This window comes from Aegilops tauschii, chromosome 2 (genome assembly GCF_002575655.3).
Source record: "Aegilops tauschii subsp. strangulata cultivar AL8/78 chromosome 2, Aet v6.0, whole genome shotgun sequence".
Lineage (NCBI taxonomy): Eukaryota > Viridiplantae > Streptophyta > Magnoliopsida > Poales > Poaceae > Aegilops > Aegilops tauschii.
Window position 1 is genome coordinate 140,445,812 of NC_053036.3, and position 72,089 is coordinate 140,517,900.

The following is a 72,089-nucleotide window of genomic DNA, read 5'->3' on the forward strand; positions in this document are numbered from 1 at the left end:
ACTGTGTAATCTAGATTATTGACTCTAGTGCAAGTGGGAGACTGAAGGAAATATGCCCTAGAGGCAATAATAAAGTATTATTTATTTCCTTATATCATGATAAATGTTTATTATTCATGCTAGAATTGTATTAACCGGAAACATAATACATGTGTGAATACATAGACAAACAGAGTGTCACTAGTATGCCTCTACTTGACTAGCTCGTTAATCAAAGATGGTTATGTTTCCTAGCCATAGACATGAGTTGTCATTTGATTAACGGGATCACTTCATTAGGAGAATGACGTGATTGACTTGACCCATTCCGTTAGCTTAGCACTCGATCGTTTAGTATGTTGCTATTGCTTTCTTCATGACTTATACATGTTCCTATGACTATGAGATTATGCAACTCCCGTTTACCGGAGGAACACTTTGTGTGCTACCAAACGTCACAACGTAACTGGGTGATTATAAAGGTGCTCTATAGGTGTCTCCAAAGGTACTTGTTGGGTTGGCGTATTTCGAGATTAGGATTTGTCACTCCGATTGTCGGAGAGGTATCTCTAGGCCCACTCAGTAATACACATAACTTTAAGCCTTGCAAGCATTGTGACTAATGAGTTAGTTGCGGGATGATGTATTACGGAACAAGTAAAGAGACTTGCCGGTAACGAGACTGAACTAGGTATCGAGATACCGACGATCGAATCTCGAGCAAGTAACATACCGATGACAAAGGGAACAACGTATGTTGTTATGCGGTCTGACCGATAAAGATCTTCGTAGAATATGTGGGAACCAATATGAGCATCCAGGTTCCGCTATTGGTTATTAACCGGAGAGGTGTCTCGGTCATGTCTACATAGTTCTCGAACCTGTAGGTTCCGCACGCTTAAAGACGATGACAGTTATATTATGAGTTTATATGTTTTGATGTACCGAAGGTTGTTCGGAGTCCCGGATGTGATCACGGACATGACGAGGAGTCTCGAAATGGTCGAGACATAAAGATTGATATATTGGAAGCCTATGTTTGGACATCGGAAGTGTTCCGGGTGAAATCGGGATTTTTCCGGAGTACCGGGAGGTTACCGGAACCCCCGGTAACTTAATGGGCCTTAGTGGGCCTAGGTGGAAGAGAGGAGAGGAGGCCAGGGCAGGGCCGCGCCCCCTTCCCCCCAGTCCGAAGAGGACAAGGAGAGGGGGGCGGCGCCCCCCCTTCCTTCCTCCCCTCCACCTCTTCCCCCTTCCACTCCTAGTCCAACATGGAAAAGGGGGGAGTCCTACTCCCGGTAGGAGTAGGACTCCTCCTGGCGCGCCTCTACCTCCTAGGCCGGCGGCCTCCCCCTTGCTCCTAGATATACGGGGGCAGGGGGGCACCTCTAGACACACAATTGATCAACGATCTTTTAGCCGTGTGCGGTGCCCCCCTCCACCATATTACACCTCGATAATATCGTAGCGGAGCTTAGGCGAAGCCCTGCGTCGGTAGAACATCATCATCGTCACCACGCCGTCGTGCTGACGAAACTCTCCCTCAACACTCGGCTGGATCAGAGTTCGAGGGACGGCATCGAGCTGAACGTGTGCTGAACTCAGAGGTGTCGTGCGTTCGGTACTTGATCGGTCGGATCGTGAAGACGTACAACTACATCAACCGCGTTGTGTTAACGCTTCCCCTTTCGGTCTACGAGGGTACGTGGACAACACTCTCCCCTCTCGTTGCTATGCATCACCATGATCTTGCGTGTGCGTAGGAATTTTTTTGAAATTACTACATTGCCCAACATTCGTCTCATGCATCCGAGCATTTTCCCCGTTGTCCGTTTTGCAGTCCGACACTCCCACGTGTACCGGCGCACCCCTCTTGTTTCTTTTCGTGAGCGGGTGTTAAACGTTCTCGGAATGGACCGAGGTTTGCTAAGTGGCCTTGGTATACCACCGGTAGACCACCTGTTAAGTTTCGTTCCATTTGGAGGTCGTTTGATACTCCAACGGTTAACTGGGTAACCGCAAAGTCCTTTTGTGTGTTGCAGCAAAACCCCCCTCTAAACAGCCCAAAACCCACTTAAGTCACTTCCATGCTCTCGGTCGTTCGATCACGATCGTGTGGGCGAAAACCGCACTCCATTTGGAGTCTCCTAGCTCCCTCTACCTATAAAACACCTCCCCCTCCGAAATTTTCGCAGATCAAACCCTAACCCTTCGCCCTCCGCCGCCACCGGACACGTCCGCTGCCACCGGACACATCCCGCCGCCGCCCGGCCTCTCCCGCGCTGACACGTGGCAAGCCGCCGCCGTCCGCCGCCGAAGCCCGCCAGGCCCGCGGCCAGACCCGCGGCCCAGGACGCCGTTGCCGCCGCCGCCTCGCGGGCGCCCGCGCCCCGCGCCGTCTCCCTCCGCCGGTGCCCCGACGTCGCGTCCGCCCGCCGCTGATCTCGCCGACGCTGCCTGCCTCGTCGCCGCCGTCCACCTCCACCGGCGACCGCGGGGCCCCGAGCTCCTCCCTCCGGCGAGCTCCGCGCCTCCCCCGAGCCTCTCTCTCTCCGACCTCCCTCGAGCAGCTCCAGCTCTGGCCAGCCCCGATCTCCGGCGAGCCGGCCCGATCCAGATCTGAGGAGAAGGTTGACTTTCCCCTCCCTCCGAAATTCTCTAAGTCCCGATAATTTTGCACTCTGTTGCTCACTTCATCACATCATAACTCCGTGCATACTGCTCCGTTTTGCGTGATTGACATATCGAAATGTTCATTACAAGATGCTCTTCATTTTGTTCCATTGTGCCATGCTCATTTGAGTCCATCTTGATGCCCAAATCTCTGGTGCAAGAGTGCTATATGATGTTCACTGCTGTCACTTATCAGAACTTGGTGTTTTGTTATTTTTGTTGCATTTGATGTGTGCATCTTATGGGCATGAGCTCTACAGGTGTTTTGATTTATGCCATGCCATATTTACAGAGGTGTATGCCATGTATTTTTTTGATCTATGTGGTGACTAGCACAAGCATGCAAACTAGGCTTCGTGATGTTTCTGTTTTCAGAGACACAGGTTTTTGCTAAGTCTGTGACTGCTGTTATTTTGTTGCCATGTATCCATGTGGCTACAGTGAGATCCATGCTTCTTTTGGGCATGTTCAGTAAGGATGTTTGGTAGATATAGTTGTGATCTATCCATCCATGCCCCTGTTTGAAATTATGGAAATCCATAGCATGTCTTAATCGTGCTCTACTTTTGCTATAAAATGTTCCTGGAAGATTGTTTACATGATATTCAATTTTGCCAAGGTTGTTGTATTTGATCCATACATGCTATGTACTTTCTCTTGCCATGGTTAGCTTCATAAACATGCCATCTTGCTTTAGGTATGCTTTGTTTGTCATGCATTGCTTTGTAATGAGTGAATCAAGCTCACCAAGATGCCTTCATAATTCTGTTAATGCCATGCTCTGTTCTCTGCTAAGTCTGGAACCTGTTAACGAAACTTGCTATGTTTACATGGTTGCCATCATATCTTCTGATCCTTTCTGGCTCATGGTCACTAAGGGACTTTTGTTCTATGCATTTAGTAGATTCATGCCATGCCTTGTTTTGCTATGTTAAGTTCCTGTTGCATGAGTTTTGCTTGCTCTGAACATTGCTACCTGATGCTGTTTCTGCCATGTCCAGTAATTTCACCAAGTCTGTGAACCTGTTATCTTTTGCACTTTTGCCATGCTTGTTTGAACCTGTTATGTTGTGATCTAGCCGTAGCTCATTGTCCATCTTTTGTGAAGCATCTTCTTTAGATCACTGCCATATGCTTTATTGCTATGTTGGAGTGCTGTAGCATAGTTACTTGATGTATTCTAAGTGCTATCATGCTGTTAATCGCAGAATCGTGTCATTCTTGTTTTGCTTGCCATTTGCAAACCATGCATCCGTTTCCGGTGATCTTTATATCGATTTCGACCAAAATCATCTCATCTTTCCAGTGGCATACTTGGTTTGCCAAGTTACTTCATTGTTCATTCTTTTTTCTTCCAGAGCTCGCATATGCATCGCATATCATATCTCGCATATCATTCATGTATTGCATCATGTTGCTTGTGCATTTCCCGTGATTGATTGTGGTTCCATTGCTTGTGTTCTTGCTGTGGGTAGAGATAGGAGACGAGTTCGTGAACTGGAACCTGTTGAGTACGCTTACGAGGATGAAGCTTTCGACAACTCTGAGAACCTTGCAGGCAAGATGACCATACCCTGGAAATCACTTCTATCTTTGCTTTGCTAGTTGTTCGCTCTATTGCCATGCTGCGCTACCTACCACTTGCTATATCATGCCTCCCATATTGCCATGTCAAGCCTCTAACCATCCTTTCCTAGCAAACCGTTGTTTGGCTAAGTCACCGCTTTTGCTCAGCCCTTCTTATAGCGTTGCTAGTTGCAGGTGAAGTTGAAGTTGGTTCCATGTTGGAACATGGATCTTTTGGAATATCACAATATCTCTTATTTAATTAATGCATCTATATATTTGGCAAAGGGTGGAAGGCTCTCACTTATGCCTGGTATTTTGTTCCACTCTTGCCGCCCTAGTTTCCGTCATACCGGTATTATGTTCCTTGAGTTTGCGTTCCTTACGCGGTTGGGTGATTTATGGGACCCCCTTGACAGTTCGCCTTGAATAAAACTCCTCCAGCAAGGCCCAACCTCGGTTTTACCATTTTCCACCTAAGCCTTTTTCCCTTGGGTTTTCGCGAGCCCGAGGGTCATCTTTATTTAAACCCCCGGGCCAGTGTTCCTCTGAGTGCTGGTCCAAACTAGAGCACCGTGCGGGACCGTCCCTTGGAAACTTGGGTTACATTGGTACCTGTACGCTTCGCTTATCCGGTGTGCCCTGAGAACGAGATATGTGCAGCTCCTATCGGGATTTATCGGCACATTCGGGCGGCTTTGCTGGTCTTGTTTTACCATTGTCGAAATGTCTTGTAAACCGGGATTCAGAGACTGATTGGGTCTTCCCGGGAGAAGGTTTATCCTTCGTTGACCGTGAGAGCTTATAATGGGCTAAGTTGGGACACCCCTGCAGGGTATTATCTTTCGAAAGCCATGCACGCGGTTATGAGGCAGATGGGAATTTGTTAATGTCCGGTTGTAGAGAACTTGACACTTGACTTAATTAAAATACATCAACTGTGTGTGTAGCCGTGATGGTCTCTTCTCGGCGGAGTCCGGGAAGTGAACACAGTTTGAGTTATGCATGAACGTAAGTAGTTTCAGGATCACTTCTTGATCATTTCTAGCTTCGCGACCGTTGCGTTGCTTCTCTTCTCGCTCTCATTTGCGTATGTTAGCCACCATATATGCTTAGTGCTTGCTGCAGCTCCACCTCATTACACCATCCTTTCCTATAAGCTTAAATAGTCTTGATCTCGCGGGTGTGAGATTGTTGAGTCCTCGTGACTCACAGATTCTACCAAAACAGTTGCAGGTGCCGACGATACCAGTGCAGATGACGCAACCAAGCTCAAGTGGGAGTTCGACGAGGAACGTGGTCGTTACTATGTTTCTTTTCCTGATGATCAGTAGTGGAGCCCAGTTGGGACGATCGGGGATCTAGCATTTGGGGTTATCTTATTTTCATTTGATTTGACCGTAGTCGGTCTATGTGTGGATTTTGGATGATGTATGAATTAATTTATGTATTGTGTGAAGTGGCGATTGTAAGCCAACTCTCGTTATCCCATTCTTGTTCATTACATGGGATTGTGTGAAGATAACCCTTCTTGCGACAATACCACAATGCGGTTATGCCTCTAAGTCGTGCCTCGACACGTGGGAGATATAGCCGCATCGTGGGCGTTACAAGCAAGTCCGCCGTGTCAACCCCGGACGTGCAACTTCAAAGCGCTACCGCACCTCAGAGTCAGTAGGTGCCTCCTCAAGTGCGGCACCTCTGCCTCAGTTCCAGAAGAAACCTGCCAACAGGCCGAAGCCAAGGGGCAAGACTGTGACTGAGTTGTCTGCCAAGGAGTTCTGGGAAAGGCGTCGCCGCAACCCCTATACGAAAGACCAAGAGCCCAATTTGGTCAACCGCCCATTCTGGAACCGCTTTCAGTTTGCCATCTACTTTGATGTGATCAAGGCCAAGAATAATCTTTATGTTGATGTTCACTCCATCGACACGGATGCCATGGAAAAGGATCCTGAGTAATTTGGTGAAGCTCTTCAGATGTGTGCTCAGCTCAACATTCTCAGAATCATGCAGTTCAACAAGGACTTTGATGCAGATTTGGTGGCTCAATTCTATGCTACTGTCCATCTTGGCACTGATGAAGAAAGGACTCTGACCTGGATGACAAATGGCAAGTTACTGTCTGTCAAGTGGAAGGCCTTCATGGAGTTACTTGAGGTGGAAGATCATGGGCTTGAGACTCCTGTCGGCTTTCGCCCTCACCGCAATGTCAACTCCACTCACAAGCAAGCCCTCTGGCCCTACTGCACTGTGAGGGTTCACCCTGTGACTAAGAAGGAAACCTATGAGCTGTCTACCTACCTGGACATCCTTCATCGTGTCTTTCGAGAGACCCTCTTTCCTCGCATCGGGAATCTGGATATGGTCCACTCCTATCTCGTGGATATGCTTCTCTTCTGCCAGCATGAGAAGGAAGCAAACACTGGCGAGTCCCTAGACATTTCTCATGTTATGTGGTCTAAACTTCTCACTGCCATTTCTGAGCGCAAGTGCCCGATCTATGGTCCGTTCATCATGCTGCTCATTGAGAAGGCCTGGGCACGTGTCTATCCCCAGGTGATGCTAGAAACTGGAGAATTGGTTTCTCATGAGATCAAGCGTCTGAGGAAGAAGGACAGTTGGGGCGCCCCAGCCCCTAAATCCGGGGTCCATCTACTGCTGCTGACATGGAGACTGAGGACGGGGCTGAGGCCGATGATGATGAGGAGGATTATGAGCCTTCTGGGACAGAGCCCTCTTGGGCAAAGAAGATCAAGCGCAAGATGAAGAAGCTCTTCTGCATGGAGTCTCGTGGTCAGTACATGACTCATGTGGCTGAGAAGAAGGCCAGGGGGCGTCACAAGGAGCTCATGCGTCAGCTGGGTGCGACCGTTGTCAGTGGGTCTGAGGGCCAGATCACTGAGGAAGAGGAGTGGTTTCAGCAGCACTGTCCGTGGACCGATTCCGACACCGAGCAGTTTCCGACTGAGGATGGCAGTGCAGATGACCCTGCCAGGATGTGATGAGAGAGCTCCTCAGTTTGCCTTCACCTGGAGCCGTAGCGTCGCTCTTTGCCCTTTTGGTGTCTCGATGCCAAAGGGGGAGAGAGCTTAGGGATTTGTTGGGATTTGTGCTTTATGGTGTGCTTTATGGTGTCGTCGTTTTCTTTGTTGTGTCGTTGTGTTTTCTCGCCATTTGCCTTGTTTGGTTGTGTGCCAGTGAGACCTAAGTTCCAGATATATGGTGTAAGACATATGCTACCTTATCTTTATCTATGTCTTTCTAGTACTTTGGTATCTCTTGAGTTGCTTGTCTATCCTGTTATATTACCTGCTCTCATGTATCCTATGCTTAGGTTGTTGGACTATAAAATATAGGGGGAGTGTTGATCCTAATGTGTGTGTCCTACATTCCAAAGGCACTACTAACTAGGTGCACACATTCAGGGGAGCCCGTCTATATTTTGTAGTTCTAAGTATCTTTACTTTCATGATATATCCTTGTGCAAATCCCTGGTTGTCATCAATGCACCAAAAAGGGAGAGATTGTTAAGGCATATCTCTCTAGATGTAGTTTTGGTGATTGATGACAACATGTTTGCGGACTAATCATGTGCTTTGAGCATTTCAGAGATTCATCATTTGGCACGAGACAATTTCTTTCCCCTCGGAGTGTCATTCAAGACGGTGTAGCTCTTTCGCTTCTTTTCTGGTGAACTAGTTTCGTAGGAGTCACCATACTATCAAGAGGGGGTCCGTTTTGGTAAGGCTAGGGTGGAATCAACACGTACACATCCTCTTTACACCCTCTGAGCCTTTTCGCTTCTTTGGAGGTCTCTTTCCCCCTTCTTTGGGCCGAGTCTGGTCCCAGCGGTAGTACCGCGGTACCCAGCGGTAGTACCGCTTAGGGGTCACAGGCGGCAGTACCGCTCCAGAGCGGTAGTACCGCCGGTGGGTCCTCAGCAGTAGTACCGCTGCGGTACCAGGCCCCTACCGCGTCAACTCGAGGGGTCATTTTTCGTGTCGGATTGTGCGGTACTTTGCAGCGGCAGTAGAGCGGCAGTGCCGCTCATGAGCGGTAGTACCGCCCTACCACCGCGGCAGTACTGCTCGGGCCCGTATCTCTCCAGCCCTCCAAACTCCGCGGTAGTACCGCCCGAGGGAGCGGTAGTACCGCTGTGCTCAGCGGTAGTACCGCCTCCCTGCGGGGCTGTTTTGGGGGGTAATGGTTGGATTGTTCCCCCCACTATATAAGGAGATCTTCTTCCCCATAGTTGACCTACCTCTTCCCCCAAAAAGCTCCATTTTCGCCCGATCTCTCTCCCTAGCCAATCAAACTTGTTGATTTGCTCGGGATTGGTTGAGAAGGCCCCGATCTACACTTCCACCAAGAGAAATTTGATTCCCCCCACTTATCCCTAGCAGATCTTGTTACTCTTGGGTGTTTGAGTGTTGGAAATATGCCCTAGAGGCAATAATAAAATGGTTATTATTGTATTTCCTTGTTCATGATAATTGTCTATTGTTCATGCTATAATTGTATTAACTGGAAACTGTAATACATGTGTGAATACATAGACCACAACATGTCCCTAGTAAGCCTCTAGTTGACTAGCTCTTGATCAATAGATGGTTATGGTTTCCTGACCATGGACATTGGATGTCATTGATAACGGGATCACATCATTAGGAGAATGATGTGATGGACAAGACCCAATCCTAAGCATAGCACAAGATCGTGTAGTTCGTTTGCTAAGAGCTTTTCTAATGTCAAGTATCGTTTCCTTAGACCATGAGATTGTGCAACTCCCGGATACTGTAGGAATGCTTTGGGTGTACCAAACGTCACAATGTAACTGGGTGGCTATAAAGGTGCACTACAGGCATCTCCGAAACTGTCTGTTGGGTTGGCATGAATCGAGACTGGGATTTGTCACTCCGTATGACGGAGAGGTATCTCTGGGCCCACTCAGTAATGCATCATCATAATGAGCTCAATGTGACTAATGAGTTAGCCACGGGATCATGCGTTACGGAACGAGTAAAGAGACTTGCCGGTAACGAGATTGAACGAGGTATTGGGATACCGACGATCGAATCTCGGGCAAGTAACATACCGATAGACAAAGGGAATTGTATACGGGATTGATTGAACCCCCGACATCGTGGTTCATCCGATTAGATCATTGTGGAACATGTGGGAGCCAATATGGGTATCCGGATCCCGCTATTGGTTATTGGCCGGAGAGGTGTCTCGGTCATGTCTGCATGGTTCCCGAACCCGTAGGGTCTACACACTTAAGGTTCGGTGACGCTAGAGTTGGTATGGGAAATAGTATGTGGTTACTGAAGGTTGTTCGGAGTCCCGGATGAGATCCCGGACGTGACGAGGAACTCCGGAGTGGTCCGGAGGTGAAGATCGATATATTGGACGAAGGGTATTGGAGTCCGGAATTGTTCTGGGAGTACCGGGTGACGACCAGCGTGACTAAAAGGTGTTTCGGAGGCCCCGGCAAGCGTTGGGGGCCTTATGGGCCAAGGGGAGGGGACACACCAGCCCACTAAGGGGCTGTGCGCCCCTCCCAACCCCTCTCACGTAACGTGGAGAGGTGGGGGCGCCTCCCCTAGGGCAGCCACCCCTCCCGGCTTGGGGGGCAAGTTTCCCAGGGGTGGGGGCGCCCAAACCCATCTAGGGTTTCCCCTGTGGCCGCCGCCCCTCCCCTAGGGAACCCTAGGGCGCCTCCTCCACCCCCTTCCCCCTATATAAACTGAGGGAGAGAGAGGGCAGCCGCACCCCTTGCCTGGCGAAGCCCTCTCCTCCTCTAACTCCTCCTCCTCCTCTGTAGTGCTTAGCGAAGCTCTGCCGGAGAACCACGAGCTCCATTGCCACCATGCCGTCGTGCTGCTGGAGTTCTCCCTCAACTTCTCCTCTCCCCTTGCTGGATCAAGAAGGAGCAGACGTCCCTGGGCTGTACGTGTGTTGAACGCGGAGGCGCCGTCCGTTCGGCGCTAGATAGGATCTTCCGCGATTTGAATCGCCGCGAGTATGACTCCATCAACCGCGTTCTTGTAACGCTTCCGCTTAGCGATCTTCAAGGGTATGAAGATGCACTCCCTCTCTCTCATTGCTAGCATCTCCTAGATTGATCTTGGTGACATGTAGGAAAATTTTGAATTATTACTACGTTCCCCAACAGTGGCATCATGAGCTAGGTCTATGCGTAGATTCTATGCACGAGTAGAACACAAAGTAGTTGTGGGCGATGATTTGTTCAATTTGCTTGCCATTACTAGTCTTATCTTGATTCGGCGACATTGTGGGATGAAGCGGCCCGGACCGACCTTACACGTACTCTTACGTGAGACAGGTTCCACCGACTGACATGCACTTGATGCATAAGGTGGCTAGCGGGTGTCTGTCTCTCCCACTTTAGTCGGATCGGATTCGATGAAGAGGGTCCTTATGAAGGGTAAATAGCAATTGGCATATCACCGCTGTGGTTTTGCGTAGGTAAGAAATGTTCTTGCTAGAAACCCATAGCAGCCACGTAAAACATGCAACAACAATTAGAGGACGTCTAACTTGTTTTTGCAGGGTATGCTATGTGATGTGATATGGCCAAAAGGATGTGATGAATTATATATATGTGATGTATGAGACTGATCATGTTCTTGTAATAGGAATCACGACTTGCATGTCGATGAGTATGACAACCGGCAGGAGCCATAGGAGTTGTCTGAATTTATTGTATGACCTGCGTGCAATGAAAAATGCCATGTAATTACTTTACTTTATTGCTAACCATTAGCCATAGTAGTAGAAGTAATAGTTGGCGAGACAACTTCATGAAGACACGATGATGGAGATCATGGTGTTATGCCGATGACGAAGGTGATCATGCCGCGCCTCGAAGATGGAGATCAAAGGCGCAAGATGATATTGGCCATATCATGTCACTTTATGATTTGCATGTGATGTTTGTCATGTTTACATCTTATTTGCTTAGAATGACGGTAGCATAAATAAGATGGTCCCTCACTAAAATTTCAAGAGATGTGTTCCCCCTAACTATGCACCGTTGCGAAGGTTCGTTGTTTCGAAGCACCACGTGATGATCGGGTGTGATAGATTCTAACGTTCGCATACAACGGGTGTAAGCCAGATTTACACATGTGAAACACTTAGGTTGACTTGACGAGCCTAGCATGTACAGACATGGCCTCGGAACACAAGAGACCGAAAGGTCGAACATGAGTCGTATAGTAGATACGATCAACATGAAGATGTTCACCGATGATGACTAGTCCGTCTCACGTGATGATCGGACACGGCCTAGTTGACTCGGATCATGTATCACTTAGATGACTAGAGGGATGTCTATCTAAGTGGGAGTTCATTAAATAATCAGATGAACTTGATTATCATGAACATAGTCAAAAGGTCTTTGCAAATTATGTCGTAGCTTACACTTTGGTTCTAATGTTTAAAATATGTTCCTAGAGAAAATTTAGTTGAAAGTTGATAGTAGAAATTATGCGGATTGGGTCCGTAAACTGAGGATTATCCTCATTGCTGCACAGAAGGCTTATGTCCTTAATGCACCGCTCGGTGTGCTGAACCTCGAGCGTCGTCTGTGGATGTTGCGAACATTTGACATACACGTTTTGATGACTACGTGATAGTTCAGTGCGTAATGCTAACGGTTTAGAATTGAGGCTCCAAAGACGTTTTTGAAACGTCGCAGAACATATGAGATGTTCCAAAGACTGAAATTGGGATTTCAAACTAGTGCCCACGTCAAGAGGTATGAGACCTCTGACAAGTTTCTTAAGCCTGCAAACTAAGGGAGAAAAGCTCAATCGTTGAGCATGTGCTCAGATTGTCTGAGTACTACAATTGCTTGAATCGAGTGGGAGTTAATCTTCCAGATGAGATAGTGATGGTTCTCCATAGTCACAGCCACCAAGCTATTAGAGCTTCGTGATGAACTATAACATATCAGGGATAGACATGATGATCCTTAGCAACTCGCGATGTTTGACACCGCGAAAGTAGAAATCAAGTAGGAGCATCAATTGTTGATGGTTAGTAAAACCACTAGTTTCTAGAAGGGCAAGGGCAAGAAGGGATACTTTATGAAACGGCAAATCAGTTGCTGCTCTAGTGAAGAAACCCAAGGTTGAACCCAAACCCGAGACTAAGTGCTTCTGAAATGAGGGGAACGGTCACTGAAGCAGAACTACCCTAGATACTTGGTAGATGAGAAGGCTGGCAAGGTCAACAAAAGTATATTTGATATATGTGTTATTGATGTGTACCTTACTAGTACTCCTAGTAGCACATGGGTATTAGATACCAGTTCAGTTGCTAACATTGGTAACTCGAAACAAAAGCTATGGAATGAACGGAGACTAGCTAAGGGTGAGGTGACGATGTGTGTTGGAAATGTTTCCGAGGATGATATGATCACCATCGCATGCTCCCTCTACCTTCGGGATTAGTATTGAACCCAGATAAATGTTGTTTGCTTTGGTGTTTGCGTTGAGCATAGACATGATTGGATTATGTTTATCGCAATACGGTTATTCATTTAAGGAGAATAGTGGTTACTCTGTTTATTTGAATAATACCTTCAATGGTCTTGCACCTAAAATGAATGGTTTATTGAATCTTGATCGTAGTGATACACATGTTCATGCCAAAAGATATAAGATAGTAATGATAGTACCACATACTTGTGGCACTGCCATTTGAGTCATATTGGTATAAAACGCATGAAGAAGCTCCATGTTGATGGATCTTTGGACTCACTCGTTTTTGAAAAGATTGAGACATGCAAACCATGTCTATTGGTATATATGCATGAAGAAACTCCATACAGATGGATCGTTTGGACTCACTTGATTTTGAATCACTTGAGACATGCAAATCATACCACATGGGCAAGATGACTGAAAGGCCTCATTTTCAGTAAGATGGAACAAGAAAGCAACTTGTTGGAAGTAATACATTTTGATGTGTGCAGTCCAATGAGTGCCGAGGCACGCAATGGATATCGTTATGTTCTTACTTCACAGATGATTTCAGTAGATGCTGAGTATATTTACTTGATGAAACACAAGTCTGAATTATTGAAAGGTTCAAGTAATTTCAGAGTGAAGTTGAAGATCGTCGTGACAAGAGGATAAAATGTCTATGATATGATCATAGAGATGAATATCTGAGTTACGCGTTTGGCACACAATTAAGACATTGTGGAAATTGTTTCACAACTAATACCGCCTAGAACACCATAGTGTAATGGTGTGTCCGAACATCATAACTGCTCCCTATTGGATATGGTGCATACCATGATGTCTCTTATCGAATTACAACTATCGTTTATGGGTTAGGCATTAGAGACAACCGCATTCACTTTAAATAGGGCACCACGCAATTCCGTTGAGACGACACCGTATGAACTATGGTTTAGAGAAACCTAAGCTGTCGTTTCTTAGAAGTTTGGGGCTGCGACGCTTATGTGAAAAAGTTTCAGGCTGATAAGCTCGAACCCAAAGCAGATAAATGCATCTTCATAGAATACCCAAAACAGTTGGGTATACCTCCTATTTCAGATCTGGAAGCAAAAGTGATTGTTTCTATAGACGGGTCCTTTCTCGAGGAAAAGTTTCTCTCGAAAGAATTGAGTGGGAGGATGGTGGAGACTTGATGAGGTTATTGAACCGTCACTTCAACTAGTGTGTAGCAGGGCACAAGAAGTTGTTCCTGTGGCACATACACCAATTGAAGTGGAAGCTTATGATAGTGATCATGAAACTTCGGATCAAGTCACTACCAAACCTCGTAGGACGACAAGGATGCGTACTACTTCAGAGTGGTATGTAATCCTGTCTTGGAAGTCATGTTGCTAGACAACAATGAACCTACGAGCTATGGAGAAGCGATGGTGGGCCCAGATTCCGACGAATGGCTCGAGGCCATAAAATCCGAGAGAGGATCCATGTATAAAAACAAAGTATAGACTTTGGAAGAACTACTTGATGGTCGTAAGGCTGTTGAGTGCAGATGGATTTTAAAAGGAAGACGGACAATGATGGTAAGTGTCACCATTAAGAAAGCTCGACTTGTCGTTAAGATGTTTTCCGACAAGTTCAAGGAGTTGACTACGATGAGATTTTCTCACTCGTAGCGATGCTAAGAGTCTGTTGCAATTATATTAGTAGTTACTGCATTATTTATGATATCTTGCAGATAGGATGTCAAAAAACATTGTTTCCTCGACGATTTTCTTAAGGAAAGGTTGTATGTGATACAACCAGAAGGTTTTGTCAATCCTGAAAGATGCTAACAAGTATGCAAAGCTCCAGCAATCCTTCTAAGGAGTGGAGTAAGCATCTCGGAGTTGGAACGTACGCTTTGATGAGATGATCAAAGATTTTGGGTTTTTACAAAGTTTATGAGAAACTTGTATTTCCAAAGAAGTGAGTGGGAGCACTATAGAATTTTTTGATGAGTATATGTTGTTATCATATTGTTGATCAGAAATGATGTAGAATTTCTGGAAAGCATACAGGGTTATTTGAAAAGTGTTTTTCAATGGAAAACCTGGATTAAGCTACTTGAACATTGAGCATCAAGATCTATAAGGATAGATCAAAAACGCTTAATAGTACTTTCAAATGAATACATACCGTGACAAGATTTTGAAGGAGTTCAAAATAGATCAGCAACGAAGGAGTTCTTGGCTGTGTTATAAGGTGTGAGTATTGAGTAAGACTCAAAACATGACCACGGCAGAAGAGAGAGAAAGGACGAAGGTTGTCCCCTATGCTTTAGACGTAGGCTCTACAGTATGCTATGCTGTGTACCGCACCTGAAGTGTGCCTTGCCATGAGTCAGTCAAGGGGTACAAGAGTGATCCAGGAATGGATCACATGACAGCGGTCGAACTTATCCTTAGTATCTAGTGGACTAAGGAATTTTCTCGATTATGGAGGTGGAAAAGAGTTCGTCGTAAAGGGTTATGTCGATGCAAACTTTGACACTAATCTAGATGACTCTGAGTAGTAAACCGGATTCGTATAGTAGAGCAGTTATTTGGAATAGCTCCAAGTAGCGCTTGGTAGCTGCATCTACAAGATGACATAGAGATTTGTAAAGCACACACGGATCTGGAAGGTTCAGACCCGTTGACTAAAAACCTCTATCACAAGCGAGATATGAACAAACCCCATGGGTGTTGGATTCATTACAATCACATAGTGATGTGAACTAGATTATTGACTCTAGTGCAAGTGGGAGTCTGTTGGAAATATGCCCTAGAGGCAATAATAAAATGGTTATTATTGTATTTCCTTGTTCATGATAATTGTCTATTGTTCATGCTATAATTGTATTAACTGGAAACCGTAATACATGTGTGAATACATAGACCACAACATGTCCCTAGTAAGCCTCTAGTTGACTAGCTCGTTGATCAATAGATGGTTATGGTTTCCTGACCATGGACATTGGATGTCATTGATAACGGGATCACATCATTAGGAGAATGATGTGATGGACAAGACCCAATCCTAAAGATCGTGTAGTTCGTTTGCTAGAGCTTTTCTAATGTCAAGTATCGTTTCCTTAGACCATGAGATTGTGCAACTCCCGGATACTGTAGGAATGCTTTGGGTGTACCAAACATCACAACGTAACTGGGTGGCTATAAAGGTGCACTACAGGTATCTCCAAAAGTGTCTGTTGGGTTGGCACGAATCGAGACTGGGATTTGTCACTCCATATGACGGAGAGGTATCTCTGGGCCCACTCGGTAATGCATCATCATAATGAGCTCAATGTGACTAATGAGTTAGCCACGGGATCATGCGTTACAGAACGAGTAAAGAGACTTGCCGGTAACGACATTGAACGAGGTATTGGGATACCGACGATCGAATCTCGGGCAAGTAACATACCGGTAGACAAAGGGAATTGTATACGGGATTGATTGAATCCCCGACATCGTGGTTCATCCGATGAGATCATCGTGGAACATGTGGGAGCCAATATGGGAATCCAGGTCCCGCTATTGGTTATTGGCCGGAGAGGTGTCTCGGTCATGTCTGCATGGTTCCCGAACCCGTAGGGTCTACACACTTAAGGTTCGGTGACGCTAGAGTTGTTATGGGAAATAGTATGTGGTTACCAAACGTTGTTCGGAGTCCCGGATGAGATCCCGGACATGACGAGTAACTCCGGAGTGGTCCGGAGGTGAAGATCGATATATTGGGCGAAGGGTATTGGAATCCGGAATTGTTCTGGGAGTACCGGGTGACGACCAGCGTGACCGAAAGGTGTTTCGGATGCCCCAGCAATGGTTGGGGGACTTATCGGCCAAGGGGAGGGGCACACCAGACCACTAAGGGGCTGTGCGCCCCTCCCAACCCCTCTCACGTAACGTGGAAAGGTGGGGGCGCCTCCCCTAGGGCAGCCACCCCTCCCGGCTTGGGGGGCAAGTTTCCTAGGGGTGGGGGCGCCCAAACCCATCTAGGGTTTCCCCTGTGGCCGCCGCCCCTCCCCTAGGGAACCCTAGGGCGCCTCCTCCACCCCCCTTCCCCCTATATATAGTGAGGGAGAGAGAGGGCAGCCGCACCCCTTGCCTGGCGCAGCCCTCTCCTCCTCCAACTCCACCTCCTCCGTAGTGCTTAGCGAAGCTCTACCGGAGAACCACGAGCTCCATTGCCACCATGCCATCGTGCTGCTGGAGTTCTCCCTCAACTTCTCCTCTCCCCTTGCTGGATCAAGAAAGAGGAGACGTCCCCGAGCTGTACGTGTGTTGAACGCAGAGGCGCCGTCCATTCGGCGCTAGATCGGATCTTCCGCGATTTGAATCGCCACGAGTACGACTCCATCAACCGCGTTCTTGTAACGCTTCCGCTTAGCGATCTTCAAGGGTATGAAGATGCACTCCCTCTCTCTCGTTTCTAGCATCTCCTAGATTGATCTTGGTGACATGTAGGAAAATTTTGAATTATTACTACGTTCCCCAACATTGAGCACCCTAGACGGTTGAGGTCACCGCGTAGCCATAGTCCATTGTGGTGAAGCTTTGTGTTGTCGTTGGGAGCCTCCAATTAAGTTGTGGAGATTGCCCCAACCTTGTTTGTAAAGGTCCGGTCGCCGCCTTCAAGGGCACCAATAGTGGAATCACGACATCTCGCATTGTGTGAGGGCGTGAGGAGAATACGGTGGCCCTAGTGGCTTCTTGGGGAGCATTGTGCCTGCACACAGCTCCAACGGAGACGTACTTCCCCTCAAAAGGAAGGAACTTCGGTAACACATCCTCATCTTCACCGGCTCCACTCTTGGTTATCTCGTCCCTTTACTTTCGCAAGCTTACTTGTGTTAAATCCCTTGCTTGCTTGTGTGCTTGTTGTCATTGCATCATATAGGTTGCTCACTTAGTTGCATATCTAGACAACCTACTTTGATGCAAAGTTTAAATTGGTAAAGAAAAGCTAAAAATTGTTAGTTGCCTATTCACCCCCCCTCTAGTCAACTATATCGATCCTTTCATACTTAGTGCAGTTGGCATTGATCCTAATGACAACATTTTCCCCATTGCTATGGGCTGGGTGGAAGTAGAATGCACAAGTTCTTGGGAGTGGTTTCTCACAACTTTGAAAGATGATCTGAACATCACCAACAGTGCTCCTTTCACACTTATGAGTGACAAGCAGAAAGGTCTGATAAATGTTGTCCAGAAAGTTTGGCCAGATGCAGAGCACAGGTTTTGTGTGAGGCATATATACCAAAATTTCAATGAGAAGCACAAAGGAGAGGTACAGAAGCAAGACATGTGGGCCATTGCCAGATCACCAAACAAGTTGAAGTGGAGAGAGAACTGTGAAAAAATGGATGGTCACAACTCACCTGCCTTCCACTGGACTGAAAGACTAGAGTGGAAAACTTGGTGCAAAGCATTCTTCAATGAATTTCCAAAATGTGACATTCCGCTGAACAATAACTCTGAAGTTTTTAACAGTTACATCCTTGAGGGTAGAGAAATGCCAGTGCTAAGCATGCTTGAGTATATTTTTTACAAGATAATGCACATGATGGTGAGTAAGCAAAGAGAAGCTATAGAAAAGTGGGCAGGGCAGAGAATATGCCCAAAGATCAGGAAGAAATTGGACAAGAACACTGAGTTTGCTGCTAATTGCCATGTAACAGAAGCTGGCCAACAGATGTTCAGAGTTCAGTCTGGTAACAATAGCTACACAGTTGATCTTGGTTTGCACACATGTGATTGCAGGAGATGGCAGTTGTCTGGAGTACCATGTGGGCATTCTATAGCTTGTTGCAAAGAGGAGAGGATTGACCCAGAGACAATGGTACATGAGTGCTACATTGTTAGGACATATCTGAAAGCATATGGATACACTCTTGTCCCTCTTGGAGACCCAAATGTGTGGGAGGTACAAAATGCTTATAAGGTGCATCCACCTGTGTTTACAAAACAGTTGGGAAGGCCCAAGAAAAACAGGAAGAAGACTCCTGAGGAGAAGATGAAGAATGGTATTAGGGTTTTGAACAAGAAAGGTGTTACAATGCACTGCTCAATTTGTGGTAGAGCTGATCACAACAGGAAGGGGCATTACAGATGGCAGGAAGCTCTCATTGAAGAAGGGGGAGAGCTAGTTGATGAAAACTATGATGACCCCACATTTATTCAGGTTACTGAATTAAACACAATATAAACTACATTTTACTTTACTGAATTTACTGTAGCTGTCTGAATTTACTGTAGCTGTCTGAATTTATTGTAGTTGTTTGAATTTTGCTGTACTTGACTAAATTGCTTAATGTTTTTGTGCAGAACACATTCCCTAGTCAGGCTAATCCTATACTGGATCCAATGCAGTCACCAACCAGTATGGTCTACAAGATGGCTCAAAGAGAAATTTCAAGAAGAGCTCCACAAAGAGTTCATGGCCCACTACCAGAGCAGTCTTCATTTGTTGCTGCTGCTGCTGCTGCTGCTGCAATACCTCAGCCAAGAGTCACTACAGAAATGAATGCATGTAGGCAAACAAGGGCAAGCACAGTACTTGAGAGAGGAGAAGGCTCTCAAGCTTCTGGTAGGGGAAGGGAGAGGAAAAGACAAAGGAATGTAGATGCAGGTGGAGGAAGAGGGGCAACTACAGCTTCAGGCAGAGGAAGAGGGGCAACTACAACTTCAAGCAGAGGAAGAGGGGCTACTGCAGCTGGAGGTGGAGGAAGAGGGGCAAATGCAGCTAGAGGCATAGGAAAGGGGCAAATGCAGCTGGAGGCAGAAGAAGAGGGGCAAATGCAGCTGGAGGTGGAGGAAGAGGGTCAAATCTAGCTGTAGGTGGAGGGAGAGGAGCAACTCAAAATGCAAGCAGAGGAAGAGGGGCAGGAAATGTACATGCTTGGAGAGGAAGAGGAGGAAGAACAGGAGGGAGAGGAGGTATGCCAGGTGATAGGGCATACTGGCTACTGTTTGGAGAGGAAAGGAGAGTGGAAATTCCTGACCTGAATGCTCCTCCTGAAGATGTTGTGGCTCATGATGCCTGACTTGGTGGGAGATGATAGTTCCATCTTTTTGCAAAGGCCTAAAGTGATGTAAGACATTGGCTGGCCTAACAGTGGCTTAAATTGCCAATTTTTTGATGGCAAACATTTGCTTAATTTGCCACTTTTTTATGGCAAACATTGGCATTAATTGCCTTTTTTGTAACTAAATATTATGATGCAAAACTAGGGGATAACTGAATGTTGGATGGCAAATGAATGGTGGTTATGAAAGGAGCAAGTTTGTGGTCTAGTGCATTTCTGAAAATGTGCTAGTTTGAGGTCCACTGAACTTCTGAAAGTGATCTAGTTTCTAGTGTATTGCATTTCTCAAAAAATTAACTAATTTGTACTTAACTGCATTCATGCAACATTTCTGAAAATTGGTACTAATTTCTGAAAGTGATCTAGTTTCTGTAAATGTTGTGGTATATATTTGTTTTAGTTAACTAAGTATTGATGGTCACTAAGCTTGTGCAAATGACTAACTTTCCGCCAATGAAAAAGATCAGATCAAAAACGTAAAAAAAAGTGCAGGCCTGGACTCGAACCCAGAACCTGTGGGTAGGAAACGTAACTGCATTGCCAGTGTGATAGTAGTAGTGCTCTGTTTAGCTACTAGCATGCACTGTACTTAAGCACACCCACCATTCCACTAGCTCGGTCGGTCCGCCGATTCGGTTTCCTAGCCTTTAAAGCCAACCACCGTTTTACTCCTCCACTCAACTCCACCTCGCTCCCCAGTCCACCCACGCCGCACCGCCTCGGTCTCCCCGCTACCCCGCTCCACAGTCCACCAAGAAAACCCTCGCCGCTGAGCTCCACGCTGCCGCCGATGACATGGACAACACCCCCGCATGGCACAGGGCCATCGAGGATCTGGCCGGCGACAACGAGGCGCTCCGCGCGGACCTGAAGGAGATAGCACGGTGGTTCCCGTGCGACGCCATGCTCGTCCACCCCGCGCGTGGCCTCGTCAAGGTCATGACTGACGACGAGAAGCGCCGCGCCTTGCCCGCCCTTGGCAGAGCTCCGGCCCTGGTTTTGCGCTTCACAATGGCCGAGACGCGGTCGGACGATCCGAGGCAGCGCGCGCGGTGGTGGATGTACCACTCCGCCACCACGCCGTCGCCGCACCCGGATCCGATCCGCGTTGCCTCCAGGATGCAGCGCGTCAACGACGTCGTCCTCGCCCTCCCCGCGCTAGTCAACACCGCCTATTGGGACCGCTTCAAGCCCGAGTTGCTCGTCCACAATGACGTCTCCGACGCCGAATCCTCCTCCGACGACTCCAACTCTGACTCTGGCTACAAGTCGGGAAGCGAGTCTTCAGGCGAGGAGGAGATAGAGGTGGTGGTCCTCTCTGTCGACGAGCCGGACAAGGTCGTGATGCTGGCGCCCGTCGTCGCCGCCAACGAGGGCGACAGGGACCTCCCCATTGACGTGGAGCTGATGCCTGAGGTGCCTGACATTGTAAAGCAGGAGGTGGTGGAGGAGGTGGTGGAGGAGGTGGTGGAGGGGCAAGCACATGATGGCTCGAAGAAGAGGAAGAAGCCCATGAAGAATCAGGTTGCAGGGGAGGTGCGCCGCTCCTAGCGTCTGAAGCAGCTCAAGAACTGAAGATCAGAAGAATGCAGAACTGAAGATGAAGTAGTTAGGTATGCTGAGTAGCATCAAGTTTCAGCATATAAGTTAGCATATAAGTTAGTAGTTATGTGTGCTTCATATATGTTGAGCACATAAGTTATTTGTAGTTTCGAATGTGATGGTTTGAACTGCTGTTGTTAAGTGTTGAACTGCTGCTGCAACTACCTATATGTTAAGGCTACCTCTATGTATGTTGCTGTGTTCCTATGTTGCCATGTTGCTTTGATATGTTGTTGTTGCTGTTGTTATTAGGTTATGCTGCTACATAAGTGCTATGTGTGGTACAACATACTTACTTCTTTCTACAAATAGCATGTGTGCTTCTGACCTGAAATAGAAAATTCAATCATGCAGTTAACTTGCTCAGTACAATGAAGCAAATTCTGTTAAATTCAAATAAACTTAGTTAACTGAAAACAAATTCAACAAATTCAGTTAATAGTAGGCTTAATTCAGTTAATAGCAGGCTTAATTCAGTTAACTTGAATTAGCTGGCAACAATGAAGCAAATTCAGTTAAATTTAGTTAAATTCAGTTGAACTAGTTAACTGAATACAAATTCAACAAATCAAGGCCATACCTGGGCCTACCAAGAATTCAGTTAAACTTAGTTAACTAAAAACCAGCCCACATTGGGCCTAATAATGGGCTGGTTTTTTACTCTTCTGCCTAATATTAGTCTATAATAATGGGCCTACCAGCCAACCACCACCCAGATTAACTTCTGCCTACCTACCACCCACCATTACTTTTATATAAAGTACACCCCATTGGCACAAACAGCAGTCAAACCCAAATCCCTCCCTTCTCCTCCCCCCAGCCGCCAGAGAAAACCCTAGGAGACATGGATCCTGGAGAGGTCGTAGATGAAGAAGAAGAGGTGCCCAAGGGAGCCAGGCGCAGAGAGGCAAGAAGGAGGGAGAGAAGGCAATTGGCAGAGAGGATCCTTACAGCATGCAACCGCAAGGATATGGAGCAGTTCTGGAGGCATTCCCCCTTGGCTCAAACCCTAGTGATGATGATATCATCTACTGGGCAAGGAGGAGGGCAAATTTCCATCCTTTTCAAGTCACTAGGCAGAGGTGGACTAGGATTCTCTACCCATGAATCCGCTGTTAAGTTTCTGTGCTAGTAGATCTACCTTTCTATCTATGTATGAATGTAGTGCATGTCAATGGAATTCTATCTATGTATGAGTCAATGTATGAGTCAATGATTTATTTATGTATCAATGCACTGCACAAGAAATCAGTTAACTGAAACCAAATTCAGTTAACTCATAATGCATTTTACTACAAATTCAGTTAACTAGACATGCAAAGAGAGACAAATTCAGTTAACTTAATCTTCAGTTAACTAAATTTGCAATTCACTGGCTCTTGAAATTAACTGGAACTTTAGTTAACTGAAGATTAAGTTAACTGAATCCTCAGTAACATAAAGATGCAGTTTCACTATATCTTAGGGTTAACTTTATCTTCAATGTACTAACACTGTAAAAAATTCAGTTATCTAGTAACACCTTGCAACAACATAACTTGGGCAGTCATACAAATTTAGTTAACTAAAAGCAGTCATACATATTCAGTGCATTACATAAATCTGGCATACAAATTAACCAAGTTCACTAAAGGAGTACAACTAATTAATGGATCCAACTTAAGGCAGCATTACACCAACAATGAATTACTCAAATTCATCTAAGATCTCCTCCACCCTCCTTATCTCACTCTTGGTCTCCTGCTTGTGCCTGAATAAATCACCAATCATGTACTCTAGTTTCTTCTTCTCCTTCTTCAGCTCATCCCTTTATGACACCACTTTGTCCATCTCTTGCTTCATTTTGTCCATCTCTTGCTTCATTTTGTCCCTCTCTTGCTTCATCTCATCCATGTCTTTCTCTGCCTTAGCCCTCATCACCTGATGAATGCTAGTGGAAGATTTATCAAACATTCTCTTCTTCTCAAGCTCTTCCTTTAGGTCAGAAAGAGCTAGCCTTGTGTTGCCCAATTCAGTAATTGCCTGCTCCTTGTCAGCCACCATCTTAGCAAAATATAGTTTAAAAAACCTCAGATCTTTTTCCATCTTTTCCTTCTCTCTCACAACCCTAACATTTTCTTCAGCATTAACTACATTCTCCCTGAGCCTTAGCTTCTGCTCACCTTCATACATGCCCCAAATCCTAGCCAGACTCATCTTCAGAGTGGCAGGCCATTCAGGGTCAATCCACTCAACATAGTTGCATTTAGGGATGTCCTACCAATTAAGAAAGAAACAATTTCAGGTACATGGTAAAATTCAGATAACTAATGAAATTTCAGTGAAATGATCTACTCTTACATTGTAAAATTCAGATTGACAGTAAAAAGCTTGCAACATTATTGATCTACTCTTACAACATAACTTGGAAACTAAAATAATTGCACTGTCAATCATTCAATATAGTTACAACACTATGGCAGAACAACATAATATCAATTCTTAGCATAAAAGACAAGTTCTGTAGAAAACAGATAAGAACAAATAACATCCATAGTTAGATGTCACACTCTAAGTTTATACATATCAGTAAGATGACAAATTCCAAGTTTGGATTGAACTGTAGATCTACTCACCTTTTGTGCACAAGCAAGATACCTCCTTCCACTGTCAACTGCTTCAAAGGACATAAACTTCTCACAGGCACAATGGTGTTCACATCTAGCTACAAGATCTAGAGCAAGGCCTCTCCATTCAGAGCAGAAAATGGTGGCAGTAGCAGGAGCCTAGAACATATTCTTGTCAGCAAAATTTCCCATTTTGCCCTAACCCTAAATGCCAGTGAGTATGTGTGTATGTACTGGAGCTAATCTCACTTGTGATAGAGTAGCCGTCGGACGACGAGCTGGATCCTTCACTCCAAGACACCATGGCGGCAGAGCTGGACGGCGGCGGCGAGCCGGAGCAGGGGATCCTCGCGAGGAAGCAGAGAGGTGAGTGAGTGGAGTGGGCTGAGCAGATATTCCAGGAATATACCCACGCAGTTAAACTCAGGTGGTGTAGTGCGGGTTGATTAGTGCTAAGGCTAGGGGGTAATTGCAAAAAGTGTTGCGCTGACCCGCTCTGCTGACTTGGCTCCACTTGTCGTCATCTGATTGACTGAGGACCAAATCTGCACATTGGGTGCAAGTGATGGGATGAAATAGTTTGCTTTTTCAAGTTTTGGACTAGGTCATCACATCCTGGACAAGTTCCAGGACTCCTGGTGCTATTACCTCTTTTTTTCGGAAATACTAACGCCCACACGTGTGGGCGTTTGCATCTCGCCCACACGCATGGATCAACGTCGGTTTGAGTTTGCATATATCTTGGCATGTTTTGCCAGATTTTTTATGCCACGTAGGATTGGGCTGGTGTGTGGGCATTCATCCGGTCGCCCACACGTCCGTTTCCACACGCGGAGGTGCTGGTGTGTGGGCGTTTAGCAGTTCGCGCACACGCCAGTTTTCAACGCACGCAGAGGGGCTGGTGTGTGGGCGTTTATCAGTTCGCCCACACGCCCGTCTCCTCTCCCACACCCAAAGCTACCAGTTGCCATGTGTTTTTGCAGGGTACATGGGGACTGCCCTAGTATGCTTGTAAGCGGATGGCAACTCTCTCTTTACCCGAACATGTTATTTTGCCATGTCTTTTTGTAGTGCTACATGGCAATTGCCTAGTGTTTAGTAGATGGCAACTCCTAAAGATACCACCGCGCCCACACGCCCGTCTCCTCTCCCACACCCAAAGTTGTCAGTTGCCATGTGTTTTGCAGGGTAGATGGTAACTGCCCCTAGTGTGCTTGTAAGCAGATGACAACTCTCTCTCTTTACCCAAACATGTTATTTTGCCATGTCTTTTTGTAGTGCTATATGGCAACTGCCTAGTGTTAGTAGGTGACAACTCCTAAAGTTTTCAAATCATGGCAACTGTAGTAGACCAGACCACACATGGCAACAGCTACAGTTGTCCAAAAATGGCATCTGGCACTTGACTTGAGATGGCAACTGCAGTTGGGCAACCATGACAACTGTAGTTGTCCGACATGCCAACTGCAGTTAAACGAACATGGAAGAGGGTCCGAACCATGGCAACTGTGGGGACGCGTGGTGACTGCCACGCGGGACGTGCGGGACCATGAGGTAGGAGGCTGACGTACGAGCGTGTGGGCGTTATCTATTTTGCCCACACGTACACGTGGGGGAGGGACCACGAGGCAAAAAAAAGGCGTGTGGGCATTACTTGTTTTGCCCACACGTAGGCGTGTGGGCTGGTTCTTTTAGACACCACACAAAACGTGTGGGCAGACCCCTTAACGCCCACACATGTGGGCGTTATCGGCGTCCTTTTCTTTGAACACGGGTCAGACCCCTTTTGTTTGTGTATGAATCCGTTACTGCTGCGCAAGTTTATGTATCCCAGTGTAACTAACTCTTTTTTTTTTGAACACCGGTCGGCTGGTCCTGAAACCGAACGCGATAGAGAGAGGGGGGAGATTCTAAGATGCCGTGACGTTATCGCTGTTGCACTCAAACTTGGGATTAGGATTCAGTGTCGGGGGCTGACAGCGCCCAGAGCAGATTCCTCTCTGCCCCCGTCGTCGCTTCTCCCGCACGGGAGAGACACGCACGACAGGCGGCGCTTTGTAGCAGTTGGAGCCCCAAAAGCAGCCCCGGCCTTGTCCGTCCGAGCGGAAAGCTGAGGACACGCGACCCAGCGCCCGAGAGGCACGGCCATGGCGCCGCGACGCACGCTCTCGCTCCCCCTCTCCCTCTCTGCTGCTGCTGCATGGCCGCTGGCTTCTGGTTCGGCAAAAGGAGAGAAAAGAAAGGTGCTGGGCATGCATAGGCTGTAGAGCGAGCGAGCTCAAGGCCTTTCCCTCGCGCATGGAAAGCCGTGTCCCCTGTTTCCCGGGCCGTTCACCTAATCTGCCGCTAACCTCCGATTCTTCCCTCACCTAAAAGCGTCATGGACACCTGTGCCTTGTCCGGGACTCCCATGCCTTAATCTCACAAGATTAACGTATTCTATCTCCATAACATAAGACATGGAGATGGAGATGATATTTGACTATTTTGACATGGAAACGGCTTGAAGTTTGAACCACATTTTATTCTTTTGGCACTTTGAAGCAGTTGCAATTTCACTTCGAAATAGAGTAGTGCTAGCAACGAATGGGTCAGAGACAAGAGCCGGAACAGGCCTTCTGCTGATGTCTGCTGCGCCTGCTGTCCGCTGTTGCCAAGATTCTCTGCGTTGCGTGTGGCAAGCATTCCTACCCTTTCAGTCATGCGGTATACATGGCCAAATGATTGTGTCCTCGTAGCCCCTGCCTCGCTTAGGGCACGGCGGTATAAAGGGCTTTCCAACCTTGACTGCTGCACGGCTCGCTCTTCTCCCCGTCCGTCAAAACGTGTTCTACGCCACTTCGCCAATGCGCTGAAGTTTTCTCTCGGCCGCGCGCGCTGTTACATTGGCAGCCGAGCAGAGCAGAGCTGTAGTACACTGCCTCAGGAGACTCAGCTTCTCTCGTGCACAGTCACAGAGCGGCAGGGTACCACAGCCCTCTGATCCATCCACTCTGTCTGGTCCTCTTGCCCCCATGAATGCATGAGATGCCGGCCAGCCAGAGGTTTCTTTTCTTCCTCGTCGCCTTCCTCCTCCTGGCGGCGACGGCGTCGGCCGGAGGGGACGACCACGCCGCCGGCACGAGCGAGGCGCGTCCGCCCGACGCGGCGTTCGACGTGCGGGCGAGGAAGTGGTGGCCGCGGGTCCCGGCGACGGACGGCCTCGTCAGGGGCAGCGAGCGCCGGGTGCCCAACTCCTCCGACCCGCTCCACAACCGCTGACGTGACTACAACACCGCCACCCGATTCTTGGCGCTCTCGCATCGCCCCTGCTGCTTGGATCGTGGCTGCCGAATGTGGCGGCGCTCTGCTACTAGATCAGAGGCCCAAGATGCGTATACAAATGTAGCTCATTTTGCTTTTTGTTGGCTCCAGTGTTTTGTAATGAGAAATTGATCGGCGTTTTGCCGAGCTGTGCATACACATTTCACATTTTCCTTCTTCTTAGATGAACTAAGTGCAGTTTACAGTGAGCAATTCGATTGTATTTTGTTTTTGCTTCTGCTTCTGAAGAAAAGGCATGTCGGGCCACGGGCCCACTTGTCACCCTACCCTGTAGCCTCGCCTCGACGGGTCGCACTCTCCGGTCTACGCCTCCGCTGCGGCAAAACATCAAACGGCTTGCGCGCGCGACCCACCAGTCCAGTGATCCACCGCAACCGACGCCGCCGCCGCCGCCCGAATGTCCGTCGCTGCCGGCGTCGCCCTCGCCGTGGCCGACGCCGTGTGGGCGCAGATCAAGGCCGCGGGACACGCCAACGACGAGCACCTGTCCATGTAAGTGAATCCAAACAGGCCCGGCACCGCCGCGGCGCCACCGTCTCGCTCGGTTGTTATTCATGCACGCCTCGCCGTCTCGAGCCCCTGACCGGTTCTGGCGTGCGTGCAGCCTCGACCACCTGTTCGGCAAGAACATGCTGCGCGCCTGCAAGATCCTCGACGAGGGCGGCGTCCGCCGCGTCACCGGCGCGCCCAGCGGCCGCTCGCTCTTCCTGGTCGGCTCCCGCGCCTTACCTTTCTGTCCCCACGGCTGCTCGTGTTGTGGCCGAGCCAGCAGGCGATCGGCCGGTTGACGACGGCTTGCTTTGGTTTGGCGCTGCAGGTGATGGGGGAGTCCAAGAGGAAGGAGGAGTACATCTGCTTCCCGGAGCACCTCTGCACCTGCTACTCCTTCTTCTATGACATCGTCGGCCGCGGTGAGCAGCTCTGCGTAAGTGCCGTCTCTGTTACTTCGTCTGGCCACATTATTCACCGAGTCTCGTGAAATTCTCGATTAGAGAAATGGATGTGTTTGGAATCCAAAATAGGCATTGGACTGTTACAGGCTTACAGCTGAATCTGTAGCTCTTGGTTACTGGGAAATCTTGTTTTGATTTCAGGTTATTGTTTTTGTTTTTTCCAGTGTAAGCATCAGTTGGCAGCGCGGCTCGCAGAAGCTGTCGGCAAACACCAGGAGATGGAGGTGACTGATGAGGAGCTCGCTCACATGCTTGCTAACCTCTGACTGCTTGAATATTTCAGTAATGCACAATACATTTATGAACAACTGTCTTTTTGGGGGTTGTCTCACCTGTGCCGTTCTAAAAGACTGAATTCAGCTTAATGAAGTGTTCTGATCATCTTGGTAAGGTCTTCCTGAGTGCTATATAGGCTTGGGAACCCTTTCGCTGCAATGTTATGCCACATGGATTATGTATATAGAGATAGGAAAAGGGTGTCCAAGAAACTGTGGTGAAATCTGCAGGGTTAGAATATTATCACCTTGTTTCTCTTTTCGACAAACCATCATCCTTCTTTTTCATTGTATCAAATTACAAGAATGAGACCGTGAAATCATTGAGTTATGTGAACCGATCAATGAATTGAGATGAATAGTTTTTCTTTATCGAGTTAGCCTTTTGCAGTCCTTCAACACATTACAATATTTTCACAAGATATCCTCTTTTCCTATGATGCTTTTGTGTAGTGATGCTTTGGTAGCAGGAATCATGATATGATACACAATGACCATATGGTTACAGAGTTCCTGATATTTGAACTTGAGGGTTCTTGCATACTACAGTAATTGATACTCTCTCTTATATTAGATCACTACTTTAGTGATCTAAAAAGTCTTATATTTCTTTACAGAGGGAGTATATTCCAGTATACCACAGTAAAGCATAGTTAATTTTGCAAATGAGCATCATGATAATAATATCTGAGTTATGGATGCTAATATACCTGATTGGCTAGTTCCTGGACCGCACGTTTCACTGTATCTGAGTACCTTTGGTTTATTTGGTGAGAATATGATGCCCTTAGCTTAATATGTTGAAGTTTTTTGGTGAATACTACACCTTCAAAAACCAGCATAACTAATACAGATAAATATTATTAAGCTAAGAAGAATGTTGTGGTTTATCTATAATGTATGACTACTGAATTCTAAACATTGAAGACAACAACACTGCGGTCTTCTAGCTTTGAAGTATATCATTAATGAGAGAGTCTTCTGAAAATTATACAACATCAAAATAGTTTACCGAGGTGGCTTTCCAGAAGGACATGTGATGTATTTCGGAGACATTAGTTTCCAATGATTTTGTGAGCCAACAATTTCTGCATATACAGTGTAAGCGTTGGGAAGCGTTCTCATGGAAGTTTGTAGTGTACATTGTAGCCAACAGTTGTGGTCATCCCGTGTTTCCATTTCTAAAGTATTTCTTTTGGCATCTCACATTCTCACCTTTTCTCTATCCCCTTGCTTGTTTTTATGCTTCCACAAGAAGATTCCTATGCCATGCACTTGCCTTCAGCATTAAAATAATGAAATTTTGTTCTTTCCACATATGCATCCATTGATATGACAATATATTTATTATTGTTTTCTCTGATTCTTTCACATTATTTTTCTTGTATTCATGCACACTGATGAGCCAATTAACATCCTGTCTTCGACAAGAATACACGTATTCACATGTACGACTTGAGATATGCAAATGCAATCTATAAGGTTGCAGCAGTTAGCCTTTATATGATAATAGTTCAATACAACTGGTGTTGTTTGATAAGCTCCAAAGTCCAGAGCATTCATGGTTGCCAACAAACTTCCAATGCATAGAAATGTTTAAGTCTTTGATAAAGCAGCAAATGTGTTGCATGTAGTTTATCTTTTGAAATAACGTTTGGTGATCAAGTGAAGCACATAAATTTGAATTGGAGTCCTTAGAGCAGCGCTAATCACCATGACAGCGCTGACTAAAGTTTGTTTCTTATCTCATTTATAGCTTAATACTGATCGGTGGATTGTATGTATGGTTCCTACTTGTTAGTAACTAGATTGAAGATTACTCAAGTTTAAACTTGTTACTATTTACCAGGTATCACACATAGATTATTGTTTTCTAGTTTTGAAACTTGTCCGAGAAATCACCTGCAACTGTAGGTACAAGTTTGGAATCTTATTCCCTCACCTCAAAAGATGATGCAAAATATTGACTTCACAGGAAATGTTTATACATGGAATTATGGATTAGAAATCACAAATGCAGGCTCAAATCAATATTTTCCTCTGGTTGCTTCATGGGCTCCTGAAGACTTGCTTTGAAGCTCCCAGGCCACACGAAATAGGCAGCTTCCTCTACTGCAAAAGGCATCCTGTTTCTCATTTGGCCGTCATGAAATCTTGCAACAACAACAGCGGCCCTTTCACCTTGTGCAGTCAGAATTGTGGAGTGGGGGCTGGCCCTCATAGGTTGGACGAAGGAAGCAGTTGGAGGAAAGCGTATCATCAGTTGCTGAAAGCTTCGTGATCTCCTGGCTGCACACCTTTCCTTCTTGTGTGCATTCTGGTGCCCGCCAAGGGCCTGCGAGCTGAAGAACTTCCTCAGGCAGTAGTTGCAGGAGAACGTCCGTTGAGGGGTGGCCACAGGTTTGGCCTCTGGAGGCTTAGCCGCTTCGCTTCTCAGTGCATCAAGGCCCAGCTTTAGCCATGGCGTTGAGGTATTGTCATCGGCGCGGCCAGCTTCATCACCTTGCTTACCTAATATCTGTTCTTCTGCTTCAGGTCCCCTCTTCATTTTTCCTTTGTTGGGAGTGGCACAATAGAGGATTGCTCAAGGTTTGTGTTATGATGGTAGTCCTCTGGTTTGGTATAAAAAGGAGCAGGGGTCTGCAAGTGGCAATAATTCAGGGGAAAAGGCAAAGTTTCCAGGAGTTTAAAGTGGATCAGGATATGCTAGTTTGCATGCCTATCTATTTTCCTAGTTTGCTTACGTACCAGTTTCCTTGTCGCGGTGGTCAGCTCGTTGGCTTTTTGTTATCCCGTAAGGTGCATCTTTCATGTATACTGTCCCGTTACGGGAAACTTCAGTTTCTTATCTAGTTCTTTCCTGATCAGATATGGGCCTTTTTTGGGTACCAATGTTGCAGTACATATATATGACGTAGTACAGTTTGAAAAACCTCATAGTATGATTGACCGTTTTCTGATTTGCTCACCTGCCATCTAGGGATCCACTGTTCATGTTTGTATATTTCCTTGCCATTTTTAGTGCAGAAATGTATGTGGAAAAGAAGTCTGCTACGGTCGAACGGTGAAATTGCCGTTTCTTTTTTGCTGCTAGACTTTGTTCAGCGTCAATAATGAAGGTCGCGTGGATTAACCCCATTTAATATGAACCCTTTCCAGTTGTTTAGTTTGATTGAGATTATAGCACTCTCAGTTAAAAGTGCTACGGCCTAGATATTATTTGTTCAAACGTAGTTGTTGCTTTTTTTGATTTGAGGTCATCATTGATCTTATCTCATGCACGTTCTCTCTTTTTGTCTCTTGAGGCTCAGGCATAGACGGCGCCTGGCATTCTCTATCTAACCCTAAAGCTTAGCCTGCATCAGCGGCTTCGAAATGACTTCAGCTTGAGTGCATCCGCCACTCTTTGCCATGAGCGGTCGGCACTCCCCGAGGTAAACACACAGGAGCTTTCTGCCCGGGAACAAGTGGATGGTCATGATCCACTCACAGCACAATGATTGTGCTTATTTATTCTGTATAGTGATACATGGAGGAGCACTTTTGAGTTTTGACTGCTCGCCTCGGAGACAACTGGGCCTATATGATTATGATCCATGGAAATGGACCGCTGCTTTCTCCCGGGTCACAGTGAGGGAGAGACGTGAGGTCGGATGCTGATTGCACCTGGTGGATTGGTGACTCTGGCAGCCTGATCCGGGCGGGGTTGGGAGTAGGGGTGAAAATGGACAAAAATGGCCTTTATGTGAAACTTCAACACAAAATGGCCCCAATCTGAAAATATTTCACAAAATGGCCCCTTGCATGACGCCCGGGGCTAGGGCGCCATGCTAGATAGCATGACGCCCCGGGCTAGGGCGTCATGTTATTTGGCATGGCACCCTAGGCTGGGGCGTCATGCTACATGTCGCTATCATGGCGCCCTAACCGCGGGCGTCATGCAAAAGAGGACCATTTCGTGAAATATTTTCAGATTGGGGTCATTTTGTGTTGAAGTTTTAGATAAGGGCCAGTTTTGTTCACTTTCACGGAGTATGGAGCGCTGCGCCGAGGCAACAAGATTCGTTTTGTTCGACGCTGAGAAGAATTCTTCAAACCCCGGGTGGGCAGGTGGGATGACGGCCTGGTCTGTTATACGTCGCTCTCGTCCCTGTTCGTCCTGCCTCATACCTCATCTCGTTCTGCAGTGTTGCGGCAGGTTTTCGTTGATCTGCGTTGATCCATGCGACTAGGGGCGGATCCCGTTTCCTGTGCCGCTACATCACCTTGGTGACTTGATGTGTGGTATCTTTTGATGTGTCGTGATAATCTCAATAGGGAACAGGACCTTTTCAGACCCGTAACTTCTCGGGCATGTTTGTTTGCCTGCATCGTTTTTTGTCATTTTTGCATATTTGTCTCAATTGGACCTGATTGAATAAATACATGCAAAAAGCTAACATCCGCACATCGTTTGGTTGCATGCATACCCCATAGCCTAGCTGCAAAGAAACGCAAGTCATGCTTGACTTGCGGGATTGTTTAGACAGAAACGCAAGTCATGTTGTTTGGTAAGATGCAACGCATGTTGTCCGATAACCTCCTTTCGGAGTGGTGGGTTTAGCAGCATGCTCACAAGGACATACATAGCATCCAGTTTAACGTAGTGAGACATAACTAAACATAGTATTAAACAAATCGTTCCACGCTAAACTGAAGCAAACCATGGAAGAGTGAACTTTCTAGACATCCATGGCGAAGGCCATGTTGTTGGTGTCCTAGATTAGGGGGTGTTTGCCACGTCGCTCCGCCTACCATGTGCCGGGCCAAGGACCCACCTAAGACTGATGGACGGGCCACATTGGCCCTGGTCCTCGGCGTAATCAAGACAAGGATCTCATGGAGGCTTGGCGTACACTTCAAGTGTATTTGAATAGTTGTCATGTTTATCCCTACATTGCAACTGGCCATGTGTAAACCCTAGGTGCCCCCGGCGTCTATATAAGCCGTGGGATTTAGTCCGTAGAGACGGACACATTCACCTTAGCAAGGTTTAGAGCTTAGACAATACTCATAAGATCTCAAGGTAGATCAATCTGTACTTTGTACCGCATCACAATCAATACATAAGAAGTAGGACGTAGGGTTTTACCTCATCAAGAGAGCCTGAATCCTGGGGAAAACATTGTGTCCCTACTCTCCTTGTTACCATCTAGCTCTGATCATCAAGCTTGGGACCCCCTACCCGAGATCTGCCGGTTTTAGCACCGACATTGGTGGCCAGTGCAGGTCCCGCCAGGTGATCACGAGAGCTCGATGGCAGGTCTTCGGATCGATGACAGCATCGACTGCGGTGATATCTTCGTCCCCGGCCATCTTTTCGCTTTCGGCGGCATCGTACTGCACGCCGATCCCTCTAGCTGTCTCGGCCAGGTGGAGAGCCTTACCCCAGCCAAGCCTCCCGGTTTGGCAATCTAGAATATGCTGCGGACTCCCACGATGAGCTTGTCTTCTCGGGCGACCAGATCGAGGATGCTTCGGACGTCGCCGCCCATGGACCAGATTCGATCTCGGAGCGGGCCCGTGAAGAGATCTAGTCTTCGGACCCGGCCTCAAGCCTGGAGCCGAATATTACCCCGCCGGCTCAGGCATCAAGCCCCCCGGTGAAATTTCTGAGGCGGCGTGCTACTTGTGATAGGCGTTGGGATTTTCCCCAAAGAGGAAGGGTGAAGCAATATAGTAGCAAAGAGTATTCCCCTCAGTAGAGAACCAAGGTTATCGAACCAATAGGAGAATCACACAGACAAAGATCGACAGTACCTGCACGCACACAAACAAAATACTTGCACACAACGTGAGAAGGGGGTTGTTAATCCCCTTGTACTCGTTAATTGTAAGGATTAAAACTGCTAGTGGTAGATATATAAATTGCAAAAGAAATAAATTGCAGCAAGCTTTTTAGGATTTTAGTAATAATGGTGAATGGACCCGGGGGCCATAGCTTTCACTAGAGGCATCTCTCTTAAGAACATAGCAAACGGTGGGTACACAAATTACTGTTGGACAATTGATAGAAAAGTGCATTGTTATGATGTTATTCATGGCATGATCAGTACATAGGCATTACGCCCGTTGCAAGTAGACCGACATCCATCTGCATCTACTACTATTACTCCACTCCCAGAGTGTTTCTATACTTGCCTCTCTACGTTTTAAGTTCATGACAAACAGAGTAATGCTTTAAGTATGATGACATAATGTAGACAAAATAAGATCAATCAATATGATCAAACCCCATCGTTTTATCCATAGTAGCAACAATACAAATACGTGCCTCGCTACCCCTCCTGTTATAGAGTGAGGACACTGCAAGATTAAACCTACTACTATGCACCACTTCCACCTAAGATCTAATCATCAACTTGGCCAAAGAAAACTCATAGATCGGAAAGAATTACATAGCTATAACAATCACACATAATAAAGTTCAGAAATAACTCAGTTACTTCCAATGAATAATCTGATCATAAACCAACAATTCATCGGATCCCAACAAATACACCGCAAAATAAGATTACATCGAAAAGAACTCCGAAGAGAACATTGTATTGAAGATCAAAGTGTGTGTGTGAGAGAGAGAGAGCCATCTAGCTGTTGGAAATATGCCCTAGAGGCAATAATAAAATGGTTATTATTGTATTTCCATGTTCATGATAATTGTCTATTGTTCATGCTATAATTGTATTAACTGGAAACCGTAATACATGTGTGAATACATAGACCACAACATGTCCCTAGTAAGCCTCTAGTTGACTAGCTCGTTGATCAATAGATGGTTATGGTTTCCTAACCATGGACATTGGATGTCATTGTTAACGGGATCACATCATTAGGAGAATGATGTGATGGACAAGACCCAATCCTAAGCATAGCACAAGATCGTGTAGTTCGTTTGCTAGAGCTTTTCTAATGTCAAGTATCATTTCCTTAGACCATGAGATTGTGCAACTCCCGGATACCGTAGGAATGCTTTGGGTGTACCAAACGTCACAACATAACTGGGTGGCTATAAAGGTGCACTACAGGTATCTCCGAAAGTGTCTGTTGGGTTGGCACGAATCGAGACTGGGATTTGTCACTCCGTATGACGGAGAGGTATCTCTGGGCCCACTCAGTAATGCATCATCATAATGAGCTCAATGTGACTAAGGAGTTAGCCACGGGATCATGCGTTACGGTACGAGTAAAGTGACTTGCCGGTAACGAGATTGAACAAGGTATTGGGATACCGACGATCGAATCTCGGGCAAGTAATGTGCCGATTGACAAAGGGAATTGTATACGGGATTGATTGAATCCTCGACATCGTGGTTCATCCGATGAGATCATCGTGGAACATGTGGGAGCCAACATGGGTATCCAGATCCTGCTGTTGGTTATTGACCGGAGAGTCGTCTCGGTCATGTCTGCATGTCTCCCGAACCCGTAGGGTCTACACACTTAAGGTTCGGTGACGCTAGAGTTGTAGAGATATTAGTATGCGGTTAACCGAAAGTTGTTCGGAGTCCCGGATGAGATCCCGGACGTCACGAGGAGTTCCGGAATGGTCCGGAGGTAAAGATTTATATATGGGAAGTCATATTTTGGCCACCGGAAAATGTTCGGGATTTTTCGGTATTGTACCGGGAAGGTTCTAGAAGGTTCTGAAGTGGGGCCCACCTGCATGGGGGGACCCACATGAACGTGGGTAGTGGGGGCAAGGCCCCACACCCCTGGTCGAGGCGCACCAAGATCCCACCTTAGAAGGAATAAGATCATATCCCGAAGGAATAAGATCAAGATCCCTAAAAAGGGAGGATAACAATCGGTGGGGAAGGGAAATGATGGGATTTCTTTCCCCCACCTTTGCCAACGCCCCAATGGACTTGGAGGGCAAGAAACCAGCCCCCTCCACCCCTATATATAGTGGGAAGGCGCATGGGAGCAGCACCCCAAGCCCTGGCGCCTCCCTCCCTCCCGTGACACCTCTTCCTCCCCGCTTGCGCTTGGTGAAGCCCTGCCGGGATCCCGCTACTTCCACCACCACGCCGTCGTGCTGCTGGATCTCCATCAACTTCTCCTCCCCCCTTGCTGGATCAAGAAGGAGGAGACGTCCCCGCTCCGTACGTGTGTTGAACGCGGAGGTGCCGTCCGTTCGGCGCTAGGATCATCGGTGATTTGGATCACGACGAGTACGACTCCATCAACCCCGTTCTCTTGAATGCTTCCGCGCGCGATCTACAAGGGTATGTAGATGCACTCCCCTCTCTCTCGTTGCTAGATGACTCCATAGATTGATCTTGGTGATACGTAGAAAATTTTAAATTTCTGCTACGTTCCCCAACAGTGGCATCATGAGCCAGGTTTATGCGTAGATTCTATGCACGAGTAGAACACAAAGTAGTTGTGGGCGACGATTTTTTCAATTTGCTTACCTTTACTAGTCTTATCTTGATTCGGCGGCATTGTGGGATGAAGCGGCCCGGACCGACCTTACACGTACTCTTACGTGAGACAGGTTCCACCGACTGACATTCACTTGATGCATAAGGTGGCTAGCGGGTGTCTGTCTCTCCCACTTTAGTCGGATTGGATTCGATGAAAAGGGTCCTTATGAAGGGTAAATATCAATTGGCATATCACCATTGTGGCTTTTGCGTAGGTAAGAAACGTTCTGGGTAGAAACCCATAGCAGCCACGTAAAACATGCAACAACAATTAGAGGACGTCTAACTTGTTTTTGCAGGGTATGCTATGTGATGTGATATGGCCAAAAGGATGTGATGAATGATATATGTGATGTATGAGATTGATCATGTTCTTGTAATAGGAATCACGACTTGCATGTCGATGAGTATGACAACCGGCAGGAGCCATAGGAGTTGTCTTAATTTATTGTATGACCTGCGTGTCAATGAAAAATGCCATGTAATTACTTTACTTTATTGCTAACCGTTAGCCATAGTAGTAGAAGTAATAGTTGGCGAGACAACTTCATGAAGACACGATGATGGAGATCATGATGATGGAGATCATGGTGTCATGCCGGTGACGAAGGTGATCATGCCGCGCCTCGAAGATGGAGATCAAAAGGCGCAAGATGATATTGGCCATATCATGTCACTTTATGATTTGCATGTGATGTTTGTCATGTTTACATCTTATTTGCTTAGAACGACGGTAGCATAAATAAGATGATCCCTCACTAAAATTTCAAGAGATGTGTTCCCCCTAACTGTGCACCGTTGCGAAGGTTCATTGTTTCGAAGCACCACGTGATGATCGGGTGTGATAGATTCTAACGTTCGCATTCAACGGGTGTTGACGAGCCTAGCATGTACAGACATGGCCTCGGAACACAAGCAAAACACTTAGGTTGACTTGACGAGCCTAGCATGTACATACATGGCCTTGGAACACAAGAGACCGAAAGGTCGAACATGAGTCGTATAGTAGATACGATCAACATGGAGATGTTCACCGATGATGACTAGTCCGTCTCACGTGAAGATCGGACACGGCCTAGTCGATTCGGATCATGTATCACTTAGATGACTAGAGGGATGTCTATCTAAGTGGGAGTTCATTAAATAATCAGATGAACTTAATTATCATGAACATAGTCAAAAGGTCTTTGCAAATAATGTCGTAGCTTACGCTTTAGTTCTACTAAGATATGTTCCTAGAGAAAATTTAGTTGAAAGTTGATAGTAGCAATTATGCGGACTGGGTCCGTAAACTGAGGATTGTCCTCATTGCTGCACAGAAGGCTTATGTCCTTAATGCACCGCTCGGTGTGCTGAACCTCGAGCGTCGTCTGTAGATGTTACGAAACATCTGACATACACGTTTTGATGACTACGTGATAGTTCAGTGTGTGATGCTAACGGTTTAAAATTGTGGCACCAAAGACGGTTTTGAAACGTCGCAGAACATATGAGATGTTCCAAAGACTGAAATTGGGATTTCAGACTAATGCCCACGTCAAGAGGTATGAGACCTCTAACAAGTTTCTTAAGCCTGCAAACTAAGGGAGAAAAGCTCAATCGTTGAGCATGTGCTCAGATTGTCTGAGTACTACAATCACTTGAATCTAGTGGGAGTTAATCTTCCAGATGAGATAGTGATGGTTCTCCATAGTCACTGCCACCAAGCTATTAGAGCTTCGTGATGAACTATAACATATCAGGGATAGACATGATGATCCTTGAGCAACTCGCGATGTTTGACACCGCGAAAGTAGAAATCAAGAAGGAGCATCAATTGTTGATGGTTAGTAAAACCACTAGTTTCTAGAAGGGCAAGGGCAAGAAGGGATACTTCATGAAACGGCAAATCAGTTGCTGCTCTAGTGAAGAAACCCAAGGTTGAACCCAAACCCGAGACTAAGTGCTTCTGAAATGAGGGGAATGGTCACTGAAGCAGAACTACCCTAGATACTTCGTAGATGAGAAGGCTGGCAAGGTCGACAGAAGTATATTGGATATACATTATATTAATGTGTACTTTACTAGTACTCCTAGTAGCACCAGGGTATTAGATACCAGTTCGGTTGCTAAGTGTTAGTAACTCGAAATAAAAGCTGCAGAATAAACGGAGACTAGCTAAAGGTGAGATGACGATATGTGTTGGAAGTGTTTCCAAGGTTGATGTGATCAAGCATCGCATGCTCCCTCTACCATCGAGATTGGGGTTAAACCTGAATATGTATTATTTGGTGTTTGCATTGAGCATGGACATGATTGGATTATGTTTATCGCAATACAGTTATTCATTAAAGGAGAATAATGGTTACTCTGTCTATTTGAATAATACCTTCAATGGTCTTGCACCTAAAATGAATGGTTTATTGAATCTCGATCGTAGTGATACACATGTTCATGCCAAAAGATATAAGATAGTAATGATAGTACCACATACTTGTGGCACTGCCACTTGAGTCATATTGGTATAAAACGCATGAAGAAGCTCCATGTTGATGGATCTTTGGACTCACTCGTTTTTGAAAAGATTGAGACATGCGAACCATGTCTATTAGTATATATGCATGAAGAAAGTCCATACAGATGGATCATTTGGACTCACTTGATTTTGAATCACTTGAGACATGCAAGTCATACCACATGGGCAAGATGACTGAAAGGCCTCGTTTTCAGTAAGATGGAACAAGAGAGCATCTTGTTGGAAGTAATACATTTGATGTGTGCAGTCCAATGAGTGCTCAGGCACGCAGTGGATATCGTTATGTTCTTACTTCACAGATGATTTGAGTAGATGCTGAGAATATTTACTTGATGAAACACAAGTCTGAATTGTTGAAAGGTTCAAGTAATTTCAGAGTGAAGTTGAAGATCGTCGTGACAAGAGGATAAAATGTCTGTGATATGATCATAGAGATGAATATCTGAGTTACGAGTTTGGCACACAATTAAGAAATTGTGGAAATTGTTTCATGACTAATACCGCCTGGAACACCATATTGTGATGGTGTGTTCGAACATCATAACTGCACCCTATTGGATATGGTGCATACCATGATGTCTCTTATCGAATTACAACTATCGTTTATGGGTTAGGCATTAGAGATAACCGCATTCACTTTAAATAGGGCACCACGCAATTCCGTTGAGACGACACCGTATGAACTATGGTTTAGAGAAACCTAAGCTGTCGTTTCATAAAGTTTGGGGCTGCGACACTTATGTGAAAAAGTTTCAGGCTGATAAGCTCGAACCCAAAGCGGATAAATGCATCTTCATAGAATACCCAAAACAGTTGGGTATACCTCCTATTTCAGATCTGGAAGCAAAAGTGATTCTAGAAACGGGTCCTTTCTCGAGGAAAAGTTTCTCTCGAAAGAATTGAGTGGGAGGATGGTGGAGACTTTAACCGTCACTTCAACTAATGTGTAGCAGGGCACAGGAAGTTGTTCCTGTGGCACCTACACCAATTGAAGTGGAAGCTTATGATAGTGATCATGAAACTTCAGATCAAGTCACTACCAAACCTCATAGGACGAAAAGGATGCGTACTACTTCAGAGTGGTACGTAATCCTGTCTTGGAAGTCATGTTGTTGGACAACGATGAACCTATGAGCTGTGGAGAAGCGATGGTGGAACCGGATTCCGATGAATGGCTCGAGGCCATAAAATCCGAGAGAGAATCCATGTATAAAAACAAAGTGTAGACTTTGAAGAACTACTTGATGGTCGTAAGGCTGTTGGGTGCAGATGGATTTTAAAAGGAAGACGGACAATGATGGTAAATGTCACCATTAAGAAAGCTCGACTTGTTGTTAAGATGTTTTCCGACAAGTTCAAGGAGTTGACTACGACGAGGCTTTCTCACTCGTAGCGATGCTAAGAGTCTGTTAGAATTATATTAGCAGTTACTTCATTATTTATGAAATCTTGCAGATAGGATGTCAAAACATTGTTTCCTCGATGATTTTCTTGAGGAAAGGTTGTATGTGATACAACCAGAAGGTTTTGTCAATCCTGAAATATGCTAACAAGTATGCAAAGCTCCAGCAGTCCTTCTAAGGATTGGAGTAAGCATCTCGGAGTTGGAATGTACGCTTTGATGAGATGATCAAAGATTTTGGGTTTATACAAAGTTTAAGAGAAACTTGTAATTCCAAAGAAGTGAGTGGGAGCACTATAGAATTTTTGATGAGTATATGTTGTTAACATATTGTTGATCAGAAATGATGTAGAATTTCTGGAAAGCATCCAGGGTTATTTGAAAAGTGTTTTTAATGGAAAACCTGGATTAAGCTACTTGAACATTGAGCATCAAGATCTATAAGGATAGATCAAAAACGCTTAATAGTACTTTCAAATGAATACATACCGTGACAAGATTTTGAAGGAGTTCAAAATAGATCAGCAAAGAAGGAGTTCTTGGCTGTGTTACAAGGTGCGAGTATTGAGTAAGACTCAAGACCTGACCACGGCAGAAGAAAGAGAAAGGACGAAGGTCGTCCCCTATGCTTTAGACGTAGGCTCTACAATATGCTATGCTGTGTACCGCACCTGAAGTATGCCTTGCCATGAGTTAGTCAAGGGGAACAATAGTGATCCAGGAAGGGATCACATGACAACGCTCGAACTTATCCTTATTATCTAGTGGACTAAGGAATTTTCTCGATTATGGAGGTGTTAACAGAGTTCGTCGTAAGGGGTTACGTCGATGCAAACTTTGACACTAATCCGGATGACTCTGAGTAGTAAACCGGATTCGTATAGTAGAGAAGTTATTTGGAATAGTTCCAAGTGGCGCGTGGTAGCTACATCTACAAGATGACATAGAGATTTGTAAAGCACACACGGATCTGAATGTTGCAGACCCGTTGACTAAAACCTCTCTCGTAAGCATAACATGATCAAACCCTAGAACTCATTGAGTGTTAATCACATGGTGATGTGAACTAGATTATTGACTCTAGTAAACTCTTGGGTATTAGTCACATGGCGATGTGAACTTTGAGTGTTAATCACATGGTGATGTGAACTAGATTATTGACTCTAGTGCAAGTGGGAGACTGTTGGAAATATGCCCTAGAGGCAATAATAAAATGGTTATTATTGTATTTCCTTGTTCATGATAATTGTCTGTTGTTCATGCTATAATTGTATTAACTGGAAACCGTAATACATGTGTGAATACATAGACCACAACATGTCCCTAGTAAGCCTCTAGTTGACTAGCTCGTTGATCAATAGATGGTTATGGTTTCCTGACCATGGACATTGGATGTCATTGATAACGGGATCACATCATTAGGAGAATGATGTGATGGACAAGACCCAATCCTAAGCATAGCACAAGATCGTGTAGTTCGTTTGCTAGAGCTTTTCTAATGTCAAGTATCATTTCCTTAGACCATGAGATTGTGCAACTCCCGGATACCGTAGGAATGCTTTGGGTGTACCAAACGTCACAACGTAACTGGGTGGCTATAAAGGTGCACTACAGGTATCTCTGAAAGTGTCTGTTGGGTTGGCACGAATCGAGACTGGGATTTGTCACTCCGTATGACGGAGAGGTATCTCTGGGCCCACTCGGTAATGCATCATCATAATGAGCTCAATGTGACTAAGGAGTTAGCCACGGGATCATGTGTTATGGTACGAGTAAAGTGACTTGCCGGTAACGAGATGGAACAAGGTATTGGGATACCGACGATCGAATCTCGGGCAAGTAACGTACCGATGGACAAAGGGAATTGTATACGGGATTGATTGAATCCTCGACATCGTGGTTCATTTGATGTGATCATCGTGGAACATGTGGGAGCCAACATGGGTATCCAGATCCCGCTGTTGGTTATTGACCGGAGAGTCGTCTCGGTCATGTCTGCATGTCTCCCGAACCCGTAGGGTCTACACACTTAAGGTTCGGTGATGCTAGAGTTGTAGAGATATTAGTATGCGGTTAACCGAAAGTTGTTCGGAGTCCCGGATGAGATCCCGGACATCACGAGGAGTTCCGGAATGGTCCGGGGGTAAAGATTTATATATGGGAAGTCCTATTTTGGCCACCGGAAAATGTTCGGGATTTTTCGGTATTGTACCGGGAAGGTTCTAGAAGGTTCCGAAGTGGGGCCCACCTGCATGGGGGGACCCACATGAACGTGGGTAGTGGGGGAAAGGCCCCACACCCCTGTTCGAAGCGCACCAAGATCCCACCTTAGAAGGAATAAGATCATATCCCGAAGGGATAAGATCAAGATCCCTAAAAAGGGGGGATAACAATCGGCGGGGAAGGGAAATGATGGGATTTCTTTCCCCCACCTTTGCCAACGCCCCAATGGACTTGGAGGGCAAGAAACCAGCCCCCTCCACCCCTATATATAGTGGGGAGGCGCATGGGAGCAGCACCCCAAGCCCTGGCGCCTCCCTCCCTCCCGTGACACCTCTTCCTCCCCGCTTGCGCTTGGCGAAGCCCTGCCGGGATCCCGCTACTTCCACCACCACGCCGTTGTGCTGCTGGATCTCCATCAACTTCTCCTCCCCCCTTGCTGGATCAAGAAGGAGGAGACGTCTCCGCTCCGTACGTGTGTTGAACGCGGAGGTGCCGTCCGTTCGGCGCTAGGATCATCGGTGATTTGGATCACGACGAGTACGACTCCATCAACCCCGTTCTCTTGAACGCTTCCGCGCACGATCTACAAGGGTATGTAGATGCACTCCCCTCTCTCTCGTTGCTAGATGACTCCATAGATTGATCTTGGTGATACGTAGAAAATTTTAAATTTCTGCTACGTTCCCCAACACTAGCTACTTTTATGGACCCGTAGGTCCTGTTGGGAACTACTCACACATCATCGGAGGTGCGGCAAGGTTGATGTAGAGGCCCTCCATGATCGATTCCACCTTCAGCAGAGTACCGCGGAGGCCTCCAGAAGGGATCACGGAAGAACAGAGACTTGTGGCGGCGGAATAATTGTTTTGGGTGTCGCTATGGGGTTTTTGAAATATTTGGAATTTTATATCACTAGAATTAGATCACACGGAGCCATGAGGGCCCACAAGGGGGCACGGTGCGCCTACCCCCAGGGTGCGTCGTGCTGCCTTGCCATCTCCCTGTCTGGTTTCTGGACTCCCCCAAAGCTTCTTGGGTCTCTTTTGGTCCAGAAAAATCATCAAAAAGTTTTGTCGTGTTTGGACTCCGTTTGGTATGGATTTTTGGTAAAACCAAAAACATGCAGAAAACAACAACTGACACTTGGCACTGAGTTAATAGGTTAGTCCCAAAAAATAATGTATAAAGCATATAAGATTGATAATATAATAGCATGAAACAATAAAAAAATGATAGATGCGTCGGAGACGTGTCACAGTGTTATATCGCACCTCGGCTGGTCTGCAGGCCGGCTCCTCCTACCATCAAGCGATGGGCGAGTCCGAGGTCTCTGCTTTAAACGTGATGTTAGCCAAGATCCAAATCTCACCCTCATAGACGGTCAAACCACAATCTACGACAAGATCAAAGGTGAATCTAAAGGCACGGAAAATTTTATCCCACCCGCCACCGACGAGGTCGGTACCGTCAAAGATTTAACCGACATATCATACCACGTCTCTGAAAAGCGCACCAATTCGGACAAAGTTTGTAGTGATCCATCACAGGACGTATCGCCGGTCACCACCAATGAGACCAATAGACAAGCGGTTCCCTCCACCTGGGACGCATGCATGTTGGACAATACAAGGGACGAGGAGGACCCCAACGATCATGATTACTATCTAGAAACCGAGGACGATTTAAGCATCGGACCCGATGACTTTGATATCCCCGAGGAGCCTCTTACTAACCCTGATTAAAGGTTTTCTGCCTGCGGTTAATTAGTAACGCCAAAAGAATGAAGGAGAAGTACGAGCAGCTTCGAGCCGAACATGATAGACTAAATGACAAATGGACTAAGGTCCTTATTGCCGAGCAAGAATTCAAACAAAGAACCACCGACAACAAGGAGTGACATCCCTGGAGGAACTCACTCTTGGAAATCAACCCAAAGGTTGCGGGTGAAGGAAATATGCCCTAGAGGCAATAATAAAGTTGTTATTTATATTTCCTTATATCATGATAAATGTTTATTATTCATGCTAGAATTGTATTAACCGGAAACTTAATACATGTGTGAATACATAGACAAAACAGAGTGTCCCTAGTATGCCTCTACTTGACTAGCTCCATAATTAAAGATGGTTATGTTTCCTGACCATAGACATGTGTTGTCATTTGATGAACGGGATCACATCATTAGAAAATGATGTGATGGACAAGACCCATCCGTTAGCTTAGCATTATGATCGTTTAGTTTTATTGCTATTGCTTTCTTCATGAATTATACATACTCCTCTGACTATGAAATTATGCAACTCCCGAATACCGGACGAACACCTTGTGTGCTATCAAATGTCACAACGTAACTGGGTGATTATAAAGATGCTCTACAGGTGTCTCCGAAGGTGTTTGTTGGGTTGGCATAGATCAAGATTAGGATTTGTCACTCCGTGTATCGGAGAGGTATCTTTGGGCCCTCTCGGTAATGCACATCATGATAAGCCTTGCAAGCAATGTGACTAATGAGTTAGTTGCGGGATGATGCATTATGGAACGAGTAAAGAGACTTGCTGGTAACGAGATTGAACTAGGTATGATGATACCGACGGTCGAATCTCAGGCAAGTAACATACCGATGACAAAGGGAATGACGTATGTTGTTGTGCGGTTTGACCGATAAAGATCTTTGTAGAATATGTAGGAACCAATATGAGCATCCAGGTTCCACTATTGGTTATTGACCGGAGATGTGTCTCGGTCATGTCTACATAGTTCTCGAACCCGTAGGGTCCGCACGCTTAATGTTCGATGACGATTTGTATTATGAGTTGTGTGTTTTGGTGACCGAAGTTTGTTCGGAGTCCCGGACGAGATCACGGACATGACGAGGAGTCTCAAAATGGTCGAGAGGTAAATATTCATATATTGGAAGGTTGTATTCGGACATCGGAATGGTTTCGAGTGATTCGGGTATTTTACCGGAGTACCGAGGGGTTACCGGAACCCCCCGGGGGAATATTGGGCCTTAGTGGGCCTTAGTGGAGAAAGAGGAGGGCCGCAAGGGGTGGCCGCCCCCATGGTAGTACAAATTGGACTAGGGGGAGGGGCAGTGCCCCCTTTCCCTCTCCCTCTCCCTCTCCCTCCTTTTCCCTCCGGTGGAGAAAGGAAAAGGGAGGAGGGGGGGGGGGGGTAATCCTACTAGGACTAGGGAGTCCTAGTAGGACTCCCCCCATGGCGCGCCCCTCCTGGCCGCCAGCCTCCTCCTCCCCTCCTTTATATATGGGGGCGGGGGGCACCCCAAAGGCACATCAATTATTCTCTTAGCCGGGTGCGGTGCCCCCCTCCGCAGTTTACTCCTCCGGTCATAGCGTCGTAGTGCTTAGGCGAAGCCCTGCGCGGATCACATCACCATCACCGTCACCACGCCGTCGTGCTGACGAAACTCTCCCTCGACCCTCTGCCGGATCAAGATTTCGAGGGACATCATCGAGCTGAACATGTGCTGAAATCGGAGGTGCCGTACGTTCGGTACTGGATCGGTTGGATCGTGAAGACGTTTGACTATATCAGCCGCGTTAACCTAACGCTTCCGCTTTTGGTCTATGAGGGTACGTGGACACACTCCCCCCCTCTCGTTGCTATGCATCTCCTAGATAGATCTTGCATGATCGTAGGAATTTTTTTGAAATTGCATGCTACGTTCCACAACAGTGGTATCAGAGCTAGGTCTATGCGTAGATGATTCGCACGAGTAGAACACAATGAGTTGTGGGCGATAATAGTCATTCTGCTTACCACCAACGTTTTACTTTGATTCGGCGGTATTGTTGGATGAAGCAGCCCGGACCAACATTACATGACCACGTTCATGAGACCGGTTCTACCGACATGCTTTGCACACAGGTGGCTGGCGGGTGTCTGTTTCTCCAACTTTAGTTGAATCGAGTTTGACTACGGCCGGTCCTTGTTGAAGGTTAAAACAACACACTTGACAAAAAATCGTTGTGATTTTGATGCGTAGGTAAGAACGGTTCTTGCTAGAAGCCCATAGCAGCCACGTAAAACTTGCAACAACAAAGTAAAGGACGTCTAACTTGTTTTTGCAGGGCATGTTGTGATGTGATATGGTCAAGACATGATGTGATATAAGTTATTTTATGAGATGATCATGTTTTGTAAAAGTTATCGGCAACTGGCAGGAGCCTTATGGTTGTCGCTTTATTTTATGAAATGCAATCGCCATGTTATTGCTTTACTTTATCACTATGCGGTAGCGATAGTCGTAGAAGCAATAGTTGGCGAGACAACAACGACGCTACGATGGAGATCAAGGTGTCAAGCCGGTGACAATGGAGATCATGATGGTGCTTTGGAGGTGGAGATCAAAGGCACAAGATGATGATGGCCATATCATGTCACATATTTTGATTGCATGTGATGTTTATCTTTTATGCATCTTATTTTGCTTAGTACGGCGGTAGCATTATAAGATGACCCCTCATTAAATTTCAAGGTATAAGTGTTCTCCCTGAGTATGCACCGTTGCTACAATTCGTCGTGCCGAGACACCACGTGATGATCGGGTGTGATAAGCTCTACGTTCACATACAATGGGTGCAAACTAGTTTTGCACGTGCAGAATACTCGGGTTATACTTGACGTGCCTAGCATATGCAGATATGGCCTCGGAACACTAAGACCGAAAGGTCGAACGTGAATCATATAGTAGATATGATCAACATAGAGATGTTCACCATTGAAAACTACTCCATCTCACGTGATGATCGGACATGGTTTAGTTGATATGGATCACGTGATCATTTAGATGACTAGAGGGATGTCTATCTAAGTGGGAGTTCTTTAGTAATATGATTAATTGAACTTTAATTTATCATGAACTTAGTACCTGATAGTTTTTGCATATCTATGTTGTTGTAGATCAATGGCCTGTGCTACCGTTCCCTTGAATTTTAATGCGTTTCTAGAGAAAGCTAAGTTGAAAGATGATGGTAGCAACTACACGGACTGGGTCCGTAACTTGAGGATTATCCTCATTGCTGCACAGAAGAATTACGTCCTGGAAGCACCGCTAGGTGCAAGGCCCGCTGCAGGAGAAACTCCAGACGTTATGAACGCCTGGCAGAGCAAAGCTGATGACTACTCGATAGTTCAATGTGCCATGCTTTACGGCTTAGAATCAGGACTTCAAAGACGTTTTGAACATCATGGAGCATATGAGATGTTCCAGGAGTTGAAGTTAATATTTCAAGCAAATGCCCGAGTTGAGAGATATGAAGTCTCCAACAAGTTCTATAGCTGCAAGATGGAGGAGAATAGTTCTGTCAGTGAACATATACTCAAAATGTCTGGGTACCATAACCACTTGACTCAGCTGGGAGTTAATCTTCCTGATAATAGTGTCATTGACAGAGTTCTTCAATCACTACCACCAAGCTATAAAGGCTTCGTGATGAACTATAATATGCAAGGGATGGAAAAGACAATTCCCGAGCTCTTCGCGATGCTAAAGGCTGCGGAGGTAGAAATCAAGAAGGAGCATCAAGTGTTGATAGTTAACAACACCACTAGTTTCAAGAAAAAGGGCAAAGGGAAGAAGGGGAACTTCAAGAAGAATAGCAAGCAAGTTTTTACTCCCAGGAAGAAGCCCAAGTCTGGACCTAAGCCTGAAACTGAGTGCTTCTACTGCAAAGGGACTGGTCATTGGAAGCGGAACTGCCCCAAGTATTTGGCGGATAAGAAGGATTGCAAAGTGAAAGGTCTATTTGATATACATGTTATTGATGTGTACCTTACTAATGCTCGTAGTAGTGCCTGCGTATTTGATACTGGTTCTGTTGCTCATATTTGCAACTCGAAATAGGGGCTATGGATTAAACGAAGATTGACAAAGGACGAGGTGACGATGCGCGTGGGAAATGGTTCCAAAGTCGATGTGATTGCCGTCGGCACGCTACCTCTACATCTACCTTCGGGATTAGTTTTAGACCTAAATAATTGTTATTTGTGCCAGCGTTGAGCATGAACATTATATCTGGATCTTGTTTGATGCGAGACGGTTATTCATTTAAATCAGAGAATAATGGCTGTTCTATTTATATGAGTAATATCTTTTATGGTCATGCACCCTTGATGAGTGGTCTATTTTTGTTGAATCTCGGTCGTAGTGATACACATATTCATAATATTGAAGCCAAAAGATGCAAAGTTAGTAATGATAGTGCAGCTTATTTGTGGCACTGCCGTTTAGGTCATATTGGTGGAAAGCGCATGAAGAAACTCCATGCTGATGGGCTTTTGGAATCACTTGATTATGAATCACTTGATGCTTGCGAACCATGCCTCATGGGCAAGATGACTAAGACTCCGTTCTCCGGAACAATGGAGCGAGCAACTGACTTATTGGAAATAATACATACTAATGTATGCGGACCGATGAGTGTTGAGGCTCGCGGCGGGTATCGTTATTTTCTGACCTTCACAGATGATTTGAGCAGATATGGGTATATCTACTTAATGAAACATAAGTCTGAAACATTTGAAAAGTTCAAAGAATTTCAGAGTGAAGTGGAAAATCATCGTAACAAGAAAATAAAGTTCCTACGATCTGATCGTGGAGGTGAACATTTGAGTTATGAGTTTGGTCTTTATTTGAAACAATGTGGAATAGTTTCACAACTCACACCACCTGGAACACCACAGCGTAATGGTGTGTCCGAACATTGTAACCGTACTTTATTAGATATGGTGCGATCTATGATGTCTCTTACCGATTTACCACTATCATTTTGGGGTTATGCTTTAGAGACGGCTGCATTCACGTTATAAATAGGGCACCATCTAAATCCATTGAGATGACACCATATGAATTGTGGTTTTATCAAGAAACCTAAGCTGTCGTTTCTTAAAATTTGGGGCTGCGATGCTTATGTGAAAAAGCTTCAACCTGATAAGGTTGAACCCAAATCGGAGAAATGTGTCTTCATAGGATACCCAAAGGAGACTGTTGGGTACACCTTCTATCACAGATCCGAAGGCAAGATATTCGTTGCTAAGAATGGATCCTTTCTAGAGAAGGAGTTTCTCTCGAAAGAAGTGAGTGGGAGGAAAGTAGAACTTGTTGAGGTAATTGTACCTTCTCTCGAATTGGAAAGTAGTTCATCACAGAAATCAGTTCGAGTGATGCCTACACCAATTAGTGAGGAAGTTAATGATGATGATCATGAAACTTCAGATCAAGTTACTACTGAACCTCGTAGGTCAACCAAAGTACGTTCCGCACCAGAATGGTACGGTAATCCTGTTCTAGAAGTCATGTTACTAGACCATGACGAACCTACGAACTATGAGGAAGCGATGATGAGCCTAGATTCTGCGAAATGGCTTGAGGCCATGAAATATGAGATGGGATCCATGTATGAGAACAAAGTGTGGACTTTGGTTGACTTGCCCGATGATCGACAAGCAATAGAGAATAAATGGATCTTCAAGAAGAAGACTGATGCTGATGGTAATGTTACTGTCTACAAAGCTCGACTTGTTGCAAAAGGTTTTCGACAAGTTCAAGGGGTTGACTACGATGAGACTTTCTCACCCGTAGTGATGCTTAAGTCTGTCCGAATCATGTTAGCAATTGCCGCATTTATGATTATGAAATTTGGCAAATGGATGTCAAAACGGCATTCCTTAATGGATATCTTAAAGGAGAGTTGTATATGACGCAACCAGAAGGTTTTGTCGATCCTAAAGGTGCTAACAGAGTGTGCAAGCTCAGCGATTCATTTATGGACTGGTGCAAGCATCTCAGAGTTGGAATATACGCTTTGATAGTGTGATCAAAGCATATGGTTTTATACAGACTTTTGGAGAAGCCTCTATTTACAAGAAAGTGAGTGGGAGATCTGTAGCATTTCTAATATTATATGTGGATGACATATTGTTGATTGGAAATAATACATAATTTCTGGATAGCATAAAAGGATACTTGAATAAGAATTTTTCAATGAAATACCTCGGTGAAGCTGCTTATATATTGGGCATCAAGATATATAGAGATAGATCAAGACGCTTAATTGGACTTTCACAAAGCACATACCTTGATAAAGTTTTGAAGGAGTTCAAAATGGATCAGTCAAAGAAAGGGTCCTTGCCTGTGTTAAAATGTGTAAAGTTGAGTCAGACTCAATGCGCGACCACTACAGAAGATAGAGAGAAAATGAAAGTCATTCCCAATCCCTCAGCCGTAGGTTCTATCATGCATGTGATACGTCTCCAATGTATCTATAATTTTTGATTGTTTCACGCTATTATATTATCCATCTAAGATGTTTTATATGCATTTATATGCTATTTTATATGATTTTTGGGACTAACCTATTAACCTAGAGCCCAGTGCCAGTTTCTGTTTTTTCCTTGTTTTTGAGTATCGCAGAAAAGGAAAACCAAAAGGAGTCCAATTGACCTGAAATTTCACGGAGATTAGTTTTGGACCAGAAGAAGCCCACGGAGTATCGGAGATGGGCCAGAAGAGTCCCGAGGCACCCACGACGATGGGGGCGCTCCCTACCCCCCTGTGCGCGCCCCTACCTTGTGGCCGCCTCGGAGATCCCCTTGGCTTGTTCCCGATGCCAAAAATCCCTATAAATATAGAAACCCCCGAAAAGAAACCTAGATCAGGAGTTCCGCCGCCGCAAGCCTCTATAGCCACCAAAAACCAACCAGGACCCTGTTCCAGCACCCTGCCGGAGGGAGGGATCCCTCACCGGTGGCCATCTTCATCATCCCGGCGCTCTCCATGACGAGGAGGGAGTAGTTCACCCTCGGGGCTGAGGGTATGTACCAGTAGCTATGTGTTTGATCTCTCTCTCTCATGTTCTTGATTCGGCACGATCTTGATGTATCGCGAGCTTTGCTATTATAGTTGGATCTTATGATGTTTCTCCCCCTCTACTCTCTTGTAATGGATTGAGTTTTCCCTTTGAAGTTATCTTATCGGATTGAGTTTTTAAGGATTTGAGAACACTTGACGTATGTCTTGCGTGGGATACCCGTGGTGACAATGGGGTATTCTATTGATTCACTTGATGTATGTTTTGGTGATCAACTTGCGGGTTCCGTGACCTTGGGAATCTATGCATAGGGGTTGGCACACGTTTTCGTCTTGACTCTCCGGTAGAAACTTTGGGGCACTCTTTGAAGTTCTATTTGTTGGTTGACTAGATGAATCTAAGATTGTGTGATGCACATCGTATAATCATACTCACAGATACTTGAGGTGACATTGGAGTATCTAGGTGACATTAGGGTTTTGGTTGATTTGTGTCTTAAGGTGTTATTCTAGTACGAACTCTAGGATAGATCGAACGGAAAGAATAGCTTCGTGTTATTTTACTACGGACTCTTCAATAGATCGATCAGAAAGAATAACTTTGAGGTGGTTTCATACCCTACAATAATCTCTTTGTTTGTTCCTCGCTATTAGTGACTTTGGAGTGACTCTTTGTTGCATGCTGAGAGATAGTTATATGATCCAGTTATGTTGTTATTGTTGAGAGAACTTGCACTAGTGAAAGTTTGAACCCTAGGCCTTGTTTCAACACATTGCAATACCGTTTACGCTCATTTTTACCACTTGCTACCTTGCTGTTTTTATATTTTCAGATTACAAAAACCTATATCTACCATCCATATTGCACTTGTATCACTATCTCTTCGCCGAACTAGTACACCTGTACAATTTACCATTGTATTGGGTGTGTTGGGGACACAAGAGACTCTTTATTATTTGGTTGCAGGGTTGTTTGAGAGAGACCATCTTCATCCTACGCCTCCCACGGATTGATAAACCTTAGGTCACCCACTTGAGGGAAATTTGCTACTGTCCTACAAACCTCTGCACTTGGAGGCCCAACAACGTCTACAAGAAGAAGGTTGTGTAGTAGACATCAACCTGTTTCTGGCGCCGTTGCCAGGGAGGTGAGTGCTTGAAGGTATATCTTTAGATCTTGCATTCGAATCTTTTTGTTTCTTGTTTTATCACTAGTTTAGTCTATAAAAGAAAACTACAAAAAAATGGAATTAAGGTTGCCTCATATGCTTCACCTTTTTAATGTCTTTCGTGAAAACGATGGGAAGGAAAATTGTGCTCAAGTACTAGAAGAAGAATTACATAGAATGCTTGGGATAAAGTATGTGAATGATGAGCATGATTGCAATGTTGTTAGTATGTTCTTTGAATACCCATGATGCTAATGATATGCAAAGCCACAAGCTTGGGGATGCTATGTTTGATGAAGATGATATGTTTAGTCCCCCTAGTTTTGATGAGCAAATTTATTATGATGAAAGCATGCCTCCTATTTATGATGATTATTGTGATGACACGTATGCTATAAAGAATAAAGATAACCATGAAACTTTTCATCATGATTTTAATTTTCAATTGGATTATGCTTCACATGATAGTTATTTTGTTGAGTTTGTTCCCACTATTCCGAGTGAGTAGAATTTTGCTTTTGTGGAGAGTAATAAAATTTCTATGCTTGTAGATCATGAAAAGAATGCTTTATGTGATAGTTATATTGTTGAATTCATTCATGATGCTACTGAAAATTATTATGAGGGAGGAACTTATGCTTGTAGGAATTGCAATAATATCAAGTTTCCTCTCTATGTGCTTAAAGTTTTAAAGTTATGCTTGTTTTGCCTTCCTATGCTAGTTGATTATTGTTCCCATAAATTGTTTGCTCACAAAATCCCTATGCATAGGGAGTGGGTTAGACTTAAATGTGCTAGTCATATTCTTCATGATAATCTCTTTATGTTTCAATTCTTATCTTTTATGTGAGCATCATTGAAATCATCATGCCTAGCTAGGGGCGTTAAACGTTAGCGCTTGTTGGGAGGCAACCCAATTTTATTTTTGTTCTTTGCTTTTTGCTTCTGTTTAGTAATAAATAATTCATATAACCTCTGTTTAGATGTGGTTTTATGTTTTAATTAGTGTTTGTGCCAATTAGAACCAATAGGATCTTCTTGGGTGATAGTTGTTTGATCTTGCTGAAAAAGACAGAAACTTTGTGCTCACGAAAATAACTGTTAAAATTCACCAGAACGTGATAAAATGCTAATTATTTTTGCAGAAGATCAATATACAAATTATCCAGGTTGTTGTAGTTTTTTAGAATTTTTTGGAGTTCCAGAAGTATTCGAACAAATCAGATTGCTACAGACTGTTCTGTTTTTGACAGATTCTGTTTTCTATGTGTTGTTTGCTTATTTTGATGAATCTATGAGTAGTATCAGAGGGTATGAACCATAGAGAAGTTGGAATACAGTAGATATTACACCAATATGAATTTATAATGAGTTCACAACAGTACCTAAGTGGTGATTTATTTTCTTATACTAACGGAGCTTACGAGTTTTCTGTTGAGTTTTGTGTTGTGAAGTTTTCAAGTTTTGAGTAAAGATTCGATGGACTATGGAATAAGGAGTGGAAACATCCTAAGCTTGGGGATGCCCAAGGCACCCCAAGGTAATATTAAAGGACAACCAAGAGCCTAAGCTTGGGATGCCCCGTATGGCATCCCCTCTTTCGTCTTCGTTCATATTTTTATTCACCACATGATATGTGTTTTGCTTGGAGCGTCATTTTATTTTCTTTTGTTTTACTTGCTGTTTGAATAAAATACCAAGACCTGAAATTCTTAAATGTTAGAGAGTCTTCACATAGTTACATAATTATTCAACTACTCATTGATATTCACTTATATCTTTCGGAGTAGTTTGTCGTTTGCTCTAGTGCTTCACTTATATCTTTTTAGAGCACGGTGGTAGTTTTATTTTATAGAAATTATTAATCTCCCATGCTTCACTTATATTATTTTGAGAGTCTTTTAGAACATCATGGTAATTTGCTTTGGCTATAAATTTAGTCCTAATATGATAGGCATCCAAGGTGGGTATAATAAAAACTTCCATATAAAGTGCATTGAATACTATGAGAAGTTTGATTCCTTATGATTGTTTTGAGATATGAAGATGGTGATATTAGAGTCATGCTAATTGAGTTGTTGTGAATTTGAGAGATACTTGTGTTAAAGTCTGTGATTCCCGTAGCATGCACGTATGTTGAACCGTTATGTGATGAAGTTGGAGCATGATTTATTTTTTGATTGTCTTCCTTATGAGTGGCGGTCGGGGACGAGCGATGGTATTTTCCTACCAATCTATCCCCCTAGGAGCATGCGCGTAGTACTTCATTTTGATAACTAATAGATTTTTGCAATAAGTATGTGAGTTCTTTATGACTAATACGCACTCTCACCCTTCCACCATTGCTAGCCTCTCTAATACCGCGCACCTTTCGCCGGTATCATACACCCACCATATACCTTCCTCAAAACAGCCACCATACCTACCTATTATGGCATTTCCATAGCCATTCCGAGATATATTGCCATGCAAATTTCCACCGTTCCATTTATTATGACACGCTCCATCATTGTCATATTGCTTTGCATGATCATGTAGTTGACATCGTATTTGTGGCAAAGCCACCGTTCATAATTCTTTCATACATGTCAGTCTTGATTCATTGCACATCCCGGTACACCGCTGGAGGCACTCATATAGAGTCATATTTTGTTCTAAGTGTCGAGTTGTAATTCTTGAGTTGTAAGTAAATAAAAGTGTGACGATCTTCATTATTAGAGCATTGTCCCATGTGAGGAAAGGATGTTGGAGACTATGATTCCCCCATAAGTCGGGATGAGACTTCGGACGAAAATAAAATAAAATAGGCCAAAGAAGCCCAAATAAAAGGAGGCCAAAGAATCCCACCAAAAAAAACAAAACCAAAAAATGAGAGAAAAAGAGAGAAGGGACAATGTTACTATCCTTTTTACCACACTTGTGCTTCAAAGTAGCACCATGATCTTCATGATAGAGAGTCTACTATGTTGTCACTTTCATATACTAGTGGGAATTTTAGATTATAGAACTTGGCTTGTATATTCCAATGACGGGCTTCCTCAAAATGCCCCAGGTCTTCGTGATCAAGCAAGTTGGATGCACACCCACTTAGTTTCTTTTGTTGAGCTTTCATACACTTATAGCTCTAGTGCATCCATTGCATGGCAATCCCTACTCACTCACATTGATATCTATTGATGGGCATCTAGCCCGTTGATACGCCTAGTTGATGTGAGACTATCTTCTCCTTTTTGTCTTCTCCACAACCACCATTCTATTCCACCTACAGTGTTATGTCCATGGCTCACGCTCATGTATTGCGTGAAGATTGAAAAAGTTTGAGAACATCAAAAGTATGAAACAATTGCTTGGCTTGTCATCGGGGTTGTGCACTATTTAAATATTTTGTGTGATGAAGATAGAGCATAGCCAGACTATATGATTTTGTAGGGATAGCTTGCTTTGGCCATGTTATTTTGAGAAGACATGATTGCTTTGTTAGTATGCTCGAAGTATTATTGTTTTCATGTCAATATTAAACTTTTGTTATGAATCTTATGGATCTGAATATTCTTGCCACAATAAAGATAATTATGTTAGGTGGCATTCCACATCAAAAAATATGTTTTTATCATTTACCTACTCGAGGACGAGCAGGAATTAAGCTTGGGGATGCTTGATACGTCTCCAATGTAACTATAATTTTTTATTGTTTCATGCTATTATATTATCCATGTAGGATGTTTTATATGCATTTATATGCTATTTTATATGATTTTTGGGACTAACCTATTAACCTAGAGCCCATTGCCAGTTCAGTTTTTTCCTTGTTTTTAAGTATCGCAGAAAAGGAAAACCAAACAGAGTCCAATTGACCTGAAATTTCACGGAGATTATTTTTGGACTAGAAGAAGCCCACGGAGTATCAGAAATGGGCCAGAAGAGTCCCGAGGCACCCACGAGGGTGGGGGGCATGCCCTACCCCCTGGGTGCGCCCCCTACCTCATGGCCGCCATGGAGACCCCCCTGACTTGTTCCCGATGCCAAAAATCCCTATAAATATAGAATTCCCCTAAAAGAAACCTAGATCGGGAGTTCTGTCGCCGCAAGCCTCTGTAGCCACAAAAAACCAATCGGGACCCTGTTCCGGAACCCTGCCGGTGGGAGGGATCCCTCACCGGTGGCCATCTTCATCATCCCGGCGCTCTCCATGACAAGGAGGGAGTAGTTCACCCTCGGGGCTGAGGGTATGTACCAGTAGCTATGTGTTTGATCTCTCTCTCTCTCTCTCTCTCTCTCTCTCTTTCGTGTTCTTGATTCATCGCGATCTTGATGTATCGCGAGCTTTGCTATTATAGTTGGATCTTATGATGTTTCTCCCCCTCTACTCTCTTGTAATGGATTGAGTTTTCCCTTTGAAGTTATCTTATCGGATTGAGTTTTTAAGGATTTGAGAACACTTGATGTATGTCTTGCGTGGGATACCCGTGGTAACAATGGGGTATTCTATTGATTCACTTGATGTATGTTTTGGTGATTAACTTGCGGGTTCCGTGACCTTGGGAATCTATGCATAGGGATTGGCACACGTTTTCGTCTTGACTCTCCGGTAGAAACTTTGGGGCACTCTTTGAAGTTCTATGTGTTGGTTGAATAGATGAATCTGAGATTGTGTGATGCATATTGTATAATCATACTCACGGATACTTGAGGTGACATTGGAGTATCTAGGTGACATTAGGGTTTTGGTTGATTTGTGTCTTAAGGTGTTATTCTAGTATGAACTCTAGGATAGATCGAACAGAAAGAATAGCTTCGTGTTATTTTACTACGGACTCTTGAATAGATCGATCAGAAAGAATAACTTTGAGGTGGTTTAGTACCCTACAATAATCTCTTCGTCTGTTCTCCGCTATTAGTGACTTTGGAGTGACTCTTTGTTGCATGTTGAGGGATAGTTACGTGATCCAGTTATGTTATTATTGTTGAGAGAACTTGCACTAGTGAAAGTATGAACCCTAGGCCTTGTTTCAACACATTGCAATACCGTTTACGCTCATTTTTACCACTTGCTACCTTGCTGTTTCTATATTTTCAGATTACAAAAACCTATATCTACCATCCATATTGCACTTGTATCACCATCTCTTCGCCGAACTAGTGCACCTATACAATTTACCATTGTATTGGGTGTGTTGGGGACACAAGAGACTCTTTGTTATTTGGTTGCAGGGTTGTTTGAGAGAGACCATCTTCAACCTACGCCTCCCACGGATTGATAAACTTTAGGTCATCCACTTGAGGGAAATTTTCTACTATCCTACAAACCTCTGCACTTGGAGGCCCAACAACGTCTACAAGAAGAAGGTTGTGTAGTAGACATCAAGCAGTTTCTGGCGCCGTTGCCGGGGAGGTGAGTGCTTGAAGGTATTTCTTTAGATCTTGGATTCAAATCTTTTTGTTTCTTATTTTATCACTAGTTTAGTCTATAAAAGAAAGCTACAAAAAATGGAATTAAGGTTGCCTCATATGCTTCATCTTTTTAATGTCTTTCGTGAAAACGATGGGAAGGAAAACTGTGCTCAAGTACTAGAAGAAGAATTACATAGAATGCTTGGCATAAAATTTGTGAATGATGAGCATGATTGCAATGTTGTTAGTATGTTCTTTGAATACCCATGATGCTAATGATATGCAAAGCCACAAGCTTGGGGATGCTATGTTTGATGAAGATGATACGTTTAGTCCCCCAAGTTTTGATGAGCAAATTTATTATGATGAAAGCATGCCTCCTATTTATGACGATTATTGTGATGACACATATGCTATAAAGAATAAATACAACCATGAAACTTGTCATCATGTTTTTAATTTTCAACTGGATTATGCTTCACATGATAGTTATTTTGTTGAGTTTTCTCCCACTATTCCGAGTGAGAAGAATTTTGCTTTTGTGGAGAGTAATAAAATTTCTATGCTTGTAGATCATGAACAGAATTCTTTATGTGATAGTTATATTGTTGAATTCATTCATGATGCTACTAAAAATTATTATGAGGGAGGAACTTATGCTTGTAGGAATTGCAATAATATCAATTTCCTCTCTATGTGCTTAAAGTTTTAGAGTTATGCTTGTTTTGCCTTCCTATGCTAGTTGATTATTGTTCCCATAAGTTGTTTGCTCACAAAATCCCTATGCATAGGAAGTGGGTTAGACTTAAATGTGCAAGTCATATTCTTCATGATGCTCTCTTTATGTTTCAATTCTTATCTTTTATGTGAGCATCATTGAAATCATCACGCCTAGCTTGGGGCGCTAAACGTTAGCGCTTGTTGGGAGGCAACCCAATTTTATTTTTGTTCTTTGCTTTTTGCTCCTGTTTAGTAATAAATAATTCATCTAGCCTCTATTTAGATGTGGTTTTATGTTTCAATTAGTGTTTGTGCCAAGTAGAACCAATAGGATCTTCTTGGGTGATAGTTGTTTGATCTTGCTGAAAAAGATAGAAACTTTGCGCTCATGAAAATAACTGTTAAAATTCACCAGAACATGATAGAATGCTAATTATTTTTGCAGAAGATCAATATACAAATTATCCAGGTTGTCCTAGTTTTTCAGAATTTTTGGAGTTCCAGAAGTATTCGATCAAATCAGATTGCTACAGACTGTTCTGTTTTTGACAGATTCTCTTGTCTATGTGTTGTTTGCTTATTTTGATGAATCTATGAGTAGTATCGGAGGGTATGAACCATAGAGAAGTTGGAATACAGCAGATATTACACCAATATGAATTTAGAATGAGTTCACAACAGTACCTAAGTGGTGATTTATTTTCTTATACTAACGGAGCTTACGAGTTTTCTGTTGAGTTTTGTGTTGTGAAGTTTTCAAGTTTTGGGTAAAGATTCGATGGACTATGGAATAAGGAGTGGCAAGATCCTAAGCTTGGGGATGCCCAAGGCACCCTAAGGTAATATTCAAGGACAACCAAGACCCTAAGCTTGGGGATGCGCTGTATGGCATCCCCTCTTTCGTCTTCGTTCATCGGTAACTTTACTTGGAGCTATATTTTTATTCACCACATGATATGTGTTTTGCTTGGAGCGTCATTTTTTACTTGCTGTTTGAATAAAATACCAAGATCTGAAATTCTTAAATGTTAGAGAGTCTTCACATAGTTACATAATTATTCAACTACTCATTGATCTTCACTTATATCTTTCGGAGTAGTTTGTCGTTTGCTCTAGTGCTTCACTTATATCTTTTTAGAGCACGGTGGTGGTTTTATTTTATAGAAATTATTGATCTCTCATGCTTCACTTATATTATTTTGAGAGTCTTTTAGAACAGCATGGTAATTTTCTTTGGCTATAAATTTAGTCCTAATATGATAGGCATCCAAGATGGGTATAATAAAAACTTCCATATAAAGTGCATTGAATACTATGAGAAGTTTGATTCCTTATGATTGTTTTGAGATATGAAGATGGTGATATTAGAGTCATGCTAATTGAGTTGTTGTGCATTTGAGAGATACTTGTGTTAAAGTCTGTTATTCCCGTAGCATGCACGTATGGTGAACCGTTATGTGATGAAGTCGGAGCATGATTTATTTTTTGATTGTCTTCCTTATGAGTGGCGGTCGGGGACGAGCGATGGTATTTTCCTACCAATCTATCCCCCTAGGAGCATGCGCGTAGTACTTTGTTTTGATAACTAATAGATTTTTGCAATAAGTATGCGAGTTCTTTATGACTAATGTTGAGTCCATGGATTATACGCACTCTCACTCTTCCACCATTGCTAGCCTCTCTAATACTGCGCACCTTTCGCCGGTATCATATACCCACGATATACCTTCCTCAAAACAGCCACCATACCTACCTATTATGGCATTTCCATAGCCATTCCGAGATATATTGCCATGCAACTTTCCACCGTTCCGTTTATTATGACACGCTCCATCATTGTCATATTGCTTTGCATGATCATGTAGTTGACATCGTATTTGTGGCAAAGCCACCGTTCATAATTCTTTCATACATGTCACTCTTGATTCATTGCACATCCCGGTACACTGCTGGAGGCACTCATATAGAGTCATATTTTGTTCTAAGTATCGAGTTGTAATTCTTGAGTTGTAAGTAATAAAAGTGTGATGATCTTCATTATTAGAGCATTGTCCCATGTGAGGAAAGGATGATGGAGACTATGATTCCCCCATAAGTCGGGATGAGACTCCGGACAAAAAAATAATAAAAGAGGCCAAAGCAGAGCGTCGTGGCGGGATCTACATGTGAAGCGGAGTACATAGCTGCTTCGGAAGCAACAAATGAAGGAGTCTGGATGAAGGAGTTCATATCCGATCCAGGTGTAATACCAAGTGCATCGGGTCCAATGAAAATATTTTGTGACAATACTGGAGCAATAGCCTTGGCGAAGGAATCCAGATTTCACAAGAGAACCAAACACATCAAGAGACGCTTCAATTCCATCCGCGATCAAGTCAAGGAGGGAGACATAGAGATTTGCAAGATACATACGGATCTGAATGTTGCAGACCCGTTGACTAAGCCTCTTCCACGAGCAAAACATGATCAACACCAAGACTCCATGGGTGTTAGAATCTTAACTATGTAATCTAGATTATTAACTCTAGTGCAAGTGGGAGACTGAAGGTATAAAGTTGTTATTTAGATTTCCTTATATCATGATAAATGTTTATTATTCATGCTAGAATTGTATTAACCGGAAACTTAGTACATGTGTGAATACATAGACAAAACAAAGTGTCCCTAGTATGCCTCTACTTGACTAGCTCGTTAATCAGAGATGGTTATGTTTCCTGACCATAGACATTTGATGAACGGGATCACATCATTAGAGAATGATGTGATGGACAAGACCCATCCGTTAGCTTAGCATTATGATCGTTCTGTTTTATTGCTATTGCTTTCTTCATGACTTATACATATTCCTCCGACTATGAGATTATGCAACTCCCAAATACCGGAGGAACACCTTGTGTGCTATCAAACGTCACAACATAACTGGGTGATTATAAAGATGCTCTACAGGTGTCTCCGAAGGTGTTTGTTGGGTTGGCATAGATTAAGATTAGGATTTGTCACTCCGTGTATCGGAGAGGTATCTCTCGGCCCTCTCGGTAATGCACATCACTATAAGCCTTGCAAGCAATGTGACTAATGAGTTAGTTGCGGGATGATGCATTACAGAACGAGTAAAGATACTTGCCGGTAACGAGATTGAACTAGGTATGATGATATCGATGGTCGAATCTCGGGCAAGTAACATACCGATAACAAAGGGAATGACGTATGTTGTTGTGCGGTTTGACCGATAAAGATCTTTGTAGAATATGTAGGAACCAATATAAGCATCCAGGTTCCTCTATTGTTTATTGACCGGAGATGTGTCTCAGTCATGTCTACATAGTTCTCGAACCCGTAGGGTCCGCATGCTTAACGTTCGATGACGATTTGTATTATGAGTTGTGTTTTTTGGTGACCGAAGTTTGTTCGGAGCCCCAAATGAGATCACGGACATGATGAGGAGTCTCGAAATGGTTGAGAGTTAAAGATTCATATATTGGGAGGTTGAATTCGGCAATCGGAATGGTTCCGAGTGATTCGGGTATTTTACCACAGTACCGAGGGGTTACCGGAACCCCCTGGGGAATATTGGGCCTTAGTGGGCCTTAGTGGAGAGAGAGGAGGGCCGTAAGGGGTGGCCGCGACCCCCCATGGCAGTCCGAATTGTACTAGGGGGAGGGGCGGCGGCCCCCTTTCCCTCTCCCTCTCCTTCTCCTTCCTTTTCCCTCCGGTGGAGAAAGGAAGGGGGGGCTAATCCTACTAGGACTAGGGAGTCCTAGTAGGACTCCCCCCATGGCGTGCCCCTCCTGGCCGTCTGCCTCCTCCTCCCCTCCTTTATATATGGTGGTGGGGGGCACCCGAAAGGCACATCAATTATTCTCTTAGCCATGTGCGGTGCCGCCCTCCACAGTTTACTCCTCCGTTCATAGCATTGTAGTGCTTAGGCGAAGCCCTGCGCGTATCACATCACCATCACCGTCACCACGCCGCCGTGCTGACGAAACTCTCCCTCGACCCTCTGCTGGATCAAGATCTTGAGGGACGTCATCGAGCTGAACGTGTGCTGAACTCAGAGGTGTCGTACGTTCGGTACTAGATCGGTTGGATCGTGAAGACGTTCGACTACATCAACTGCGTTAACCTAATGCTTCCGCTTTCGGTCTACGAGGGTACATGGACACACTCGCCCCCTCTCGTTGCTATGCATCTCCTAGATAGATCTTGCGTGATCATAGGATTTTTTTTGAAATTGCATGCTACGTTCCCCAACAGCCGGCTCCCCCCGGTCAACGCTTTGTTGGGCCGAAGATTTGGATAGCTCTCCTCAAAGCCCAATAAGGCGAATGGGTAAAAACACAAACCTCCGGAAGAACGACGCCGTCATGGCAAAGAACCAATCCCACTTTGGAGTATGTACGATCCACGAGGCAGGTCACGTTTGATGCGAGGGGCTCCTTTAGTTCCTACTCGCAGTTCCCAGGAACACCCACCTGCTGGATGATACGTCTCCAACATATCTATAATTTTTTATTGTTTCATGATATTATATTACCAATCTTAGATGCTTTATATGCAATTTTATATCATTTTTAGGGACTAACCTAATAACCTAGTGCCTAGTGCTAGTTGCTATTTTTGTTTTTTCAGAAATCAGTACCAAATGAAGTCCAAACACGATGAAATTTTACGGTGATTTTTTCTGAACCAGAAGGGACCCTAGAAGGTTTGGGTGGAGGCCAAAAGACTTACGGGAGAGCCACAGGCTCACATGGCGCACCTCCATGGGGGTGCACCACCCGAGCTTGTGGGTTCCACGCAACTCTGTTTGACCTAATTCCACTTCTATAAATTCCCATAAATCCCCAAACCAACAGAGAGCCACCCGAAATAATTTTTCCACCGTCGCAAGTTTCTGTTCTTCTGCGATCCCATCTGGAGGCCTTTTTTGGTACTCTACGAGGGGGAATCAATCACGGAGGGTTTCTAGGTCATCCTCTTGCTGCACCACCAATGATGTGTGAGTAGTCTACCACAGACCTACGGGTCCATAGTGATTAGCTAGATGGCTTGTTTCTCTCCAATCTTCAGTACAATGTTCTCCCGGGAGATCTATCCAATGTAATCTTTCTTGTGGTGTGTTTGTTGGGATCCGATGAATTGTGAGTTTATGATTAGATTATTCACTGAAAGTAATTGAGTCTCTGCTGAACTTTATTATGCATAATTGTTATAGCTTTGTATTTCTCTCCGATCTATCCATTTGGTTTGGCCAACTAGATTGATTTATCTTCAGGTGGAGAAGTGCTTTGTAGTGGGTTCAATCTTGTGGTGTCCTCACCTCGTGACAGAAGGGTAGCATGACACGTATTTGTATTGTTCATTAAGGGTAAAACGACAGGGTTCAATCATATTGCTTTGTTTTATTCTGTCTACATTATGTCATCATACTTCATGCATTACTCTGTTTGTTATGAACTTAATACGTAGAAAGGCAAGCATAGAAGCGCTCTCGAAGTGGAGTAATAGTAGTAGATGTAGAATCGGTTTGGTCTACTTGTAACGGACGTAATGCCTATATATATATGATCATTACCATGAATAACGTCATAACTATGCGCTTTTCTATCAATTGCCCAACCATAATTTGTCAACCCAGCGTATGCTATCTTTATGAGAGAGAAGCATCTAGTGAAAACTATGGCCCCCGGGTCTACTTTTATCATATTACAAAAACCAAAAATGCCTTGTTGCAATTTATTACCTTTTATTTTACTTTTCAATTTATCGATCTACCATTATCAAATTTAATCCTTGCAAGTAACGAGTTCAAGGGGATTGACAACCCTCCTGCCCGCGTTGGGTGCAAGTATTTGCTCTTGTGTGTGTACGTACTGCTTACTAGGAATTTGCGTGGTTCTCCAATTGGTTCGATAACCTTGGTTCTCACTGAGGGAAATACTATCCGCTACTATATTGCTTCACGCTTCCTCTTCCGGGAAAATCCCAACGCAGCTCACAAGTAGCACTGGACATGCAAGACGCCCGACCTGGATAGCCAAATATGGCCAAACACACAATCAAACGCGTGATTAAGAAGAGACAACATCAGATGCCTGACACGCTACAGGTCAGATTCAAGGTGTAGTTCACCGTAGGTGGTTTACAAACAAGGTGATGTAGTATCCATTCTCGGACGGGTTTAAACCCATTAGTATCGAACCATACGACGGGAACATGGACCCAGCAGTGCACGTCAGTATGGCCCAAGGTGACAACCTTCACGCCGTCAAATACACGCCTTTAAAGCTGAAAGGACGGGCACAACACTGGCTTAATAGCTTCCCCGCAAACTCAATCAACAGCTGGAAGGAGCTTGAGGAGGCTTTCTGAGCTAACTTTCAAGGGACTTATGCCCAACCCCTGGATGCCGATGACCTCGGCCTTATTGTACAAATGCCCGGGGAGTACACCAGGGAATTCTGTAATCGATTCCTAACCAAAAAGAATCAAATTCTGGATTACCCAGATGCAGAAGCAATTGCTGCCTTTAAGCAGAACATACGCAATGAAGGGCTCGCCCGAGAGCTCGGGCAAGAGAGACCCCGATCGATGGCAGCCCTCACCAATTTAATGACTAGATTCTGTGCAGGAGAGGACAGCTAGATTGTTTGTAGCAATCACAATTCAAGGGCCCTCAAGGTACATGGCACAAAAATTAGACTTCGACGCGCCATACGCCCTACCACTCGTAGCATCAGCACCACCGAGGAGGGAGCAGTCAATGCCGCATTCGCACATCAAAGCAGAGGCAGCAAACAAAAACCTGTTCAAAGGCATAGAGAGGGTTCCTCAATGTTGGATCGGATCCTGGACAGGCCATGTGCCATCCATGGTGCCTCTGACAAGCCGGCCACTAATTCTAACCGAAATTGTTGGGTGATCAAGTAAGCCGGGAAGGTAGTAGCCGAGCACCAAGATGGAGGTCGAGGTCGTAACGACAACAAAGACCAGCCCGAGCCGAGCAATAGTGATACGTCTCCGGCGTATCTACTTTTCCTAACGCTTTTGCTCTTGTTTTGGACTCTAATTTGCATGATTCGAATGAAACTAACCCGGACTGACGTTGTTTTCGACAAAACTACTAGTGTTGTATTTGTGTAGAAATAAAAGTTCTCGGAATGGAACGTATCTTTCTGGAGAATTTTTATACAATAAAAGAAAAATACTGGAGCCAAGAACCACCGAAGGGGGCCCCCTAGATGAGCACAACCCACCAGGGCGCCCCCCCTCCAGGCGTTCCCAGGTGGGTTGTGCCCACCTGGTGGCCCCGTTGACCCTATATCCGACACTATAAAATCCTATTTTTGGAGAAAAAATTCAGGGAGGAAGAATAATCGCGTTTCATGATACGAAGCCGCCGCCACCTCCTGTTCTTCACCGGGAGGCCAGATCTGGAGTCCGTTTGGGGCTCCGGAGTGGGGGATCTTCGATCTTCTTCATCACCAACCCTTCTCCATCGCCAATTCCATGATGCTCCACTACAAAAAAAAGACACATCCGTGACATTTTGGGCCGAACGAATTTTTTTTCTGTCATACATATGACACTTCTATGACGATAAGTGTGACAAAACCCGGTATCATCATAGATGTGCTGGGCTCCTCTTCTATGACAAAAAATCATGACAAAAAATGGGCTTTTCGTCCTGGGCGGGCCGGAGACGCAGCTGCATGACATTCTTTGGGCCGTCCATGACGGAAAAAACCGTGGTAGAAGCGAGGGCGAGGAAAATTTCGGGGAGTTCCCGGTTACGGTGGGAGGTCGGGGGCCGAGCGATGCGTGTTTCTCTCATACATGTACGCGCGTGTGTGCGAGGCGTTGGCTCTAACTGAACCCGAGTGAGGCGTTGGGCTCTAACTGAACCCGAGCGATTGCACTGCAGGCTACGCGTTACTGAACCCGAGCGATTGATCGATGGCTGTTAACTGAACCCGATCGAGCGATTCCTTCGCTACTGCTGCTAACTGAAGCTGATCGATGCTGCCTCTAGGATGAACAATGAGCGTTGCGGGAGGGGGGGGGGGGTTGGATGAACAGTGAGCGGTGGCGTTGCCTCTGGATGAACAGGACCCCGTGGTGTGGTGGGGGGCTGGATGAACAGTAGACGGTGGAGGGGTGCCCGTGGAGGGGTGGTTGAACAGGACCCCGTGGTGTGGAGGGCTGGATGAACAGTAGACGGTGGAGGGGTGCCCGTGGAGGGGTGGTTGAACAGGACCCCGTGGTGTGGAGGGCTGGATGAATAGTAGACGGTGGAGGGGTGCCCGTGGAGGGGTGGTTGAACAGTAGCCGGTGGAGTAGCGCGCGGTGGAAGCTGGATGAACAGGAGCCCGTGGAGGCTGGAGGAGGTCGACGGTAGCCCGTGGAGGCTGGAGGAGGTCGACGGTGGAGATGAATAGTATCTCATGGAGTCCCGTTTTGCGGTACGCTACACCCCTCCCGATGAACATGACCCCCGTTTCGACCGTAGGAGGTCCGTTTTGTCCGTTTTGCGGTACGCCACACCCCTCCCGATCAGCAGGACCCCCGTTTCGACCGTAGGAGGTCCGTTTCATCCGTTTTGCGGTACGCCACACCCCTCCCGATCAACAGGACCCCCGTTTTGACCGTAGGAGGTCCGTTTCCTCCGTTTTGCGGTACGCCACACCCCTCCCGATCAACAGGACCCCGTTCCGAACGTAGGAGGTCCGTTTCCTCCGTTGTGCGGTACGCCAGGCCTCGTTTCCATCGCCTGTTCCGTCCAAGCCCTCCCAATGAACACGACCACGCATTCCGTTCTGACCCAGCCGGTTGGCTCCCACGTGTTCCGTTGCCTCCCGATGAACACGACGCATTCCGTTGCCTCCCCATGAACATGACGCATTCCGTTGCCTCCCCATGAACACGACGACGACGCTGTTTCTCCGTTCCGACCCAGCAATGTCAACGAGCCCTCGCCGTACGTATGCGCGAGTAGGTGTTCGAGACCCCGCCCGTATGTACATATACGTGGCCGTATTTTCTTTCTTGCACCCTGGCCGCTGTACGTACGTGTACATGCTACGTGCGCACCTCTACTACGACACGTGCACGCCTCTACATCCACCAGTATATATGTACGTACACGTTCACGACCAGAATGACAACGCTACGTACGCTTCGACCAGGTGGGTCCCGACTGTCAGGTACTTCCTTGCGTGCGAAGATGTAGCTGGTGGGTCCCAGCAGTCAGGGGGGCGAATCGTTTTTTTTGCCCGGACGCACTTCCTTGCGTGCGAAGGTGTAGCTGGTGGGTCCCAGCAGTCAGGGGGGAAACATTTTTTTTCGCGAAATACGGTGGCCCGTCCGGTGGGTCCCCGCTGTCAGGTGGAGGAATAATTATTTTGCGCGTAATAAGGAGGCACTTCCTTGCTGCGGCTTTGGACCCAGCTGTCAGCGCCTCCATGCACAGTACTCTTCCGATGGAAGTCGGTCGTTAACCACATTGACCACGCCGCGCCGAGAGCACCATGGCGGTGGACGACGGCGAGGCCTAGGAAGGGACGGCACAGAGGCAGGGAAGACTCGGCAGTTGTTTCCCACGCGGAGGGGAGTACGACTGTACGAGGGTTTACTGGTTCGTCTGCCGTCGCCGGAGAATAACAACAGGAGTGGGTGAGTAGAGGGATGGCTAGGCCAGCGATGGGAGTACGGTGGGGTGGTGAGGCCTGCACGGCAACATAGCCGGCCGCGGGGAGGAGGGAGCAGGTAGTCCCGCCAGCGCTTGTTTGAGCGGCTGGAGCAGGAAGAGCAGAGATTGAAGAAGCACCACGGCCATTGGATGGACATCCAACAGTCAGTGCTTGTGCGTCAACCTTTTTTTAGGAAAGCCTCAAATCTCTGGAAAACAACATACAACCCATCTGCCATTATTTCTAATAATTTACAGCCCATTTGCTAATTCTTAAGGTTTTTTTGGAGCACATATTCTTTTTGTTAGCGTTACAGCCCATATTGTGGCCACGGTTAAAAAATTATACGAAATTTTGCATATTTCGGTGCGGCCTGAACTGTTTTTAATCCCGAAATTTTGACTCACATTCAAACTAATTTTAAAAATAAATGTATATCAATATAAATCCAACAAATTCTCTACGCATAAAAATCAATGTAATTTAAAATCTTGAAATGAAAAAAAGATATTTGAAACTAATTGCCGATTTGATGTGTTTAAAAAATGTACAACCCATTTCTCATTACTGATGGGCAATTTTCTCGGCCAGCTGAATGAAAGCTCTCCTCGTCTTGAAAGATTTGCAGCCCAACAGGCCTGACAAAGCGACTTACTTGGCAAATCACAAAAAAACTGGGCTATGGCCGTGGACCCAGCTGCCAGCCTCTCCACGTACAGTACTCTTCCGATGGAAGTCGTTCCTTAACCACGTTGACCACGCCGCGCGGAGAGCACCACGGCGGTGGACGACGGCGAGGCCTAGGAAGGGGACGACGCGGAGCCGGGGAAGACGCGGCAGTGGAAGCCCGTGCGGAGAGGAGTACGAGGGTTCACTAGTTCGGCTGCGGTGTGAGGCTGCCGTCGCCGCAGGGCCTGGCCAGCGGTGGGAATAGTAGGGGGCGGTGAGGCCTCTACGGCAGCACAACCGGCCACGGGAGGCAGGAGCATGCGGCACGACCGGCGCTGCTTTGGGCGGCTGGAGCAAGAAGACCAGAGGTTGAAGAAGCACTACGGCCGTTGGATGGACATCGTACGGTCACTGGAGCTAGAATCGTTCATATTGACTAAGTTGACAAAGCCCTTCGTCCCCGTCAACTTAGTAGGCCCACAAGTCAGCCTCCCACCAAGGTGGGTCCCAGCTAGCCAGGGGAGTATTCATTTTTTTGTGCGTAATAAGGAGGCACTTCCGGTGGGTCTGAGCTGACAGTGGGGGGAACGTTTTTTCGCGAAATACGGTGGGCCGTCCGGTGGGTCCCAACAGTCAGGGGGAAATGATTTTTTTCGCAAAATACTGGTGGCCCGTCCGATGGGTCCTCGCTGTCAGGTGGAGGAATAATTATTTTGCGCGTAATAAGGAGGCACTTCCTTGCAGCCGCCATGGACCCAGCTGTCAGCCTCTCCACGTACAGTACTCTTCCGATGGAAGTCGGTCGTTGACCATGTTGACCACGCCGCGCCGAGAGCACCAGGGCGGTGGAAGACGGCGAGGCCTAGGAAGGGGACGACGCGGAGCCGGGGAAGACGCAGCAGTGGAAGCCCGTGCGGAGAGGAGTACGAGGGTTCACTAGTTCGGCTGCGGTGTGAGGCTGCCGTTGCCGCAGAATAACAGGGGGTGTGGGTGAGTGGAGGGATGGCCTGGCCAGCGGTGGGAGTAGTATGGGGGCGGTGAGGCCTCCGCGGCAGCACAGCCGGCCACGGGAGGCAGGAGCAGGCGGCACGACCGGCGCTGCTTTGGGCGGCTGGACCAAGAAGACCAGAGGTTGAAGAAGCAGTACGGCCGTTGGATGGACATCGTACGGTCACTGAAGCTAGAATCATTTATATTGACTAAGTTGACAAAGCCCTTGGTACGCTCCAACTTAGTAGGCCCACAGGTCAGCCTCCGAAACGGTGCGCCCCAGATGTCAGGGGGAGGAATCATTTTTTGGGCGGCCGAAGCTAAGAATATCCGAGATTGAAGAAGAAGCACGACATCCATTGGATAGACATCCAACGACCACTGCTGCTAGAACCGTGTGTTGACTATAATAAGTTGACAAAGCCTTGCATACGCGTCAACTTATTTTTTGTAGGGGGCGTGTCACTTAGTAGGCCCACAAGTGTGTGGTAGAGAACTTATAGCCCATTTGCGTTTTGTAAGAATGTACAGCCCATTTTTGAATTCTAATGGAATTTACAACAACCCATTTACAGTTTGTTAAAAGTACAACCCATTTTCTAGCTAGGACAACGATTAATAATTTCAACCAACCGTTGAAGACATAATTCAATAAAATTTCCCACATTTTGATGGGATACGAAATATTTTTATGCCGAAATTTCTAGTCAGATTAAATATAAATTTGTATTACGTAAAAATCCAACGAAACATTGCGCGCGCAACAATGAAAATTTAAGATTTCAAAATCCATAAATAATATTTTATAAACTAATTTTGTGTTTGGTGCATTTTTTTATAGTTACTGCCCAGTTTTTATAATTACATCCCATTTATTATTTTTAAAGCCCATTTTCCTGTTAAGCCTAATGCATCCCTCCTAGGAAAGATTTGCAGCCCAGCGGGGCGGAGAATAACAAGTTGACCTTGCTTGGGTATTCCTCAAAAAGACATATAGCTGGGCTAGCCATTTTCATCTTGAAAAAATTAGTATCTGGGCTGGATATCTGGCCTGGGCTAGACGGGCCACAACCCGCCCAGTTAATACCCTGCTCTCCTCTGAACAACAACGAAATGATCGCCAAGAAAAACTCTGCAGTGCTCATGCCTCAAAAACACAAATACTGCTCGAGCTGCTTGGTCCCAGCTGTCGGCCGCACCTTGTACAATTCTCTCGTTTATATTGACTACATAGGTTGACAATGGTGTGGGACCGTGATGTCAGGAAACCAGGAGAAAGTAAAGAAAAAATATAGTTGTACATAATAAGGAGGCACTTGCGTACGTACGGCTATGGCCCTAGTGGGTCCCTAGTGCCATCCAGTCAAAATAAAGTCATCTCCTGAATCCTCATGTTCATTGACGATGTTAACAATGCTCGGCGCCACGGCGAGCGCAACAACTCG

General features: G+C 45.3%; 2 protein-coding genes across 2 annotated transcripts; one reads left to right on the forward strand and one right to left on the reverse strand.

Annotated features, from left to right (window-relative positions):
* The first annotated feature begins 27,511 nt into the window (after nt 1-27,511).
* LOC109731474 (uncharacterized) lies at nt 27,512-28,953 on the forward strand. The gene is made up of 4 exons (XM_020290626.4): nt 27,512-27,845; nt 27,958-28,063; nt 28,171-28,278; nt 28,471-28,953. The coding sequence occupies exons 1-4, from the start codon at nt 27,751-27,753 to the stop codon at nt 28,570-28,572; spliced, it is 411 nt and encodes a 136-aa protein (XP_020146215.1). The 5' UTR covers nt 27,512-27,750; the 3' UTR covers nt 28,573-28,953.
* Nucleotides 28,954-30,325: 1,372 nt separating this feature from the next.
* On the reverse strand, nt 30,326-31,260 carry LOC109731473 (zinc finger protein 7). Its single transcript, XM_020290625.4, has one exon. It carries the CDS (start codon nt 31,127-31,129, stop codon nt 30,590-30,592), a length of 540 nt encoding a protein of 179 aa, XP_020146214.1. The 5' UTR covers nt 31,130-31,260; the 3' UTR covers nt 30,326-30,589.
* Between the last annotated feature and the right edge of the window lie 40,829 nt (nt 31,261-72,089).

Bases quoted from the DNA above. Each gene is read 5' to 3' on its own strand.
- LOC109731474 (XM_020290626.4), top strand. From the start codon at position 27,751: ATGTCCGTCGCTGCCGGCGTCGCCCTCGCCGTGGCCGACGCCGTGTGG. The intron at 28,064-28,170 runs GTCGGCTCCCGC...TTGGCGCTGCAG, and splicing joins GCGGCCGCTCGCTCTTCCTG to GTGATGGGGGAGTCCAAGAG. The intron at 28,279-28,470 runs GTAAGTGCCGTC...TGTTTTTTCCAG, and splicing joins GCCGCGGTGAGCAGCTCTGC to TGTAAGCATCAGTTGGCAGC.
- LOC109731473 (XM_020290625.4), bottom strand. From the start codon at position 31,129: ATGAAGAGGGGACCTGAAGCAGAAGAACAGATATTAGGTAAGCAAGGT.